Source organism: Dasypus novemcinctus, chromosome 10, assembly GCF_030445035.2.
Source record: "Dasypus novemcinctus isolate mDasNov1 chromosome 10, mDasNov1.1.hap2, whole genome shotgun sequence".
NCBI lineage: Eukaryota > Metazoa > Chordata > Mammalia > Cingulata > Dasypodidae > Dasypus > Dasypus novemcinctus.
In genome coordinates this window covers 41171349-41243437 of record NC_080682.1, presented here as the reverse complement: position 1 = coordinate 41243437, position 72089 = coordinate 41171349, and the positions used below count along the sequence as shown (strand labels likewise).

Here is a 72089-nt window from a genome sequence, read left to right as displayed (position 1 = left end):
ATGGTTAGGTTAATGTATCAACTCAACTAAGTAATGGTGCCCAGCTGTTTGGTCAAGCAAACACTAGGCTGATTGTAATAAAAGTGCATTTCATAGACTTTAATCATGAGTGAATTGATTGCAGTGTTGTCTGGTTATATTTACAACCAACTGATGATATAGCTGTCAGCAATGAGGACATCCCTAGAAAACCCTGATATAGCTTGATACTGTGTATGATTCTTGAGAAGCAGAGGCTTAAAAACTGAATTTCTGAATTAGTTCTGGGGATTTTGCAATTGGCTCTCTATTCTAATTAGATTCAAGGGCACTGATGACACTTTCCAATAATCAAGATGTCACTGACAGTTCAAGGTGTGAGTTGGCAATAAGGATACACAAAATATCACCACAGGATATCACTACTTTCATGCTTATAAGAGACAAGGATCTGGGGGAGAGTGATTTTAATACTTTAATGGATTTTTGTGGAGTTAATTGGTACTATGATATTGGCTGGCTGTTCCTAAATATGTTGGATACAGTTACAAAAGAAAGGGATGAGCTAAAGACTTCAGATTTGCAACTTAAGTGCTCCATGAATGATGTAAAACATTTATATATGTGCCCTGAAAGAAAATCTTGTTTTATGCAGCTGCAGACTTGAGAACTCTGGAAAAAACAGACTCAGTGTCTCATTGTGTGAGTAGCGGAGCTACATAGGAAACAAAAATCTCAACCTTGCAGTGTGTCTGTTGTTAAAGTGAGGGCATTGATTGGAAAGGAATGGAATCCTGAAGGTTGGGATGAAGACATATGGGTAGATAATGATGCAGTGGGGAAATAAAAATTCTTTTGAGACTTTGTGAAATAAACCTGCGATGGTCTGTCCTGAGGAGAAAGACACTGGCATTCTTCCTTCCCTCAGGACAAGAACATCAAATGTCTAGATTGCACCACCCAAACTCTGGCCTGCCCCATGGAGTCCCTACCGCCTCCCTGCCCTAAGGAAACAATCACCCAAACTGTATTCTGAGAAGTCTACCTCCAATATCTATCAGAAGACATTAATTCTATCTCACCTGTTAAAATTGCGAGGGAATGCCTTGAGGTAATTGGCTTACAGGACACTTCTAAAGCTTCTCCTTACCCACCCCCATCATCTCTCTTCTCTTCCAGACCTATAAATAGACTAAAGTCACAACAGGTCTCCAAAGGTGTAGTGACAACATGTGACCCATGAGGAGGTATGCTATACTCCAAAAGAATTGCATATGTTCTCAATTTATATAGATAGAAATCAGGGGAATATGTGTGGGAATGGATATTAAGGATATGGGATAATGGTGGAATGAATATAAAGTTAGATCAGGTTGAATTTATTGATATGGGCCCATTAAGCAGAGATTCTGGATTGAGTGATGTAGCTCTTGGTCTATAAGAGTTTTTTCTGGTGGCTGGCTAAAATGTGGATAAAAAGATGGCTTACAATGCCTGAGGATGAGATATCAGATTTACCCTGGTATTCTGTAGATGAGGGGATCCAAAGTCTTGGAGAGATTGGAATTCCAGAATGAATTCATCATCTAAAACCCATACACCCCACCCCAGGAATATCCAGAGGAAACATCTTTCACTAGAACTGTGAGGAATAAATTTGTGAGACTAGCTCCATCTTCCCTTAAAAAGGTCTGTGGTTGTTCTTCTTTGTAGGACAGTTATTACTGTTGGAACTGCTGCCATGGAATTAGGATCCTTAAACACTATGTAAATAATCATAATCTGAGTTTGCAGATGCAAATACACAGCACTTATTCACCAAAGACAAGTTGGACATGGCTACTACAATGAAATGCAGACTCAAAACAACAATCATAATTGTCTGAGCTGCATATACCTAGGCATTGGATAATAGATCAAAGGGTACCAAGAAGCAAAATAGATGGGCCAACTATCAAGTTCCTACTTGGTCGGTATAAGCAGAAGAGTTCTGAGTCGAGAGAATAAAACCCTAACTTGAAAGACAGAACAGAAAGTCAAGGCACCTTAATCATTTCTTAGATTTCAGACAGTTTACAGAAACAGAGCCCCTCGAATGAGGGGAAGACCAGGTCCCCTGAGAAAGGTCACTGTTACACTGCCAAAAGTTCATATTGTTAACCTTCCTCTCAGCTTTCCCCAAAGAGATATACAACCTTTTACAAGGTTAGCCATGCATTTAGGAAAAGGAAATGATCAGATATTTGGGGGATTATTAGACCTAGCACAGAAGTGACATTAATTCCAGAACCAAAATGACACTGTAGTCCAACAGCCTAGAGTAAGGTTTTATGGAGGTCAGGTGATCTATGAAGTTTTAGCACAGGTACACCTCACAGTGGGTCCAGTGGGTCCAGTGGGTCCCCAGACCCATTTCTGGTTACTTTCCCAGATCTGTTACTCATAATTGGAATAGAAATACTCAACAACTAGAAGAACCCCCTCTTTGGACCCCTGACTTGTAAGTGAGGGCTTTTATAATAGGAAAGGCCAAGTAGAAACCACTAGAACTGCCCTTACCTAGGAAAATAGTAAGTAAAAATCAATAGTGGATTGCTGGAGAGTAGGATGGATAAGTAACAATCTTTACAAAGCAAAATCCATATAGAACTCCTCTCTGCTTTAGTGTAACAGACTACCTAACTGAAGTATTTATGCCATAAATTTAGACATCACTTTTTTACTTTACCTATTATGGAAGGTAATGATGAAAAAAAACTATGGTCATAGAAAGGGAGATGTAAGAACAATTATGAATTCTAATATGAAATCAGTGTGCAATGCCACTTCTACACATTAATCTTAGAATATGTTCCAATGATATATTAATTTCCTGTGATCTTTATCTTACAAATTATCCTCTTGTCTCGGAACACTATTTGTTTTCCTACTTGTCAGGAAAATAAGGACCATCACAGAATCATTCTCTGATTCCTAAGCCTCTTCATCAATAAATGTATCTATAAACTCTTTTCACCTTTACTCTTTCCATTCCAATAAGTAAAATGTACAGGATTCCTATATAAATTTAATGTCAGCACATATGTGACATATAGCTCTTTCCTGTTTTCTCAGAAATATTCTTTCCAGTATGCATCATAAAAGCACCCTAAATATATTTAAGGGTCCTGTTAAGCCCCAATGAGGGTTTCAGTTAAAAACACAGAAATGATCACAAAGTCCATCTCCTTTCTTTTCTGTATGATAAATAATTTAGAGTTTAGGTTTAGAGTTATAGTTAGAGTTGGAGATAAATTTAAAGTTACAGTTAGAACTACTTTAGGAGTACAGCACAGACACAGAGACAGTATTAAACATGGAGTTGTAGTTCTCAGAGTTATTCTGTGTCATTGAAAATATGGCCAAAGAAATAAAAGATATTAGAAAGACACTGGGTAAGCATAAAGAGGAATTTGAAAGCTTGTAAAGAAAAGTAACAGATATTTTTGGGAAAAAATACACAATGGATGAAATTAAAATATACATTAAAGGCAAATAACAGCAGATTTGAAATGGCAGAGGAATGGATAAACAAATTAGAGGGAAGAGCTGCTGAACTTGAAAAGACAGAAGAATGAACATAGAAAAGAATGGAAAAACTTGAACAGGGTCTGAGGAATTGAATAACAGAATGAAATACAAACATAGCCATTTTTGGTGTTCTAGAAGGAGAAGGCAAGGAAATAAGGACAGAAAGAATATTTGAGGAAATAATGGCTGTAAATTTCACAACCATTATAAAAAGCATAAATATCAATTTCCAAGAAGGACAAAGTACAGCAAACAGAATAAATCTGAATAGACTTACTCTGAGATACCTACTATTCAGAATGTCAAATGTCAGAGAGAATTCTGAAAGCAGCAAGAGAAAATCAAATCAAGGGAACCAAGATGGTGGCATAGGGAGCAGCAGACTTCAATCCTTCTTCAGAAGCTGCAGGAAGGTAGACAGTTTTACCTGACAGAATGGATGCTCTGGGACCATGTGGGGGGATTTTGGAGAGGACACCTAGAGAAGGAGAATCTAGTAGGCCAGGGGAAAGGGCACCTAATGGACATAGGGCATTCAAGCTGGTTTAGAGGGCAAGGGAAGCCAGGTAAGTGACTTGGCTGGAAGACCAGTGCTCAGCCGGTTCCAAAAGTGAGGAAAGCTCCCCTGCTGATACCCAGTAGGCACTTGAGGTACCCAGCCAACTCATGGTAGAGGGAGAGGGCAGATAGGGTGGCAGATTAGAATAAAAAGATGCAAGCCAGCACAGAAGTAACTCAAGGGAAAGGGGAAAGGGGTGCATATCAGACAGATCGCCACACCCACTAACCCTGGGAGAAAGAGGAATTTTGTCAGTGAGGGGGTAGGATGACAGGTGCCCTAACAGCTCTGGAGAGTAGGCAGCCTGGAGAGGCAACTGACAAAACATCAGAAGCCTGACTGGCCTTAGGGAAAAGACGATAGGCAGAGGCAGAAGACCAGCCTTCAGAAGCCTAACCTAAATGCTGGAGCAGGTGTCAATCAGTGGTTGATTGTCTGCTTCACATATATAAGGTCCTGGGTTCAATTTCTTGGAGCCCTGGTGCTTTTTTAAAGATGTATTTTATTTATTTATTTCCCACCCCCACCCCGCCCCCGACCTTGTTTGCACTCACTGTCTGTTCTCTGTGTGCATTTGCTGCATGCTTTCTGTGTCTGCTCAGCTTCTCTTTAAGAGGCACTAGGAACTGAACCTGGGATCTTCCTTGTGTTAGAGAGGTGCTCAATCACCTGAGCCACCTCAGCTCCTTGCTTTATTGTGTTTCTCATTGTGTTTCCTCTTTGTGTCTCCTTCTTGTGTCATCCAGTTGCATCAGTTTGCCACACCAGCCCATTGCACCAACTTGCTGTCTTGTCGTCCTCTCCAGGAGACAGCAGGAACCAAACCCAGGACGTCCCATGTGGAAGGTGGGATCTCAATCACGTAAGCCACATCTACTTCCCTGGTACTTCTTTTTTTTAAAAGCCTAACTGGTCTAAGTGGTAGGTGGTTGGGGAAAGGTATGTCAGGAGTTGTGGGGAGCAGTAATTGAAGGACAAGCAGCCTCAGGACAGGGACTTGGACTGAGATTATTTGTAAGTTGTTTGATTTATTATTATTATTATTAATTATTATTATTATTATTTTATTCTTTATACTTTTCTCTACACCAGGTAAAATTACCTGGGGAGGGCAAGCTCTAGGGTTGCTGATTAGTGAGCATTGGCATCCTGAGATGGTTGCTAGTAGCCTAAGAGGGAAATCTGTTTTTTTTCCCCCTAATTGTTTTCTCTTCTTTATTCTCTCTTTTTCCCTTAGATTCTTTATTTATTTTCTTTCATTTTCCCCTCTTCCATTGCTTTCTTTCATTCTACCTTCTCTTCTTTGTTCTTTTCTTTCTTCTCATCCCATCTTTCCATTCTTTTTCATTCCTATTTTTCCCTGTTTCTTTCTCTTTTTTTATTTCACATTTTAAGTCTTATTCATTTTTATTTTTTTATTATTTTTTACTCATTACTTTTTTTTTCTTTTTCTTCCTGGCTCTTTTAAGTTTGTTTTCCCATCTTATTCTTTTCTTTTCCCTTAATTTTTTTTCTCCATTCTTTCATCTTCTATAGTCTAAATATTTTTTCAGGTGAACACAGACAACTGAAAGAATATAGAATACATGTAACCAAGTGTTAAACAGGAACCATAACACAAAACAAAATAAATAAAAACCTAGAGTAGAAAGAGAAACTTACTATTTCATCAAGGTAAACAGATGCATAGACACCAGCAAAAAAATTACAAACCATACTAAGAGTAAGACATGACCAAATATAATGAACAAACTCAAAAGCAGGAGGGCACACAGAACCTGGAACAATTAATGAAGGATGTCCAAACAATTATCATGAATCAACTTAATGAAGTGAAGGAAAAGATAAAGGATACTAAAAAGGCACTGAGGTCACATACAGAATAAATCATACACATACAAAAAAGATATAAAGATGGTGACGAAAGACACTATGCAAGGAATTAAAAATATGGTGGGAGAACATAACATCGAATTTGAACAGGTAGAGGAAAGAATTGGTGACATTGAAGATAGATCATTGGAAATTGCACCATAGCAGATATATGAAAAGTTAGAAAAAAATCAGCAGGGAATCAGAGAATTGAATGACATGAAACACATAATCATATGTGTTATAAGCATCTCAGAGGGAGAAGGGAAAGGGGACAGAAGGAGTGTTGGAGAAAGTAATAGCTGAAAAATTCCCAACTCTTTTGAAGGCCATGGATGCATGTCCAGAGAAAGCAGTGCACCCCAAACAGTATAAATCCTAAAAGGCCAACCCTGTAACATGTAGTTGTCAACTCGTAAAATGCTCAAGACTCAGATAGAATACTGAAAATGGCAAGAGAACAGAGACCTATTACATATAAGGGAAGCTTGATAAGACTAAATGCTGAATTCTGTATGAAATCAGAGAGAAGAGAAGGCAGTGGTATGATGTAAATAAGATGCTAAAAGAAAAAACTTGCCAACCAAGAATTCTGTATCTAGCAAAGCTGGCCTGCCAAAATGAGGGACATTTCAAAACATTCACAAATAAAAGAAATTAAGTTAATTTGTCAAAAAGGGCTCTCCCCTTCAAGGTATACTAAAGGGAGTTCTGCAGACTGAAAGGCAAACAAAAGAGAGAAAGGCTTGGAGAAGAGTATAAAAAGGAAAATTGTTAATAAGAGTAACTAAAAGGATAAAAAGAGAAACAAAAATAACATATGTCATATATAAACTTAAAGAAAAAATTGGCTAATGTAAGTACTGTCTTGACAGGAATAACATTGGATGTTAATGGATTAAACTCCCCAATGAAAGATACTTATTGGCATAATGGATAAGGAAATCTGACCCATTATATGCTGGCTACAAAAACTTATATTAGACCCAGATACTCAAGGAGTTGCAAGTGATTGTTTGGAAATCAATTTTACATGGAAACAATAACTAAAGAAGGGCAATAATAGCTATACTAATACCAGACAAAATATATTTTAAAGGCAAAACTTTGGTAAGAGACAAAGAAGGACACTATATGTTAATAAAAGGGGTAGACTATCAAGAAGAAAGAACAAACATAAATATTTATGCACCTAACCAAGATGTCCCAAAATACATGAGGCAAACATTAGAAAATCTAAGGGGAAAAATAGATGCCTCTACAACTATAGTGGGAAACTTTAGTACACCATTATCACCATTAGACAGAGCATCTCAACAAAGAGTTAATAAAGAAATACAGAACTAAATAATATGTTAGAGTACCTAGATGTCATAGACATATACAGAACATTACACCCAAATACAGCAGACATACATTCTTATTGAGTGCCAATGGATCATTCTCCAAGATAGACTACAACAATTAGAAAGATTAAAATTTTATGTGTAATTTCTATGACCACAATGGAATGAAAGTGGAAATTAATAAGGGGCAGAGAACCAGAATAGGCAAAAAGGTAAGGAAGTTAACACACTCTTAGACAATCAGTAGGTCAAGGAGGAAATTGCAAAAGAAACCAGTAACTACCTTGAAACCAATGAAAATGAGAATGCAACATATAAAAACCTATGTGATTTAGCTAAGGCAGTGCTTGAGAGGGAAATTTATAGCCATAAATGCTTATGTTAAGAAAGAACTAAGAGTTAAACTCAAAGATCTAACTGCATACCTGGAGGAACTATGAAGTTGAGAATAAAAAACAGGAGAAAATATTAATAAAACCAAAATCTGGTTCTTTGAGAAGATTAATAAAATTGGCAAACCCTTAGCTAGACTAAAAAAGAAAAACAAAGAGAAAATGCAAATTTGAAAAAAGAGAGGGGAGGTATCACCACTAATCCCACAGAAATAAGGATTGCTTATTTTTTATTTTTCTTTTTGAAAAAAAATTGGATGAAAAATAGATGGATAACTTAGATGAAATGGACAAATTTTTAGAAACACACAAGAAACCTGCATTGAGGAAAGAAGAAATTGATGAACTCAACACACCAATCACAAGTAATGATTAGTCATCAAAAGCTTCCCTACCAAGAAAAGCACAAAACCAGATATCTTCACAGGTGAATTCTATTGATTGTTCTGAAAAGAATGAACAACAATCCTGCTTAAATTCTTACAAAACTTAGAAGTGGAGAGAACATTGCCTAACTCATTCTATTATGCCAACATCACCCTAATACCAAAACCACATAAGGACACTATGAGAAAAGAAAATTACAGACCAATCACTCTAATGAACCTGAACGGTAAAATCCCAAACAAAATACTTGCTAATCATATTCAATAACACATTAAATGAATTAGACACCATGATCAAGTGGGTTTCATCCCTGGCCTGCAAGGATGGTTCAACATAAGGAAATCAATCAATGTAATACTCCATTAGCAGATCAAAAGAAAAAAAATCACATGATCATCTCTTGATGCAGAAAAAGCATTTGACAAAATACAGCATCCTTTCTTGACAAAAACACTTAAAAAGATAGGAATAGAAAGAAACTTCCTCAACATGATAAAGAGTGTGTATGAATAACCCACAGCTAACATTATACTCAATGGTGAAATGCTGAAGGCTTTCCCTCTAAGATCTAGAACAAGACAAAGATGCCCACTTTCACCACTCTTGTTCAACATTGTGGTTTCTCTACACACAAGACTATTCTGTCTTATTTGAAATTATAATTAGTACAAGATTTGGTAAGTGTACATCCAAGAGACTTAAATCTTTGGACTGTCCATGTGCCAATTGGGCCCTGAATTTCAACAGAGTTGAAACTCTGCAGCTCATTGATCTCACTCAGGACAACTAACAAGGAGGTGATGATATACAACTACCATATCAAGGAACCAAGAGACTACAACCACAAGCAAGAAAGTGCCATCCATTGACCCTTTGGGATCACAGGCCCCTCTCAATTAGAGTTGGAGTGGACATCACCATCCTAGAATCCTTAGGACTGGGGCATGAACTATTGACTAAAGTAGAGTTACTGATATTTTACTATAGACTTATTGCGGTTCTAACAATGGAAGAAATTATATCATTGATGTCGAGGCAGTGACCAATGGAGGTTCTGAAGGCAGGGAGAAGGAAAAACAGGTGTAATCTGAAGGCATTTTTCTGGACTTGAAAATTGTTCTGAATGACATTGGAACAACAGATACAGGTCATTATACATCTTGCCATACACACCCTACATAATTGGGTGAAAGAGAGTGTTAACTACACTGTAAACTGTAATCCACACTTAGTGGCAATGCTCCAAAATGTGTTCATAAACACTAATAAAGGATGTTATTAATGTGGGAACATGTGGGAGATGTGGGAAGAGGGGCATATAGAAGTCCCCTATATTTTTTATGTAACACTTATGTAACCAAGTATCTTAAAAACTTTTAAAAGTAAAAAATAAAATAAAATGGCTTGAAGCACAAGCACACGCAAAAAGAAGCCCTTGTGAAGCATTTAGGCAAGAAGAAATAAAAACAACCAAATTGGAAAGAAAGAAGTAAAAATTTCATTATTTGCAGATGACAGATGGTACTATAAATGGGAAACCCTGAAAAATCTACAACAAAGCTTCAAAAACTAATAAATGAGTTCAGTAAACTGGCAGAATATAAGATCAATATGCAAAAATCAATAGGATTTCTTGTACACTAGTAGTGAGCAATCTGAGGAGGAAATCAAGAAAAAAATTAATTTATAATAGCAACGAAAAGATTCAAATATCTAGGAATAAACTTAAATAAAGATGTAGACAGCTTGTACACAGACAACTACAAAATGTAGTTAAAGGAAATCAAAGATTTCATTAAGATGTCTACCCTACCAAAATTGATTTACAGATTTAATGCAATCCCAATAAAAATTACAACAGCATTTTTTACTGCATTGGAAAAGCCAATTATGAAATTTGTTTGGAAGGATAAGTGGTCTCAAATAGCCAAAAATATATTGAAAAAGTAAAACAAAATTGGAGGAATCATGCTACTTGACTTTAAAGCATACTACAAAGCAATAGTGGTCAAAACTGCATTGTATTGGCACAAGGATAGACAGTGGAGAGTGGGAATGGATAGAAAGTTCTGATATACTTCTTCACATATATGGTCAATTGATATTGAACAAGGCCAGCAAGTCCACTCAACTAGGGCAGAATGACTTCTTCAAAAAATTGTTCTGGGAGAATGGGATATCCATATTGAAAAAAATGAAGGAGGATAACCATCTCAGGTCCTATACAAAAATTAACTCAGATTGAATCAGAGACCCAAATAGAAGAGAGAAGGCCATAAAATTCCTAGAAGATAATGTAGGGGAGCATCTATGAGATTGTGTAGTAAGAAATGGTTTCATAAACTTTACACCCATAGTGCAAATAATTTTAAAAAAAATCAATGAACTCTCCTAAAAATTAAAAACTTTTGGGCTACCAAGGAATTTTTTTTTAAAAGTGAAAGGGCGGCCTCTCAATGGGAGAAAATATTTGGGAACCACTTATCTGATAAGGGCCTAACATCCAGCATATAAATGAAGTCCTAAATCTCAAAAATAAAAAGACAAACATCCCATTTTGAAAATGGGCAAGAGATTTGAATAGACAGTTTTCCAAAAAAGAAATACAAGTGGCTAAAATCACATGAAAAAAATACTTGCCCTCACTAGCTATTAAGGAAATGCAAATCAAAACTAGAGTGAGATATCATCTTACAACTATTAGAGTGTTAGCTATTAAGAAAACAGAGATCTATAAGTGTTTAAGAGGATGTGGAGGAAAAGGAACACTCATCCACTGCTGCTAGAAGGTAGAATGGTGAAGCCATTTTGGGAGTCTTTTTATGGTTTCCAAAACTAACTATAGAAATGCTATCTGATCCAGCAATCTCACTGCTGGGTATAGCACAGAAGCATCCATATACATATGCACACCATTGTGCCTTGTGGCATTTTTCACTATTGCCAAAAGTTGGAAGCAAAACCAAGTACCCATCAACAGAAGAATGGATAAGCAAATTTAGCATATACATACAATGGAATATTACTCAGCTGTGAGAGGAAATGAAATTCTGACCATGGGACAACATGGATGTATATTAAAGACCTCATGTTAAGTGAAGTAAGACAGTCACTAAAGGGCAGTTATTATATGACCTCACTGATATGACCTAAGCACATTAAGCAGACTTACACACATAGTGACTGGAAGATAGAATATCAGGGGACAGAAAGGGAGTAGAGTGCAGTGAGCCATGCTCAATACAGACAAATCCAAGATAAGGTGGAAAGTGGTGGCTTGGCAGTGGATGAGGGTGAGGTGGTGCAAGGATGCAAGAATGCAAGTCACTACAATGGTGATAGAATGTGAGAGTGAACAGGTTCGAAGGTGTAGCAGTTTGATATGGTTATGAATTCCAAAAATAGATATTGTATTATGTTTGTAATTTGATCTGTACATGGGCATGATTGAGTTATGATTAAGGCATTGAGTCTCCACCCCTTAGTGAGTGGGGATTCACAGATCAAAGGCATGGCAAAAAACAGAGCTGAGGGTTTCTGATATTGAGTTTTGATATTGGAATTTGATGCTGAAGACTTAAACTGGAGCCCTGGAAAGTCAGCATACAGAGGAAAGAAGCCAACACCAGGAAGGAAGGAACCTTGAACCCAGAGAAAAGCAAGCCCCAGGAAGGTAGGAACCCAGGAAGCCTGAATCCTCACAGATGTCAGCAGCCATCTTGCTCCAAATAGACTTTGGTGAGGGAAGTAACTTATGCTTTATGGCCTGATATCTGTAAACCCCTACCCCAAGTAAATACCCTTTATAAAACCAAACAATTTCTGGTATTTTACATCAGCACCACTTTGGCTAACTAATACAGTGGGGGTTTGCTTTGGGCCATCCATGGAAATGAGGGGAGGACTGGAGAAATGAAAAGGTGAACTTTGGATATTTGTAAGGCTGTGGTTGAAACTGCAAAGGTAGGAATGCTCTTTTGGCAAATAGGGCAGGAGAAAGTCGCTGGACTAGGGCGTTGGTGATGGGGTAAATATGGAAAATGGCTCAACTGGGGCTTACCTCTATGGAATATGAACATGTTCCTGTGGTCACAGTGTGCTGTCTTAGATGGTGGAGACCCACACAATAACCAACAAAATGTTAAATTCCTATCCTGGGGTGTCCTGCTATATTCTCAAAAAGAGGGACAAGACTCTCTTAAGTACATAGGAAATGCCTTACAAAAGAAAACAGACCAGTATGTAAAGCCCTCAATATTATTGCAATATTATTGCATGTAAATAAACCTTATTCTTCAAAAATTGAAACTTCTTGGATGCCATAGTTTCTGAGGGGAAGAATGAGAGAAAATAAGTCCTCCTAGGAGCATAAAATTGTTCTGCATGATCTTACAATAACATGTACAGGTTATTATACAGTTTGTCAAATTCTATAAAAGTGTATAGTGTGAAATGCAAACCGTAATGTAAACCATTGACCATGGTTAGTAGCAATGGTTTGATATTTGTTCATCAATTTGTAATGAAAGATATTCATGGGGAAATGTGTGGGAGTGGGTGGATGTGGGGTACATGAGAATTCTCCTATATTTTTGATGTAACATTTATGTAATCTAAGGCTTCTTTTAAAATAAAATATAATATAATATAATAAATAAAATATAATATAATAAGACTTTTCTGTAACCTAAATCTTCTTGGAAAATAAACTGAAAAAATAAGACACTGGGGGAACATAGAGAAGAAATCATCAATATACATAAAAGATAACATGTTTTATGGTGACGAAAGGCACAGTACAAATTTTTTTCTTATTTATTATTTTATTATTATTTTTATTGGTTTTATTTTGAGGGAGGTTTTGGATTGCAGAATAGTTGCATCAGTGGTAGGGGAGGATCCTTGGTGGAGGGTGTCAGGGAATGTGTAGGGAGGGGTGCACATAGAGCATCTTCTATGAGATATGAAGGTGTTCATATGGTCATGGGGTACTGTCTTGGTGAGTGAAGACCCACACAGTAACTGACAGAATATTGAATTCCCATCTTGGGGAATTCTGCTAATAGAGAGTGAAAAATCTCTAGAGTACATTGGCATTGCCAAGTGAAGGAAGACAGATCAATACATCAGGCCTTTCATATTGATGCTTTCACTTGAACCTTGTTCTTGTGAAATTGAAACTTGGCCTAGTAATATATAATGCCAAAGAGTCAACTAGGCATAACTCCTGAAAGTCTCCTTATTACTCAAATATAGTTTCTCTCTAAGCCAAACTCAGCATAGATACTTACCCCCTGGCATGAGACATGACTCCCAGGATGAGCCTCCCTGGCATAAAGGGATTATTACCAAGCACCAACTAGTGATGCATTTGGAAAAAAGATGTAGACCAAAATGGTGAAATATTATATACTAATGACTTTTTATGGTTAGGAAATTTCAAAGTAAGTTGGAGGTCATTCCACAGATTATGCTTATGCGCATCTCAGGAAGATCTCAGTGACTGTCACAACAGAGTGTTTCAAGCAGGCATGTTCCTGAGGGTCATACAGACTTCTGTATGCTATAACCAGGGTAGACAACCCCAGGAAAGAATGCATAAAAAATAAGACATCTGTATGCTGCCTTGAAGTGACTACCCTTAGAATCAAGGAGATAAATAAACAGAAAAAAGTAAGGTTGGAAAAATATAATCCACACAAATAGTAATAAAAAAAGACAAAGAAAAAACTGGAGTAGCTAAACTAATATAGGACAAAATGGATTTTAAATTTAGAGATGAAGAAGGTAATTATATTTTAATAAAAGTAACAATTCACCAAGAAGAAATAACAATAAATATTTATGCCTCTAACCTGGGTGCCCCAAAATACATGAGACTGGCAAAAGTGAAGAGAGAGAAACAGACATTTCTATAATAATAGTTGGATTCCTATACTCTACTCTCATCATTGAATAGAACATCTGGACAGAGGATAAATAAGGAAACAGAGTTTGAATAATATGGTAAATGAACTAGCCCTAACATATATTTATACATAGAACATTGCAAAACAGAAGGATATACATTCTCCTCAAGTGGTCATAGATCTTTTTTCAGGATAGACCATATGTTGGGTCATAATCAGGTCTCAATAAACTTAAAGTGATTGAAATTATACAAAGCATCTTCTCTGATCATAATGGAATGATGCTGGAAATCAATAACAGGCTTTGAAGAAGGGAAAATTCACAAATATATGGAGATTAAACAAAACACTCTTAATCTGTTGGTCACAGGAGAAATTGCATGAGAAATCAGTAAATAACTTGAGATGAATAAAATTGAGAACACAGCATATCAAAATCAATGAAAAATCTGTGCAGAGAGGGAAATTTGTAGCCCCTGGTGCTTACATATAAGAAGAAGAAAGAGCTAAAATAAAAACCCAATAGAACACCTGAAGGACTATTCCAAAAGCAAGCAGAGGGAAAGAAATAACAAAGATTAGAGCAGAATTAAGTGAAACTGAGAACAAAAAAAAAACACAGGCAAACAAAAATCACAAGTAGGTTCTTCACAAAGCTCAACAAAACTGACAAATCCTTAGCTAGAATGACAACATAAAAAACTAGAAGATGCAAATAAATAAAATCAGAAATGAGAGGGTGAACATCGTTACTAACCCCATTCTTTCAGGGAGGACAAAGCTCAGGTCAGATCAATGAATTGTGGGCCCACACTTTCCAACTGTGATTAGAGAAGCCTATGCTGTCTAAGAGTTAGGTATTTATACATGCCAGTTTGAGAGATCCCTGATACTGAGCAAAAGCATGTATCAAGCAAATATTGCAGAGACTTTCTGGCCTAATTAGAAACTGGGCCTGCTTGTTCCCAGCTTCTTGATTTAAAGTATTGTCAGGCTTCTCTTTAGACCTACCGTTTCCCCTGACTGCAGAATGGAAACATATTGAGGCAACTGCACACTATAGAAAAGAAGGTAGGCTGTAAGCAAGGTCTGGGAGATGGCCACTAAGTGTGCCTCTGACATCCCCAACAGTCTATCCCTAGACCTTTACACCAGCCCTAGGCTACTTCTCTGCATTAGCTTTTACAATGTAAGACCACCTCCCACCTTGGACACAAATATAGAGACAGGTAGGGCCTACTAACTCAGGGCTGTCCACAGTACTGAAAATAAAGATTGAGAAAATCGGTAGTTCCAGCATGTTACAAAGGCTTCACCTATTCCATGTATGGTGATCAGGCCTGTCTGGAGTAAAGGTTGCATGTATAATTTTTTTTTTACACTTTGCATTCTTGATGTTCAATTTTAATTACTTCCTGTTCCACCTCCCATAAGATATTAACCTTCATTTAGTAGGAGGTATTTGCAATAGCCTCCTTGCCATACTAGGAAGAAGTGTAAGGAAATATGATTAACATGCACTACTTTGGTTAGAGAGTCAAATGATTTTTGCTGAGTCTGAAACTCTTGAGCTGTGAACTCAGAAATGTCTTTCAATGTGGCATGTGTATCATGTGTTCTGTAGCAGCTTGATATGGATATGAATTTCAAAAATAGATATTGGATTATGTTTGTAATCTGGTCTGTACCTGGGCATGATTAAGTTATGATTAGGGCTTTGATTGGGCCTATGTCATTAGGGCATGGATAAATGCCATAAATTATCCATGTGGTTTCTGATGCTGGAGTTTTGATGTTGGAGTTTGATGCTGAAGTCTTAAGCTGGAGCCCCAGAAAGTCAGCATGTAGAGGAAAGAGAAGCAAGCCCCAGAAAGAGAGGACCTGAGCCAGAAGAAGAACACAGAGGAATAGAGATAGCTTCTTAGGCACAGCAGAAACCCCAGGTAGAGAGACAGAGCCTTTCACCTGATAGCTGGCCACAGCTGACCTTGTGGAGACAGACAAAGTCTAGAGAGGATCATGGTCTACAGCTGACCTTGTGGAGAAAACAGAAGAGATGAGGCCAGAAGAACCCAGGAAGCCTGAACCCTCAAAGACATTGGTAGTCATCTTGTGCCATCAAGTGGAAATAGACTTTGGTGAGGAAGTAACTTATCCCTATGGCCTAGTATCTGTAAGCTCCTACCCCAAATAAATACTCTTCATAAAAACCAACCAATTTCTGGTATTTTGCATCAGCACCCCTTTGGCTGACTAATACAGAATTTGGTACCGAGGAGTGGGGAAGTGCTTTTGCGATTACTGAAATGCTGGAACGGTTTTATAAATGGGTAAGGGGTATTTTTTGGAGGAATTGTGAGATGCTTGGAAGAAAACACCTACAGCACTTTGAAGAGACTATTGATAGCAATATGGATGCTAAAGAGGCTTTTTATGATGCCTTAGAAGTAAAAAATGAAACTATTATTGGAAACTGGAAGAAAGGCAATCCATGTTTTAAAGTTGCGGAGAACTTAGCAAGATTAACTCCTGGTGTTTTATGGAAGGCAGAATTTGAAAATGGCAAGCCTGGGAATTTAGTTGAAGAAATTTCCAAAATAAACTCAGAGAATGCAGCTTGGCTTCTCCTCACACCTTATAGCAAAATGCTAGATGAATAAGATAAGCTAAGGACTGAACTGTCAGGCACAAAGAAAACAGAAATTGATTCTGGAAATTCCAAGCCCCTGGAAATCAAGTTCCCAGATGAAAGTGCCCTATTGGAGGACTTAACTAAACTTGGAACTTGTAAGTCATGACTGAAGATGCAGTTATCTCAGAAAGACTTGTGGAAAGCTTGGACCCTTGCTTCTTGCATGCTAAACCAACAGACTTTTTGAGAGAGCTGTATGAACAAAACCACTGTCAACCTGGAATAAAAGGAACATGGAAAGGAGATATTGAAGGAGAAATTACTGTTCAAGAGGAAAATCATAATGAGATGAGATCTGGAATTAAGACATCACCTTGGGTCAAGAGAGGAACACCACCCATGTGTACAGACAGGGTGAGTTTACACCAGAAGTTGAAGAGGATGGATATTCCCACCCTATATTCTGGGACAGTTTTGCTACCCCAGGATACAGAGAGGGTGGAGCACATTCCCCAAGTATTATAGCAGTTAAAGTCAGCATCCCACAGGTCTGAGGGGGGTGGACCTGTCCCCCATGGACTAGGGAAGACAAGGTGGTCAACTCATTGCTCTGAGAGGATTGAGCCTGTATTCCAAAAGTTAGGGAAGGCCAGGTGGTCAACTTGTTGCTCTGAGTGTGTTGAGCCTATTTGCCAAAGGTTAGGGGGAATGTTTTCTTCACATCACTGTACTAGAGGGGTTAAGACTCTAACCTAAAGTTTGGGTGAGGTGTGACAAACACCCCAACTCTCTTGGAGGATGAGGTCTGGAGCTTGATCAACACCCAGATGCTTGATGAGGGTGGAACCAAGAAAATGGCCATTGGGCAAGCATCTGGAAAGGGTGGGTTCCCATAAGGCACAAAGTGGAAGAAACCATCATTTTAAGAATGACTCTCAGAATGAAATCGAATGGAGGATACCCTGCAGGTTTACTGAAATGTAGAGGACCTGTAACTCATGTTTGCCTCCCAATTTCTCCTTATTTTAATGAAAATGTTTATCCTTTGTCTGTCCATTCGTGTATTGGAAGCAGATAAATTATAATTTCAGAGGTCTACATCCAGGTGGAACTTTGTCCCAAGACAAACTGCATTTTTAAAAATTGATTGTGATATGATTTAGTACTTGCATTGTTACTTATTTAAGGTTTTTTCAAGTGTTGTAATGTCTTTTAGGAATTCAGAGGGTGGAGTATAGCAGTTTGATATGGTTATAAATTCCAGAAATAGATACTGAATTATGTTTGTAATCTGTTCTGTACCTAGGTGTGATTAAGTTATGATTATGTGTTTCATCACATGGAAATAGACTTTCGTGAGAGAAGTAACTTATGCTTATGGCCTGGCATCTGTAACCTCCTACCCCAAATAAATACCGCTTATTAAAACTAATCAATTTCTGGTATTTTGCATCAGCACCCCTTTGGCTGACTAATACATGTTCATTGGTGTTTTGATATTGATCTGTATATATCAGGCCCCATGGTTCCAGCTGCCTGAACTGTCATCTCAAGTGTGTTAAATTCTTCTAAACTGGCTTCTGTCATCCTAGTCTTCTGCTTAGCTGTCCTAACCTCCTAAAATTCTAGGAATCATGTTGAGGGCATAATGAGGTAAAAAGTGGGATTATCCCCTTTTAGTGGATGAAAAGTAGAGTCCCACATGGTGGATCCTAGGTTCCCCCTTCAGGGACTATCCTCATCTTAATGGGTAAAATGTTAGATAAGGAAAAAAGTCTGGGCCCCTCCCCCACCCTCCTGCCATCCCTCTGCTGGGGAGTAAGACATGGCCGTGTTTCCCTTCTGGGAAATTGCTGAGTTTAGGTTTCAGAAGGCCCAAGAAAGGTAGACTGTCAATCCAGTTAGAAAGTTGTCAGCATATAGATGCACAAGTTTCTTTATTTAGGCAGCCATTAAAGTTCTCCACAGTGCCAGCTGCCTGTTTATGCAGGGTAATGTGGAAGGTCCATCTAATTCCAGGAGTTTGGGTCCATCATTCATTCAGTGGATCGTGCAGTAATGATAGGTCCTTATTCTGAGATGTCATCTGCATATCTGACCTGGTGGCAGAGCTGCTTTTCCAAGGTATCCCATGAATGGGTCAGTCCTTAGGTAGAGCTAGAAATCCAAGACCATAACATAAATAGGTGTCTACCATTTTCAAAGCCTAAGACACACCTTGAAATGGAGAGAGAACATCAAAGTAAATTACTTACCATGACCAGCCCAGTGTGGCCCATTTGAAATAGTTCCTAAATGCCCTTTGCCTCTGGTTTACTCTTGACATCACTCACATTTGTAAATGGCCACTTGGATCTGTTTTAAAGAAAAGAAAGATACTCCATGATTTTTGGCTAATAATCTCATGATATCAGAATTTCCAAGTCCAGTTCAGTGGTGGATCCACTCAGAAGCAGAAGTAGCCAGGGAAGTTCAGCTATTTCATGGCTGTCATAGTCTTCATCTTCTGGACAAGGCTCATCCTCTGCCTCTCTCCCAGGGGTATCTCCAGCCATATTGGGGGTGAAAATCAGTTCACTGCTTCCTTAATCATTTGAATCTTTCTAATGGTATTCAAATTAAATAGGGCCTTGGCATGTGCATCAAAATGAGTAAGAAAAATGGTTCCCTTCCACACTACCAATTGTTTCCAAAAGTCCCTTCCCTTCATGAGGGATCCTTTTATTTCCAACCACATTCTTTCCATGTACCTGACCAAATTGCTAAGCCATTGACAACAGCACATAGGTCATTTACAATGGGGGTTCCACTGGTGCAAATGAAGGAATATAATCTGCCTGAGCCAAGGAAAACAGCAGATGCTGCCCAATGGACACTGGATGGTTTCAGTTTGGCCAATTCATCAGTGAACCAGTGCTGAGATTCTAGTAGGGCATCCTTTAGTTGGTGTCCCCAAGGTGCCAATGCAGGGAGGGAGGAGCTGTCATCTGGGGTTGCAATAGAATTTTGATCAACGGTGACCTCTACCACCTGGTCATACAATCTTGCTACGCCCTGGGGGACAGAAATCATGATTCTGGACTTAACACTCTCCATCAAAGATGATACTGTGTTGTACACTGCAAGGGTCAGGATTCTGATTACCCAGGACATCATGGGGATCTCTGACCTCAGGAGTACCTGGGAGCTGTAGGTAAACTTTTCTATTCTATCAAGGCCCAATAGCATGCTATAAGTTACTATCAAATGTGGGGTAATGATTGGGTGTGTCTGGGATCTTCTTATTCCACGAACCTAGGTTTTTAGGAATTTTTTACTTCATCTTTCTGACACAGGGACCAGTCAGCATGGATCTGTGTGGCAGAGACCTTCAGCTTGACTGGAGATACAGGCTCTAAATGTTCTCTGAGCAAGGTGGCTGAAAAGGCCAATTTTATCTTTTGTATGTCCTGCACCTCCTCTGTGCCTCAATGAAAAGTAATTGCTTTTTTAGTCATCTGATGTAGGGGTTACTGGAGAATACTGAGATGAATGTGCTGACCCAATATACACATTACCCAATGTCTGTGACCACGGGCACTAAAGAGTGCACTTCTGCATTCAAGCACTGAGAGGCTGCCATGCTCCACTTGCCTTTTTCACTGGCCCCACTGGGCTATGATAGGTGGAGATGGTGGAACAATGACTCCCACATATAGAAGGTCTTTCAAGAATTCTGTAACGACATTTTACCCCCCAGTGAGGCAGTATAGTCTCTGACGGACAATGCAGGGAGAAGTTAGGAGTAGTGACATTTAGACAATTCTTTCTTTCTTTTTTTGTCAGAAAATATATTTATTATGGGTATTGAGTAAAGTATAGATGTCACTATCCATGATAGAGAAGAGGTTGTATAAGCCAAGTTTGCCTTTTGGTTGATAAAATTGCCTTATTTCACTTGTAATCATAAACATTAGTCCAGTAAAAGAGGTCCATTTTCTCATTTTATCTTCTTCCTTGCACTATCATCATAAGTTAAAGAAAATAGCTCTTATATAATCAAAGGAGTGTAGAAAAAGAGAAAGCCAACATGTCACAACCTGCACAATTCCACCCAGCACTGGTACCCTGAGCTACATTTTTTGCCCTCTCTTCTCTCTTTAACTTAGGCCACTCCCACCTTTGTTAGAGTGGAGGTTCACCAAAGGATTCACCAAAGGATGGAGCTTGGTTAGAAGGGAAAGATTTATCATCAGTAGAAGTTAAATGGAAAGTACAAAATGATGGAGGGGTCTGAGCTTCTCTTTTAATCATCATAAATGGGTTTTAATAATAATGAAGAGTGTCCTTAGATGACTGATCCCTATACTAGGTCTTCATTTTTTAAATTGCACTTAGAGAACTTTAGCCCATGTAAAAGGAGAAAATATTGGCAAATTGTATATCTAATAATAATCATGCATCCTGAATATACTAAAGTGCTCTTACAACTCAAAAACAAAAGACAAACAACTCAATTGGAAATGTGTATAACACATGAAAAGACATTTCTCCAAAGAAATTATACAAATGGTCAATGATCACATGAAAAGATGCTCAAAATCATTAATCATGGGATAATGGAGATCAAAACCACCACAAGATACTACTTCACACAGTCAAATGGCTATATTAATATATATATGAGAAAGTAACAAATATTAGCATGGTAGTAGAGAAATTAGAATCCTTTTCCATGCTGGTGGGAATGTAAAATAGTGAAACCATTGTTGAAAAGGTTTGGAAATTCCTAAAAATGTAAACATAATTGGCTGGTTGGACCAACAAACGATCAAAAAACTAAGTAAAGTGAAATGTTCCAGGGTTCTGTTCCCCACAGAATATTGAAAAACTTGCAGTAACTGGCGTGGCCATCTTTGTTAGAGCTCTAGGAGAAAAAAAAATGCAGTAACTAGGTGAGTGCAGAATCAAGGAAAAGGCACTAAAAAAAAATAGCAGTAAAACCTCAGAGGCACTTGCTACTTTCTAGATTGATTACTGGCCCTGCAATCTGAGTTACCCTCTGTAAACCATACTGCTTCATATGCATCTTACAATAACACATTTGAGAAGGTTATATTCAGTACAGGGTTAAAAAAACTCCTCAAGTTGATCTAATATAGGTCTGAAATACAGAGAAGTCATCTAATTATCTATACAGTGGGGTTCCTTATTACATGTACTTGAATTTGAATTTCTACTGAATAAGGGAACACTTCTGTTCATGTCCTGCTGAAATGATTAAGACATAACCCAGAATGTAAGGAAATTCCAGGTCTGAAAATAATGCCCTTTTCTTCAGTAATAAAAGCATTTTCAAATAAAATCTAGTATAAGGCAATTGATTGTCTTTGAAATGGCATGAATTTTTTGATTGGTCAGCTCAAAAGCTTTGAATTTCAAAAGCCCATGTCCACTGATGGGTGAAAATTCCAGAATCACTTTCAGAGGACATCGTTCAGAAAAGGATAATTTTCCTAATGGCTCTTTTTTTAAGAACAAAGGATCATTTTCAGAAATTAAAAGAGAGTTTTTCTGTCTTTTTATATTGGCTAGAATCTTGTCAATTGCCTATCCTTATGTCATAACTGGAAAGGGGAATTGCATTACCATAATGTGTTTAGTCTAATCCATGTTTAATCCACATTCATACCTTTGGATTGGGATGGACTCAGCTTTCATTCTAATTCATGATCATTTATACCAAAACAAAACAGAGTCTGATAAAAAAATCTGTAAACAATTAACCTTATCTGCCTCACTCAACATGCCTCTATTGATAACCCTATTTCTATCCTATAACTCCCTCTCCTCTCTTCACCTGTATTAGTTTATGCCCACTGATATTAAAAAAATGATGTTTTCTCCCAAACTCAAAAATATTCAGACTTAAGAATCTATCCCCTTTTATCGATCTATTAGATCATTTTAAGAGTTCTATATTTTGCAACTTTGATTTTGCAGAAGAAACCGAAGCACAGAGAAGTACAAGATCACACAAATTATACAGGATTCAATAAATGATAACCAATAGTAAAATAGTAGTAGATATACATACTGTCAAAACTTTTCTTTCAATTCAATTCCCAAAACATTTTCAAATATTTTCTATGCATAAATACACTCACTGGATGATTTCAATTGCTATCTATTGTTATACATTCTAATTACCTATTTTTTTCTAAGACTAGTTTACAAGCTAGAAAATTAAAGCACAGGCATAGAGTCATATAATTAGTAGGTGGAAGAATTGGGAATCAGATCCTGATTCAAGTTTTTTTTTGGTGTTGGGATTGAATCATGTTCTCCAGAAAAGATACTTTTTTTTATCTTAATCCATTAAATTGGTTGAGTGAACCAATATCTTTGAACAATATCTTTGAAAAAATTAGGGTGTGAACTCATGTGTGAAAAGAATCTTTGAAGATACAGTTTAGATGTGACACAACTCAATGAGGACAGACCTTAAGTCCCATGGCTGGAGGCCTTATGAAGTGAGGAAATATGGAACCTATTAGAGATGCCAGAGTCAGAGAAAGCTATAGGAGGTTACCAATGGCAGAGTCATGTGACTGAAGGTTTCCATCGCTACAATGCTACCAACTCCTAGAGAGAGTATGACCTTGCTGATATCTTGATTATAGACTTCCAGTAAATCCTTTTTGTTAAGCAACTAATTGTGAGATATTGTCATAGCAGCACTGGTAAATTTAGATATGTGCATAGTTCTCTAGAATCTTACCATATGCCATTCATGTAGAGGAGGTCCTTGTTCCTAAATCTGTACTTCTACTTACACTTTCCTTCCACCCTGTAGACTCTAAGAAATTCCCAGAATCAAATCTGTGTGGATGGAGCTTAGGTAATTCCTTTAGATTTTTCAAGAGGTAAGAAAGTAAATTACAAGATATTCCAGTTTCTCCATCTTTTCTTTCCTGATCAACTTCATACATGGGATCGTTCTGAGGAATACTCCATCTGCCCCTTGTGGTAGAACCAAGAGCTACTTTGAGTCAGGATTTCTCTCCCATTACATCCAGTGGATGTAACACAAAATAACATCCAAGGTTGTTGAGGTACAATATCATATTGATTAGACCTCAAGCTTAGAAATCAGATCAGTTTTGATTTAAAACCAAGCTTTATTAATTATTAGCATTTAGACCTTATCCAAGTCATGCTCAGAGTTAATGATTAATTTCCTTGTATACAAAATGGAAATACTAATATTGCCAGGATGGATTGTACGAGAACTATATTTCTCATAAAATCAGAGTGACTGATACATAGAAAGTGCTTGTTATTTGTTAATTTGCATAGTATTTACATTTCCTTTAACTCCTATAACCTTTTCAGGGAATTTCAACATCACTGTCTGCTATTTCAGTGGGGACACAATATTCAGAAGATTTTTGAATTACTATGAAACATTAATCTGTATTGAAAACAAAAAAAATTTGGCATTTCTTCCTTCCTAATGTCAGCATTCTTCCTAAATGCTACCAAGTATAGAGAAAAATAAAGCAAGCTACCTAAATAAGTTGGTATAATTTTTGCAATAAAACTGCTCAGTAGCACTTTGAGTTTTCATTTCCTGTACAGAGGGTGACAACAGCAAACAATCAGTCTTTACTTTATATCAGATGGCAGTATTCTAAGCACAGTTCATGCATTATCTTATATAACCCTAGGATGTCTATGAGATTGGTACCTTATCATCTGCTTTGGCAGGTAGGAACTGAGAAATAAAGGGGTTGAGATGCTTGCCTAAATTCACATAGTAAGTAGAAGAGACAGCCTCAGGAAGATAGTCTTGTTGTATTCCAAAGTTCTTGCTCTTGAAAATGATTATGATTTTTAATATTAGACAACAGATATCCCTGCTTGTGTCTATCCTCAGTGAATTAATAGCTGGATAGCAGTTTTGCATTGATCTAGATTATTCCACATCCTTAGACCTCTTTTTTAATTCTTTGAGACAGATATTATTAGGGCTGTTTTATAGGCTCTGATTAGTTTATTGACCCATACTCCCAACACTAATACATTCTGTGACTTTTATGTTCCAGATTCTAAGGACACTTTCAAACTACCACAATAGAGAATCTCCTTAACCAGCCTAAATGAATTTCTCCCCCAGCAAGATCACTGATGCCAAAGTCAAAAGAGAGACCAGCATGGTCTGGTTTGGCTGCCATCTTGGCTGAAGCTACTATTTCTAATCCTTTGGGAACTGAAAGTTCAGAACATCCTCAAGTAATATCAATTTAAGTATTTACCTGAAGTCACACTTCAAAATGTTGATAAGGACAGACTCTGGAGACACCTGAACTTGGAACAACACATAGGCATAAGTGGCCACAAATGACAGATACCATTGGACTGGGTTTTCAAGCCATGTGAACCCAAGATCCCAAAGACAAAAGGAACTAACTCTAGGTTGAGCACTGATTTCTTAAGAGAAGTCTTAAAAGAGGCGAAATTAGGAACCTGCTACTCCAAGACAACTGCATTTGCTGTAGTTGGTCCTGGCCATCTGTAATTTTTCTGCTTCAACATAATTTCCTATTTTCAGTGTTTTAAATATGGTTTGAACTAATGTCAATTGGCTTTATATTATATTTCATATATAGTCACTTAAAAGCCGAAGAGCAAATGTGTAGGTAGAAGGCTCCTGGACAGATGCACTGAAAAAAATTTTACTTTTTACTCAACAATTTCCACTTCGGAAATTTTCTGATTAAAGAATTTTATTATCTGAGATAGGAAACTTGTGAACCATTTTAACAAGATAATGTGAGCTCATAGAACAAAACTAAATTCTTCCTATCAACTCTGCTCTACCTAGGAAGTTTCTCTAAGCAATCATTTCTGAATCAGTAGTTGGGGAAAAGAATTATTATACTCAAGGTAAAATGGATCAACTTGCAAAGCAGCAGTTGGTGACTGGTCACTGATTGCAAGCTCCATGCAAAGTGTTTTTTACAGATAAGATGCATTGTCAAAGAATGAGCCTCTAACTTGTCTTAATGTGTCAGAGAGTAAGGTACAACCAGTGACTTCTTTTATTGTTATTTTTCTCTCAAGGTGACAGTAAAGTCTTCAGTTCACAGGTAAGTTGGATTTAAATATATACACTAATATCATATATCTTTATGAACATGGCCAGCTTTATATACTCATAAAAGCAGTCACTTGAGTTTTTATGGAGTCAGACCATTGAAAAAAAGTAAAACTTATATTAAATTATTTTTAAAGACAATATAGACAATATAGTCTCTTTATTAAAAAAAACTGGGATCACAAAACTGGTTTAAAAAAAGAAAATTAAAATTGTCCATATTTGATAATTCAGATAAGTATTATTAATCTTCAGTGTCTTTTTAGAGTCATTTCTATTAGATATGTCATTTTAGACAATTGCAATTATAAGTGCCATTTCATGTTTGCAGTTTTCCACTCACTGCATCCTAAAATCACCTCTCCACATGTTATGATTTACTGCAAATATCTTTTTGTCCACCTGAAATTTCATAACTATAAATCATAATGCATTTGACTACTCATCTTTGTAGACATTATGAATATCTTTACATTTTCAATATTATGAAAAATATTGTGAAATACAATATGTATGCATAAGTTTTGCCAGTATGCTTGTTTAGACTAGATCCTAAGAGTAAGGAGTACTGGACCAAGGTACATAACCAATTACAAAGTCCTTTTATATAAATTATGTTTATTTTCAGACAATTAAATACCAACCCACATTCACTAGCACTGGTTAATAGAGGTCTTGTACATCTTTGTTGATTTACCAGTAAAAAATATTCCACATTTTAAATTGCATTTCTTTGAGAGCTTATGAAATGAAGGGTAGTTCAGATGTGTAACTTTTTTTCATGAGAATCACCTTTCCATTTTTGCCTCTTCTTTATAGTAGTGTACATTTGGTATTTTCTATATTTGTAAATGTTATTACAGCTTTCTGTCAACTGTTGCAAATAAATTTCAAGTTTGTTCCCTGTCTTTTGTAGTTCGAACCATCAATTTTTTACTATGTTTTATATCACTTGATATTTGCATAACATATCTTTCTCATCCAAAGATCAGTTACAATTTATTTCTGTTTTCTGTATCTCAGCAGGTTGATGTTTTAAGTTTTAAATACATATAAAACTTTTCTGCTTTTATTTCCTTTTAGGTGGTATTGATATCAAGAATAGACTTACTTGGGCTTAGGGCTTTCTCTATTTTGTTTTTAATTAGAGAAATTATACATTTGCAGAAAAATCATGCAGAAAATACAGAATTCCTATATGAACATTTCATAATATGAACAGCTTGCACTGCTGTGGTACATTAGCATCAATGATGAAATATTAATATTTTAATTATACTATTAACCATATTCCATATTTTGCATTAGAGTTCCCTGTTATTTTGATACAGTTCTATGTTTTCTTATTAATTTTTATCCTACTGATATATATATAGGCTAAACTTACATTGTTTTGGTAAATACCTACTAGTGACTGAATAAATTCTACTACACTGAAATACACGTATTATTTTTTAAAATATTGTTTATATGAATGACCTTTTGAGATTTTACTTACATGCTTCTAACTGAGCCTATTAATATTAATCACCTTTAAGAGGCTCTTTAAAAATCAATAGGCTTTTGAATTTATCTATCATATATTTTTCTGTTGCCTGATTTATTGATTTCTCCATAGAAATTTTCCCAAATAGAGTTCATTGTTTCCTCAAACATCTTTTGGTGAGTACCTATTTCATTTATATTCAGTCATTGTTCACTTATTTTTCTCTTAATATTATAACAAGGAATTATTTCAAGCATAAGAATTAAGATTTGTGGTTTTTTTATTTTTGGATTTTTTAATAATCATATTGTAATGTGTTGAAAACTATATTTTTACCATTAAGATACAAACTTTGACATAAAGAATAATTGTATTTTTCAATTCCTCTATGCCATTCATAAATTTTCCTACATTGTATATGAAAGAGACTAGGTTCAATGAGACTAGGACCAATACAGGACATCACCCAGCTACTTATCAGTTAAAACAAAATATAAATACATTCTATCTATCCTAAATTACGTGCTCAGATCAATTAATTATGATGTTTTTATGTCCTAATATTAAAATATCTATTTTCTGACAGGTCCAGAGAATGTTTCATAATTTCCTGAAATTAAGTGTTGAATTGCAAAATGCTAGGAAGTTTATTATAATCAAAGCTCCCCAAACAATTCTAAATTTACAAATAAATTTAGGGAATATTGCATGGCATCAAGATATCACTCTTGGAGAGTTGTTGGATAAGGAATCTATGATATTCTTATGTAATTCTGTTTCAATAATGTGTATTTTTCTGCTGCCTCAAGTGTTCACCCAGTTCACTTGAGTTTTAAATGTGGCTACATTATCTCTAATTTTAAATTTAACTCATCTGATGTCTGATAGTCATCCTGAAACAAGTTAGGCCTAAAAAGGCTGAGAAAATGTAGCTTAGCCTCATCAGTCTGAATGACTGAAAAAAAGAACCAAAAGATTGCAGATGTTCATGAATTCAGTCCTCTGCTTGTTCTTAAATATTCTCTTTTTATTCTTTTTATTTGTGAAAAAAACCCTGTGGCATAAATTGGGGAGTATCCAACCATGTACGATTGCAGGAAATGTGTTTTGCATGAAAACAGTCATAAACAGTCCTCTGTGTGTGTGGAGGGGTTGTAAAAGTAAGCTATGTTTTCAACAGTATATGTGATTAAAAACACAGCTGTACTTTAAGACTAGGGTTCATCTGCTTGGGTTATCATCAAACTTAAAAGAAACAAAATACCCGGGAGATATATTGTCTCTGTCAAAATTAATCTTCCAACACCAAAATCCCTATTTTATTTGCAGATAGATCGATTATCCAATGCAAAACTGGATCATGCAACAAATGAACAATGTGACAGAATTCATCTTTCTAGGCCTGACACAGAATCCAGATGTGCAGAAACTCCTGTTTTTTATATTTATAATCATGTACTTTCTTACCATGGCAGGCAACCTACTCATCATAGTAACAATTGCCAGCAGTCCAGCCCTGGGCTCCCCTATGTATTTTTTTCTGTCTTACCTGTCATTTCAAGATGGCGCCTTCTCTTCTAACACGGCCCCAAAGATGATATTTGACTTACTCGCTAAGAAGAAGACTATCTCCTTCAGTGCATGCATGGCTCAGCTCTTTGTGGAGCATATCATTGGTGGAGCTGAGATTATCTTGCTTTCGGTGATGGCCTATGACCGCTACATGGCCATTTGCAGGCCTCTGCACTACATGATAAGAATGAATCGTCGTGTGTGTGTCATCTTGGTGGTCCTGTCCTGGGCTGGGGGACTTCTTCATGCTCTGATTCAAGTCCTTTTCATTGTGTGGTTGCCTTTCTGTGGCCCCAATGTCATTGACCATTTCTTCTGTGATCTTTACCCTCTGCTGAAACTCGTTTGCACAGATACTAGCATTATAGCACCTTTTGTTGCTACCAACAGTGGGTTCATGTGTTTGCTCAGTTTTTGTATTCTTATTACCTCCTATATCCTTATCCTTTGCTCCCTGAAATCTCACAGCTCTGAGGGACGGCGGAAGGCTTTCTCCACCTGCGCCTCACATATTACTGTGGTTGTCTTATTCTTCGTGCCCTGTACATTTGTGTACCTTCGGCCCATGACCACCTTCCCCATTGATAAAGCAGTGGCTGTATTCTATTCTTTGATAACACCCATGTTAAACCCTTTAATCTACACACTTAGAAATGCAGAGGTGAAAAATGCGATGAGGAAACTCTGGAGACAAAGTAGGATATCGTGTAAAAAATAATGTAAATAGACTAGAGAAAGAAATATATTATCAAGCGTGGGTAAGTCAAAAGTTAATGGTCATGCAGTCAGTATATGCTGTTATAGATATATTTATCCCCTTGTCATGTGGAATCTTAATTGTTCTCCTTTCATAAAATATCAATATTTAATGAAAGGATTACTAAAGTCCCTTCCAATTAGAAATTTCTTTGCATGTACAAATTATTGATCAATAAGACATTGCTGACTCGTAAATTTTTCTGTTTTGAAAATTCTTTTCATTATATCTGCTATGGAGAAATTATCTGCAAATCTTCATGTATAGCATATAGAAGCCATGGCCCAAGCAATTAAAATTGATTAAAAGGTTTATAGCTAAGAATTTTGTTGAAAATGTATAGATGTAATTCCAGATGCTGAACTCAGGGTAGCTTTAGTATTGTAGAAACACAATATTAAGGCATCAACCAGAAATGAATGTGTTTGGAAGAATGAGAGAAGTGTGTTTAGGCAACTGTATTCCTAAAATTGTTGTTGTATTGCAAAACCCACAGAGAACATTTGCATTTTAACTTGGGCTATACCAAGAATAAATTATTTTTCCTGCATTGAGCCTAGGATGGGTATTATATACTTCCAGGTACAGACATAGAACAAACTTGTACATGATATTCCTAGAGATATGTGGAAATTTTTTCTATCAAAAACATCCACACCGCACATTGTCTCCAAAATAGATTTTATTGGATGAATCTAAGATTTAGATAATAGGAAGAAAATAGCTAGAACACAGGGGAGAGCTTATGATATGTGTAATCAAGGCAGAAATTCTGCACATTCAAATTGGAATAAAAAATTGCAGACCAAATGCATACTACTTGAGATAGAGTCACTTAGATAGCTCTTCTTTTTTTTTTTTTTTTTTTTAATTTTTTTATTTTTTATTGACTTTGTAATAATATTACATTAAAAATATATATGTGAGGTCCCATTCAACCCCACCCCCCACCCCCCCTCTCCCCCCCCCCCAACAACACTCGTTCCCATCATCATGACACATCCATTGGATTTGGTAAGTACATCTTTGGGCACCTCTGCACCTCATATACATTGGTTCACATCATGGCCCATACTCTCCTCTATTCCATCATGTAGGCCCTGTGAGGATTTACAATGTCCGGTGATTACCTCTGAAGCACCATCCAGGGCAGCTCCATGTCCCGAAGACGCCTCCACCTCTCATCTCTTCCTGCCTTTCCCCATCCCCTTTGTCCATTATGTCCACTTTTCCCAATCCAATGCCACCTCTTCTATGTGGACACTGGATTGGTTGTGTCCATTGCACCTTTATGTCAAGAGGAGGCTCAGATTCCACCTGGATGCTGGATGCAATCCTCCCATTTTCAGTTGTAATCACTCTAGGCTCCATGGTGTGGTGGTTGTCCTTCTTCACCTCCATCTTAGCTGAGTGTGGTAAGTCCAATAAATCAGATTGTAGGTGCTGGAGTCTGTTGAGGCTCAGGATCTGGCTATCACATTGTCAGTCCAGAGATTCAAATCCCCTAAATATATCTTAAAACCCAACATTAACTGCACCTCCAGCACATTAGCATGAAAGACTTATGAAGGGAGATCCCATCTGAGTCCAGATTCATCACACATAAACACCATTTCCAAAGAGGGGCCATCTGCCCTGGTAGTTAACCCCATCGGCCATGACCATAACTCCCATGGGTCTCTTTAGCCCTCAAAGGAACCAATATCTGGGGGTTGTATCTGCTTTATCTGTCTCTCTGACTCTGCTCAGTTGTGCATGAGGGCAAACCTTCTGCCAGCCTCCAGACTCTTTTTTAGAAACTCGTAGCCATATAAACTCATTTCTCCTTTCCATTTCCCCCTTACTTTAGGTCAAACAGCATTTTAAAGTCATGGTATTTTATGTAGACATGGATATTCTGCTGATCCGCATTGAACCTTCCGTATAAGGTCATTTTCCAGTTGCATCATCAGTTGGTAGTTGATAGTGGTCCCTCGTTGCCAGGGAGGCTCATCCCCGGGTGTCATGTCCCACGCTGGGGGGAAGGCATTGCATTTATATGCTGAGTTTGGCTTCGAGACTGGCCACATTTGAGTAACATGAAGGCTGACAGAAGGAAATTCCCAGGCACAAAGTTGCTCTAGGCCTTGTTATTATTTTGGGTTTATCAGCTCACAAGCATAGTCATTAGTATCAGGGGCTCACTGTTGAACCCTCACTCCCTCCCGGTCCCCACCACTGTACCTGGGAGACTGTCGCTGCTCCCCTAGGGACCACGACAGAGCACCACTGGCCAGGAACCCAGTACCCCCCCTACTGTGGTTTTTAATTGTTGCCACTATGAGTATATCCAAACATTACCATGCACCCTGGACATATGTTCTGTACAGCTCCCTGTCAGTCATATATCACCTGTCATTGGTATCCCATACCAGTATCCCTCCATTGCCATTGTTGAAACACTCTGTGATCCAGAACTCCCCGAAATTTGAAGCCCAATATAATGTCATGGTCCCTTACTAGGGAATGGCATATAGCGATGAGTTTAAAGGATAGATAAAGAACTTGGATAAAGTTAGATAAAGAACTTAGATAAAGAATGTTGACTTGAAAAAATTCCACATCCTATTTTTTTCTTTTTTTTTTTTTTTTTTTTTTCCCCCCCCCCTAATTATTCAGCTTTTCTTCACAGGAGTCCTAGACCACAGCAATGTATATATATAATATACAGCACTCCCACACATCCACCAGAAAACCTTTTCCCTTCCACAGTGATACTCTTACGCCCTATTCATATCATATTTACTTAAAGTGATGTACAGAGTCTGAGACATTAGCTTTCTAACAAGGTGACATCTGTGTTTACATTATGGTGCATACTTTAGGATACACAGTTCTTTACATTTTTAGTTATCCTATGTTTTACATTATGGTTTACATTATCAGTCTGTCATCTCCTATATGTTATGGTGTAATATTACATGTTTTATATCCATCCTTGTGTACTCTCAAGAAACTCCTCTCTTACCCCCCATTTACTTTGGTTCCACACATTTAACGTCCATTTTCCCTTCCACCTTGGTGCCCTCAGTGATAGCCAACCTCCGTTTCCTGAGGAGCCACTTCCAGAGATAGATGGAATAGTGTTCAGGGCCTAACTTGCTCAACTGCCCCAATGCCCTGGGAGCCACCCTTTCTCTCGAGGGATACAGTTCCCTCTATTGGATGGCATTAGTCCTCCCCAGGATGTGGGTCCACCCCCACTCTCACTACTTGGGTTTCTACCCCATGGTGTCACCCACTATGGCAGAATGAGCATTTAGACATTCCCCAGGAGCCCGTCCTGCATCAGACCCTCCCCTCCGAGCATTCTAAACAGGTAACCCTCTTTATTATATTTTGATATGATTTTCTCGGCATTTTACTCTCCACCAACACCTGACCCTCTCCTGGTTCGTATGCTACCCCTCCCTCCCCCCACTTTTGGGCAACGTTACCCACCCGTCCCTCCCCAGCCACCCTCAAACCCGCAAAGCCCCAAGCAAAGGCAACCCCTTACCCCCTTTTATCTCTTCTTTGTGTTCATACTTACCACCATCTCGTCTTAAATTCCACCCCTGCAGACATCGGCTCATATCCTTCCTCCACCCTCCGATTTCCTGCAAGCCTATCGTTCAGTCTCTTGCTATCTAGGGCAGCTTGTTTATTTCATATCATTGAGGTCATGTAGTATTTGTCCTTCAATGTCTGGGTTGCTTCACTCAACATAAGGTTCTCAAGATTCATCCATGTTATCACATGTGTTTGTAGTGTGTTTGTTCTTACAGCCGAGTAGTATTCCATTGTGTGTATATACCACATTTTATTGATCCACTCATCTGTTGATGGGCATTTGGGTTGATTCCAACTTTTGGCAATAGTGAACAATGCTGCTATGAACATTGGTGTACATATATTGGTTTGTGTTCTTGTTTTCAGTTCTGCTGGGTATATTCCCAGCAGTGGTATTGCTGGGTCATATGGCAAATCTATGGCTAGTTTTTTGAGAAACCGCCATACTGTTCTCCAGAATGGTTGGATCCTTCTGCATTCCCACCAGCAGTGGATGAGTGTTCCCCTTCCTTCACATCCTCTCCAGCACTTGTATTCTTCTGTTTTTTTCATAGCTGCCAATCTTATGGGTGTAAGATGGTATCTCATTGTGGTTTTGATTTGCATTTCCCTGATAGCTAGAGATTTGGAACATTTTTTCATGTGCTTTCTTGCCATTTGTATTTCTTCTTCGGAGAAGTGTCTGTTTAAGTCTTTTTCCCATTTTTTAAATGGATTGTTTATCTTTTTATTTTCAAGATGTAGGAGTTCTTTATATATGCAAGTTATAAGTTTCTTATCAGATATATGATTGCCAAATATTTTCTCCCACTGTGTGGGCTCCCTTTTTACTTTCTTGACAAACTCCTTTGAGGTGCAGAAGGCTTTAATTTTGAGGAAGTCCCATTTATCTATTAGTTCTTTTGCTGCTCGTGCTTTTGGTGAGATATTCATAAATCCATTACCTATTACAAGGTCCTGTAGATGTTTCCCTACACTGCTTTCTAAGGTTTTTATGGTCTTGGCTCTTATATTTAGGTCTTTGATCCATCTTGAGTTGATCTTTGTATAAGGTGTGAGATGGTAATCCTCTTTCATTCTTCTACATATGGCTATCCAGTTCTCCAGACACCATTTGTTGAATAGGCCACTCTCTCCCAGTTGAGAGGGTTTGGTGGCTTTATCGAATATTATGTGGTTGTATATGTGAGGTTCTATATCAGAGCTTTCAATTCGATTCCGTTGGTCTATATGTCTCTCCTTATGCCAATACCATGCTGTTTTCACCACCGTAGCTTTATAGTATGTTTTGAAGTCAGGTAGTGTGATTCCTCCAATTTCGTTTTTCTTTTTCAGTATGTCTTTGGCTATTCGGGGTCTCTTTCCTTTCCAAATAAATTTCATAGTTAGTTTTTCTAGTTCCTTAAAGAAGGCTGCATTGATTTTTATTGGGATTGCATTGAATGTGTAGATCAATTTTGGTAGGATAGACATCTTAATAATGTTCAGTCTTCCTATCCATGAACAAGGAATAGTCTTCCATTTATTCAGGTCTTCTTTGATTTCCTTGAACAATCTTGTATAGTTCTCAGTGTATAAGTTCTTTACCTCTTTAGTTAAATTTATTCCTAAGTATTTGATTTTTTTATTTACTATTGTGAATGGTATTTGTTTCTTGATTTCCTCCTGATCTTGCTCATTATTGGTGTACAGAAATGCTACTGATTTTTGCGCATTGATCTTATAACCTGCGACTTTACTAAACTCATTTATGAGTTCTAGAATCTTCGTTGTAGATCTCTCAGGGTTTTCTATGTATAGGATCATGTCATCTGCAAATAATGAAATTTTGACTTCTTCCTTTCCAATTTGAATGCCTTTTATTTCTGGTTCTTGCCTCAGTGCTCGAGCAAGTACTTCTAAGACAATGTTAAATAGGAGCGGCGACAGTGGGCATCCTTGTCTTGTTCCTGAGTTTAGAGGGAAGGAGTCTAGGATTTCTCCATTGTAAACAATATTGGCTTTAGGTTTTTCATACATACTCTTTATCATGTTCAAAAAATTTCCTTGTATTCCAATCATTTGGAGTGTTTTTATCAAGAAAGGGTGCTGTATTTTGTCAAATGCTTTTTCTGCATCAATAGATATAATCATGTGATTTTTTTCCTTCAATCTGTTTATATGGTGTATTACGTTGATTGATTTTCTTATGTTGAACCATCCTTGCATACCTGGGATGAATCCCACTTGGTCGTGGTGTATAATTCGTTTAATGTGTTGTTGAATACGATTAGCAAGTATTTTGTTAAGTATTTTTGCGTCTAGGTTCATTAGAGAAATTGGTCTGTAATTTTCCTTTCTTGTGATGTCTTTGTTTGGCTTTGGTACTAGGGTAATGTTGGCATCATAGAAGGAGTTGGGTAATGTTCTTTCTGTTTCGATGTTTTGGAATAGTTTCAGCAGGATTGGTGTCAGTTCTTTCCGGAATGTTTTATAGAATTCACCTGTGAAGCCATCTGGCCCTGGGCTCTTCTTAGTTGGGAGATTTTTAATAACTGATTCTATCTCTCTGCTTGTGATTGGTTTGTTAAGATCATCAATTTCTTCTTTTGTCAATATGGGCTGTTTATGTGTTTCTAGGAATTTGTCCATTTCCTCTAGATTGTCATTTTTGTTGGAATATAGTTTTTCAAAATATCCTCTTATGATAGTCTTTATTTCTGTGGGGTCAGTGGTGATATCGCCTTTCTCATTTCTTATTTTGTGTATTTGCATCTTCTCTATTTTTTTCTTTGTTAGTGTTGCTAAAGGTTTGTCAATTTTGTTAATCTTCTCAAAAAACCAGCTCTTGGTCTTGTTTATCTGTTCAAGTGCTTTCTTATTTTCTATTTCATTTAGTTCTGCTCTTATCTTTGTTATTTCCTTCCTTCTTCTTCCTGTTGGGTTACTTTGTTGTTGTTTTTCTAATTCCTTCAAATGTGCAGTTAGTTCTTCAATTTTTGCTCTTTCTTCTTTTTTGATATATGAATTTATGGCTATAAACTTCCCTCTCAGTACTGCTTTTGCTGCATCCCATAAATTTTGGTATGTTGTGTTATCATTATCATTTGTTTCAAGGTAGTCATTGATTTCTTTTGAGATTTCCTCTTTGACCCACTGTTTTTCTAAGAGTGTGTTGTTTAATTTCCAAATCGTGGTGTGAAATCTGGGCTTTTTTCCCTTGCAAATCTCCAGCTTGACTCCACTGTGGTCAGAGATAATGTTTTGTATGATTTCAATCTTTCTGAATTCGTTCAGCCTTTCTTTGTGGCCTAGCATATGATCTATCTTGGAGAATGATCCATGTGCGCTTGAGAAAAATGTATATCCTGCTGTGTTTGGGTGTAGCGATCTATATATGTCTATTAGATCGAGCTCCTCTAATATACTATTCAGATGTTTTGTTTCTTTGGTGATTCTCTTTTGAGATGTTCTGTCCAGAGTTGATAGTGGTGTATTAAAATCCCCCACTATAATTGTAGATGTATCTATTCTTTCACTTAGTTTTTCCAGCGTTTGCCTGACGTATTTAGAGGCACCCTTGTTAGGGGCATAGATATTTATGATTGTTCGATCTTCTTGACAGATTTTCCCTTTGACTAAAATGTAGTATCCTTCTTTGTCTCTCACAATTGTTTCACATTTAAAGTCTATTTTGTCTGATATTAATATAGCTACTCCTGCCTTTTTTTGGTTATTGTTAGCTTGTATGATTGTTTTCCAGCCTTTCACTTTCAATCTCCATGCGTCTCTGGGTCTAAGATGTGTCTCTTGTAGACAGCATATGGATGGGTCATATTTCCTTATCCAGTGTCCCAGTCTGAATCTTTTGATAGGTGAGTTTAATCCATTGACATTCAGTGTTATTACTATCAAGGAATTATTTGTGTTAGCCATATTTTGATTGGATTTGTGTTTGTCATATTTTGTTTGTATATTTTTTTTTTGTCTTTTTTGTTGTTGTTGTTGGTCTTATACTCTCCTCCAACTTTGCCTTTCCTGTTTTTTCCTTTCTTCCTGCAGAACTCCCTTTAGAATTTCTTGAAGGGGAGGTTTCTTGTTGGTATACTCTTTCAGTTTCTGTTTGTCTGCGAATATTTTGAACTCTCCATCATGTTTGAATGCTAGTTTAGCTGGATAGAGTATTCTTGGTTGGAAATTTTTTTCCTTTAGTACCTTGACTATATCATACCACTGTCTTCTTGCCTCCATGGTTTCAGAAGAGAAACCAGCACTTAATCTAATTGAGCTTCCCTTGTATGTGATGGTTTTCTTTTCTCTTGCTGCTTTTAGGATTTTCTCTTTGTCTTGAGCATTGGATAATTTGACAAGTATATGTCTTGGGGTGGGCCTGTTGGGGTTTATGACTTGTGGAGTGCGCTGTGCTTCTTGGATATGTACATCTGTCTCTTTCAGTAGATTTGGGAAGTTTTCAGCCATTATTTCCTGCAACACTCTTTCTGACCCCTTTCCCTTCTCTTCACCTTCTGGAATGCCTATAATACGTATGTTTGAGCGTTTTGCATTGTCATTCAGGTCCCTAAATCCTAATTGGATTTTTTCTATCTTCTTATTGACCCCTTCTACTCTCTGTTTGATTTCTGATGTACTGTCTTCCACATCACTAATTCTCTGCTCTGTCTCTTCTAGTCTGCTGATATTTGCTGCAAGTGTATTTTTGATTTCTTGAACTGTGGTGTTCATTCCCATCATATCTGTTATGTTTTTGCGTATGTCTGCAATTTCCCCTCCAAGTGATGTCTTCATGTTGTTAACCTCTTTCATTACTGCATCAAATTTGTCGGTGATAAATGTTCTGAGATCTTTCATTGCTTGTGCCAAGTTTTGCTCCCCTTCGTGATTATTGGTTTGTTGATTGGATTCAGCCATGTTTTCCTGATTATTGGTTTGGTTCGTAGATTTTTGTTGCTTTCTGGTCATCTCTTTATTTTGACGAATTTAATCAGTTCCTTAGCTTCTTTGTCTGCTCTTGGAGGTTAATTAGTTGTTATTTTTGCACAGGTGTTATATCTTCTCTTTGTCACTTTTTTCTTCTTATTCTAGTTACTTGTTGTTGGTTAAGTTCACTTTAGAGGAAAGTATTAGTGTTGGGGAAATGCAATTGTGTAAGCAAGGGAAAAGTGTAAAGTTGTATTGGTGATGTATGTTAATAAAGCAGGAATATGAGATCTGGAAGGATGGAGGTTAGATTCATGTAGATTGTATAGAGTTATAGCTGTAGGTAGAGTACCTTTTATGAAGTTGATGACTGAATTTGGGAGGAATATGGTATGAACTACACAGCTATTGTTTTCATGAGAGAGGGAAAAAGAAAAGAAAGGTAATAGTTTCAAGAGTGGATAATAGACAGAAAACAGAACAAAGGTATTAGAAATTAAGAGTTAGACACTTTGTGGATCAAAGAACGGGAGGTGGGGGGTGGAATATAGGAGAGACAGTAGATGATAGTGGATATCAAGATGCAGGGGAAGGGGGATAGTGTAGGTAGCCTAAATCAGTTCACACAGAAATGAGGCAGTGGAGGATGGGAAAACCCAGCAAATGTGAGGTGTTCCCTGTAGCACCTATTGTATACTTGAATTAAAGTAAAAATAAGTGGAAGATGAGGGACAAGAGGGAAAGAAAAAACCGAAAAAAAAAAAAACAAAAAACAAACTAATTATAATAAAGAAAAAAGAAAGGCAAGAAGAAAGGAAGAAAGAAAAAGAGGATGGGCAAACGGTGGGGAACGGATAGGGAGAAGAGAGATACAAGTACACACGTGTCACAATTGCAACACTATCTAAAACAACAACTTCCCCCCGCTTTGCCCTAAAACCCCCCCGTCTGTCTGCCCAAATGGGTCTGCAAGCACCTCCCTTCCCACAAACCCCCAATAGGCCGCCCAGGGCCCACGAACTCCCCAGTACTGCAGATGCTCAAAAAAAAAAAAAAAAAAAAAAAAAAATTAAGTAAAATTAAAAAAAAAAAAACAAAAACAAAAAACAAACAAACAAACAAACAAAAAAACAGAAACCCCTCCGCAGGCCTGGCTCCGCCCGCCGCGGAGGCTTGGACCGGCTCTGCCCGGCTCCTCACGCCGCCTTGGCCTGGCCTGGCTCCGCCCAGCTCCGCTCGCTACAGCGGCCCAGCCGGCTCCGGCATCCACCTCCCGCCACCGCAGCCTGGACCGGCCCTGCCCGGCTCCGTACCCGCTGAGGCCTGACCCGGGCCCGCCCGGCTCCAAACGCTACCGCGGCCCGCAGCCGGGGCCTGACCCGGGCCCGCCCGGCTCCAAACGCTACCGCGGCCCGCAGCCGGGGCCTGCACCGGCCCCGCCCGGCTCCAAGCGCTACCGCGGCCCGCAGCCGGGGCCTGCACCGGCCCCGCCCGGCTCCAAGCGCTACCGCGGCCCGCAGCCGGGGCCTGCACCGGCCCCGCCCGGCTCCAAGCGCTACCGCGGCCCGCAGCCGGGGCCTGCACCGGCCCCGCCCGGCTCCAAGCGCTACCGCGGCCCGCAGCCGGGGCCTGCACCGGCCCCGCCCGGCTCCAAACGCTACCGCGGCCCGCAGCCGGCGCCTGCACCGGCCCCGCCCGGCTCCAAACGCTACCGCGGCCCGGCTCGGCCTGGCTCGGCCCCGCCCGGCCCCGCTCACCGCCGGCGCAGCGCGGCCCGGCTCCGGCGTCCGCCGCTGCGGCCCGGCCTGGCTCAGCCCCACCGAGCGGGGCTAGATGCCTCGTCTCCGCCTACCCAAGAAGGGAATCCTCTACCAGATAGCTCTTCTAAGAGAAAGAATCCAGATAAAAGAAGAGGACCCAGATTAGGACCAAGGCAGATGCCCTGCCAATATCTGAGTGATTTCCCTTCTATTTATGAAAGCAGTGTAGTAACCTAAATGACCACACAGCTGTGCCTGATCTTGATTACATACACACACACACACACACATATATATATGTATGTTTAATTCATGTTAATATACTAGACCTAATAAAGAACCCATTCCAAATAAGTGATCATTTTTTTCACAATATGTCCAATCCATTTTCTAATGACCAAATAGCCATGTGCTTGAAACATGAGTCCATCCCCCTTGGGTTTAATAATGGACAAGTGACTAGCTCACTGAAGTGATGTATGTCAAATGCAAGCTGAAACATTTAGGAGCCCGTTTGCTAGTATTCAGCTTTCTTTTTCCTTACTGCAGGAAGCATGGAAAAATGCATTGTGAAGACAATACTAAGAGGATGCAACCTGGATTACTGAGTACCTACACGGGATGCAAATGCCCTATATGGTACTTTAATCCAGTGCATTTTGCCTGAACAAAAATAAAATTATACATGTTAAGCCATAGAGATTTCAGGATTCATTTGATACAATAGCAAAACGTAGCTGATTTTGACTAATGCATTGACTATCTTCATCTTCACAAAGATTTATAAGTCAAAAAAGAAACAATTAGCATAAATTTTACAATTATTTGGGTTTCAAAGAGCATGAATAATTAGCAATCCTTACAAATCAAGTCAAATTAAACCTTTTCGTGCTTCTGTGTAAAACTCTACACTAACTGGAGTATTGAAAACATAAATTTTAACACCATCCATTCTCCAATTTCCTAATTGTAAAGCGATGCTGAAGAAAATTGTGCAATCATATACTATAAGGAAACTACACCAGTTATAAACTCCAGTGTGACCTAGTTTTTCAATGACTTTTAAGCAAATTTTCTGACTTTTCTAGCTAATCACTCCTCTACACATTCTTCTCAGTATGTCTCACAGTTTTCACCAGTTTTCCATAATGTACATTATACAAATTTTCCTTTCAGCTCAGAAGAAACTTATACCTTGTACTTATAAAAAAAGTAAGAACCATCTCAACCTTACGCATCCTCATCAATAGTTACAGCTATAAAAGTTTCACCTTTATACCTTCCTGTTCAAACAATGAAAGTATGTATTATGTCTCCTATTTAATTTTAATGTGTCTGCATGTGTTCTGCATATAATTACTATCTGTCTCCTCAGTAATATTAGTTCTAGCTTCCAGAATACCACATCCAAAATGTGCTTATGCATTCTGAAGCTTTTGGACCTAGAGAAGAAAATCATATATATGGGAATAATAAAATGCAGTACCCTTTTTGTCTCTATGGAATGAATGATCAATTAGGAAGCATTATTCTGTGCCATTCAAGAAAATTTCACAGTATGGAAACAACCTAAATATCTCTCAAAAGGGTAATGGATAAGCAAACTGTAATTCATCCATAAATTGGAGTACTACTCAACAGTAAAAAAGAATGAACTACTGATATACACAACAACACGGACAAATTTCAAAAGCATTATGCAAAATGAAAAGAGCCATCTTAAAGGAGTAATAAATTCAATTTATATAATATTTTAATAAAAGATAAAATCATAGGGACAGATACCAGTAAGGGTTAGTAAGGGCCTGGAAGTAGGGGGTGTGGTTGACTACCAAGGGGGCAGGAATATTTTCAGGGGATAAATCAATCTGTATCAGGTTTGCTATGATGGTAAAACAATACATACTGGCAAAAGTCACAAAAATGTACAATTAATGGTATGGATTTTTTACAGTATAATTGATATCTTATTTAAAAAAATTGAACACATAGATTTCCTTACCTTCCCACAATGGACCTTTAGAAAATATAATAGAAGGCCAGATCTAATTTACAATAGCAAAAGCAATAACAAAATCCAAAACACCAAATTTACCAGGAAAAGTGCTAAATCTATATGAAGAATATATAAAGCACTGCTAAGAGTATAAAAGAGTGATGGATGTAGGATAACTGAATACCTGAAAGTAACTTGTTTCTCTCCTTGTTGCTAAGATACAAAGAAAATAATTGTATGTAAATCAGAAGGAATGAGATGCAACCCTCTCTTTGTGCCAAATTCTGCTTTTGGTGGTCAAGAATATCCTGTTAAAGCAAAGAAGTATGAAAACCAGCTTCACTTGGTTGGCTGGACCTGCACAGAAGCAGTCCCTTGCTGTCCTCACTTCAACTTGCTTAATTAACATAGTAAAATTTCCACTCAGGGGTGGAATTATCCACGCCTTTCTTGATCATGCAATGGATGTGCAAGCATGATTTCCTGAACATACTAATCATACTATTATATAACCAGCTATGTGTGTTCATCCATGTGCATAAAAACTAATGCATAATCAAAACAAATGCTAAGTAGTAACTTGGGTATTTAAACAAGAGTGAAACAGCAGCACAGTGTGTTGGGTCTGAGTCATTTTAGATGGATCTTAGCTCCTTACCTCTGCAGATGTAATAAATGGGAGTTTGCTTAACTCTTGTGTCGAAGTTTTCTTCATGTCATCTCTGGTTATACATAAAGGCCCTGCCTTGTGGCCTAACGAGGACTTCACTAATTGAAAAAAAGACATCATGAACATGAATAGGTAATCTCAATTCTCTAAAATATAAACTTTTTCTAAATGATTTTCATTGAAAGCACTAATTGAAATTTGTTTTGTGCCTAGGTTTATTTTTCTTAAGATTTTTTTATCCCCCAGCTTTGCTGTTTGTACTTGCTGCCTGCTCTCTCTGTCTATTCACTATGTATACTCTGTGTCTGCTTGTCTTCTCTTTAGGAGGCACCAGGAACCAAACCTGGGACCTCCCATGTAGGAGAGAGGCACTCAATTTCTTCAGCCACCTCTGCTCCCTGTTTTGTTGTGTCTTTCATTGTGTTTTCTCTTTGTGTATCCTTGTTGCATCAGCTCACCATGTCAGCCCATAGTGCCAGCTTGCTGTTTTCCTTCTCTTCTCCAGGAGGCACCAGGAATCAAACCCGGGATCTCCCATGTGGTAGGCAGGTGGTCAATTGCTTGAGCCACATTTGCTTCCCCATATTTTAAATTTAATGTGAAATATAAATGGGCAGAAATCAGTATAATTATAAGAGTGGATAATCATGAGGAAATATTAGGCTTTTCAGATAATAGGTAGCATTATAAACAAATGGAGTGGGGTGAGGGGTATATGGGAACCTCTTACCTTTTAATGTAACACTTTTTGTGATCTATGCATCTTTAAAAAAGGCAATTAAATTTTTAAAAAATTAAAAAATATAAAATGATCATGAATTAGTTGAAAAATATTTGTATATACACTATCGGAATAAAAATTTTAGAAACATAAATCTGTACAACACAAATTGTGAATCCTAATGCAAAATACAGACTAGAGTTAAAAGTACAATTATAATAATATTTTTTCACAAATTTCAACAAAGTAACACATGAATGCATAGTATTAATAGGTAAAATTGTGGGGGAGTATATGGTAACTTTGTACTTTCTGCATCTTTATATATATATAATTACATCATATATATATTTATATATTTATCATTATCTTTGTTCAAACTTGCTTAGAAATTAGGGATGATATTATATTAAAAAATTGTATACTAAGTATTGTGATGCTATCTCAGGGCAATTCAATGTTTACTTGTGCTGCCAATGCTTCTCATTTTATTTTCCTTTAATAAAGTATTAGACCCCAGAAACAAACGGATGTAATTATAGCATATTTTAAATGACATATAAATAAAAAGATCGGTGAACTCGATCAAAAAACATGTGAGTATGCAGATTTCATTAACATTGGATTTCAGTTAAAAGTCAATAATAATAGAAAACTATAAAAAAATAACTATCAAGAACAGTTAAAATCCATTTTCTATTAAATTTCTTATTTCAAAATAATTTTTCAATGGATCAAAATTTAAAATCTGAAATATTAAAGCAAAAATTGCTTAAAATTAAATGATAAAAATATGAAAGAATATTTTGACATGTGTAAACTCAGAAAAGACTTCCTAAGCAAGTATGAAATATCCTGAGTGATCTATGTAAATATAAAAATTTCTACTATGGAAAAAATCATGAGATGTTAAAATAGCAATTATATATATAAGAATAAAAGGGATATTACCTTTGTACTTCATTATCTTATAAAATCAGTATGGAAAAATTCAATAATCAAAGAAAAATATAAAAACATTCAGCAATTAAAAGATGAAGAAATACAAATTTATTGTAAAATGTGAAAGTGTTCAAATTCAATTATATTTAAAGAATTTCAATTACGGTATACAAATAAAATAACATTTCTATAACTAATCAGATTGCCCAATACCTAAAGATTTTATCTAACAATAGATGTTGAGAATATGGACAAATTTTCTCACAGACTGTTGGCAGGAGTAAATTTGGTAAACCCTCAAGAATACCATTTTGACATTTAACTATGAACATCGACATTTTAAATGCATGTATAGTTTGACCCAACAATTTTATTTCTAGGATCCCATTATGCTTGCACAATTTTAAAAATACCTATATTTATTCCAGTATGATTTGTCATAGATAAAATGGGAAACAACATGAAAAGTACTGGATACATTAGATTTATTTCATCTTTATAAAGGAGTATTATCCAGTAAGAACATAACTGTGTATATGTTAGATTTTTATGGACTCATCAAGATCCTACACAGTAAAATGCAGAGCAGTCAACACAGAGAAATACACATGCGTACAGTATGTAAATATGCTTATATTTGCAAAGATTATACTTGAAAAATCCTGAGAAATAGAGAATAGTGATTACCTCTAGGGAGGATCACCAGGGAACTGTAGTTAAGAATGGATAAGAGATTTATTTTTGTATAAATATCATTTTGCATGATTTGAACTTTACTAATCTTGATTGTTTTACTTTTAAAATTAGAAGTTTTAGCACTAAAAATAGTATATGAGACAAGACATTGAACATCCAGTGTATATTAAATAACATTAATTATTTTTAAATATTTAACTACCATAATAAAAAGAAAAAAGCATAAATGATAGAACTTATCTAAACATAAAACTAAGGCTGAATGAGAAATGTTAAAGATGTAAAACTAAATAAAATTGGTGTAACAAATTAGAACTTTCATTCATTAAGCCATTACTTATTATTCACTGACTGCCTACTAGATAACTAATATACCTTTCCTGTTTCTGTGATAAACAAGACAAATTTAGAGCTTACATTCTAGCATGGAAACTGTTGTTAAAGTTCCTATCATATAATTAATTCTATAACTATAATTATTTTTATCCTTGGAAGGAAAGGGAAGGGTACATCAGATGAAAGGTGACTTTTAGGTCCAAGGAAATGTGCAATAAAGTCAAATTACTGTCCTAATGGAGTATGATGCACTTATTTACTAGCTGATCTGGATGTCCATTTTTGTTGGAAACTGAGGCTTAGTGGCCTCTCAAGGAGAGACGTGCTGTCTCGATGCTAGTGCTTTCTCCATGGCTATGCTTGCAACCTAACGAATGCGGTAATTAAGAGTTCCCTGCAAATGGGATGAAGCTGTTAAAGGCTGAAAGAAAAGATGAGCACATACCTTTTGTAGTGAATAGAACACTTAGACTTTGTACCTTGAGATAGGATTTTTTAAAATTCCTTAGACTATGGGTAATGCTGATAGTTAATACATGTTGCTGCTTAATGACATGTAGGCTATATGTTTTTGCTTATTGGCACATAGGCTATGTATGCCTGCTTCTTGTCACGTACCCTGGGGTAAATAAAGAACCCCTTATAATCAATAAAGTTGTCTGATGAGTCTCTACTCGCAGACCCCCAATCCCAACTTTCTCACTTTTTTTCTCTTGCTCATTCTTGCTCTTTGTTTCCTTCTCCCTTTTCTCTTTCTTTCATTCCTGATACCCTTTGGGTTCAAAAGTCCAACATATTTTCTCCAATGGCTCTTTTCAATATGTTGGAAAATTGTTATTATTTTCATTGTATATCTACCTTGAATTCTGTGATCCAATCTGGAAAACAAAAGCTTTCCACTTTTAGAATAATTTACCAAGGATGCATACATCTTATCTACATAAGAAGATAGCAGCTAGAAATCTTTCAGAAAAATTTTTTTCGACTGTTTCTTTCTAGTAACTTCAGAAAAGATGAAGCACAGTTCAGATTTTTTTCTCATCTCATTCTGCTGTGTTGGCATAGCCAAACTAGTTAGCTGTACCTGAGATTTTGAGGGGACATTCTTATGCCTTCTTTATATCATGTTTCAAATCTCCTGAAGCATCCCCTGAAATAAATATGCTGGTATTGAAGAGGATACCACATACCCCTAATAAGGCCAAAGATCATGGGACATGAGAGAGAGTAAAGATTATGCTGGTTGCAGGTACAAAAATATTGGAATAGTTTTATAAATGAGTAAGGGAGTTGCAACTACATACCTGTCAGTGGGCCCTACCTGGTAATTTGTATTCCTGAGTATGAGTAGGACTCAGATGTGAACTTCTACACAGGCCTCTTCTTTATATATATATATATATATATGTATTTTTTCTTTATTTTCTTTTAAATGTTACATTCAAAAAATATAAGGTCCCCATATACCCCCCACCCCATGCACGCCACCCCTCCCACATCACAAGCTCTTCCATCATTCTGGCACATCCACTGCACCCGGCGAATACATTCTGGAGAACCACTGAGGCACATGGACAGTAGTCCACATTGTAGTCTACACTCTCCCCCAGTCCACCCAGTGGGTCACAACAGGACACACAATGCCCAGCATCCATCCCTACACCACCACCTAGGACAACTCCAAATCCTGAAAATGCCCCTACACCATATCTCTTTTTCCCTCTCCCGGCCATCAGCAGCCACCATGGCCACCCTCTCCACATCACTACAACAATTTCTTCCCTTACTAACCACAATGGTTCCTCAGCAGAACACCAGTAAGCCCACTCTAATCCATACTCTATTCCTTCATCTTGTGGACCTGAGATGGCTATGTCCAGTCCCCCTCTACATCAAGAGGGTTTAGATTCCACATGGATGATGGATGCAATTCTCTTGCTTGCAGCTGTAGGCACTCTTGGCTCCCTGGTGTGGTAGTTGACCCTCTTCACCTCCCTGTCAGCTGACCAGGGTAAATCCAAGAAACCAGAGGGTAGGAGCTGCAAGTCTGCTGAGGCCCAGGGCCTGGCCATCACACGGACAGTTCAGAGATTCAGGTCTCCTAAGTATATATCAACTCAAATGCCAACCACAGGCCCAGTAAAGTAACAGAAGAGGCATGTGTAGAAAGGTTATATCTGAGTCCAACTCCAATACACTCAGGAACACAAACTCCAAAGTAGGGTGAACTGACATGGCCCTGACCTCCAGGGCCATCTGCTGTGACCATAGACCCTGTGGGTCACTGCAGCCCTCAGGAGAACCAGAACCTGGGTTTCCATCTACCTTGGCTCTCTCTGGTACCCTCCTGAGGTGTGCATAAGCATCACCCTCTGAGGACCACCCAACTCTTTTTTGGTGACTCTTAGCCATATAAACTCACTTGTCCTTTCCATTTCCCCCTTTTTATCCGAAGTCAAAAGGCAGTTTTTAACACGTGATATTACATGGAGGCTGAGATATTCTGCCGGTCTGAGTCGACATCTTTGTTCATGGTCTTTTTGTAGTTATATCATCAGCTGGTGCTTAGTGGTAATCCCTCATTGCCAGGAAAGCTCATCCGTGGGATTCATGTCCCATGCTGGGGGGAAGGCAATGCATCTACATGCTGAGTTTGACTTAGAGAGTGGCCACATTTGAGCAACATGGAGGCTCTCAGGAGGTAACTCTTAGGCACCCCACAACTATAGCTCTAGTTCATATTTCAGGCACACAGGCTCATAATCGGAGCCATCAGTATCAAGGGCTCATCTTTGGACCATCCATCTTTATTGGTCTTTGCCATTGCACTTGGGGGATTGCTGTTGTTCCATTGGAGAATGTGATAGATCTTCCCTGGTCAGGATCTCAGCACTCTTTCATCTGTCATTTCCAACTGAAACCACTATGAAAACCTTTCTATGTACCCTGTATACATGTCCTGGAGAACTCCCAACCATGTGCCCCCCACCAATGACACCCCACACAAGTGCTCCTTCCCTACCATAGTTGAACCTCTCTTCAAAAGGAAGTTCTTCAAAAAGGAAGCCCAATATATTGCCAGGTTCCATTAATAGAAAAATGGAATATAGTGATGGGTTTAAAGGTTAGATATAGAGTACATAGAAATTTAGAAAAATTAAATAAAGGAAAAATAAATTGGGGTATCAAAAAAATGAAAAATTGAAAAAGCTTTGTTTCTGACATTTTACCTTTCATTACTGCTACAGGTGTTGCCCTGTATGTACAGTGGCAAGGCAGTTTCTTCCAATTCTTCCTCAATGTCTACCTCCTTTCTTTCTTTTTTTTTTTTTTCCTGATTATTAAGTTCCTCTTGATATAAATTTTAGGTCACAGTAATTCACATATGCAATATATGGTACTCCCACATATCCAACATCAAAACCTTTGTCCCTTCCCTAACAGTGATCTTTTTACATGTTCACATTATATTTGCTGCAGCTAATGTACAGATATTGAAATGATAGCTTTCAAACATGGTTCCATTTGGGTTTACATTATGGTTTATATTTTAGACTATACAATTTTCTAAATTTTTAGTTATCTTATGTTTTACATTATGGTTTACATTTTAGATAATAGGCCTTTATACATTTTTGGTGTAATTTAACATGACCTATACCCATCATGGCATGATCTTGTGGAACACTTCCATTTCCCCACAGTTACACTGATTCCATGTATTCAACACCTCTTTACCCCTCCCCTCAAGGACCACCATCTTCTATCAATCTTCATTACTTGAGGGATCATATTCAGAGATACTTGCAAAAATGTTGAGGGCTTGACATACTCCACTATCCTAACCCATTGGGAGCCACTGATTCTCTCAAGAGATACACTTCCCACTGTTTGAGCACAATAGTCCTCCCAGGATGTGGGAAACCTTCACTCTCATTGTATGGATCTCCACCCAATGATATAATCCATTATGACAAAACGAGCACTCACTCCCCAGAACCTTGCCCTGTATCAGATGCCCCCCCACACCTTAAGCACCTCAAATAGGCAACCTTCCATATTACATTCTCTAAAGAGTTTTCTCTGCACCACAATTTCAAATATTTACTTGACAATCTCCCATGATCAAATGTTCCCCTCACCGTCTCCCCAATCTCATGGGCAGTCTGACCCATCCTCCCTTCCCTAGCGCCCCTAAAGCCCACAAAGCCCCACCCAAAGTTATCCCTATGCCCTCATTTTATCCCTTCCTTGTACAAATACTTACCTTCAGCTTATTATAGATTTCACCCAAGTAGCTGTCAGCTCATAACCTTCCTCTACCCCCCAACTACCTGAAAGTTTATCATCCAGTTTGTAGCTATCTGAGACAGCTTGGTTTACTTATTTTATATCAGAAAGGTCATGCAGTATTTGTCCTTCAATGCCTGGGTTGCTTCACTCAACATAAGGTTCTCAAGATTCATCCATGTTATCACATGTGTTTGTATTGTATTTGTTCTTATCCATTGTATGTATATGCATACCACATTTTATTTATCCATTCATCTGTTGATGGGTGTTTGGGTTGATTTTAACTTTTTGCAATAATGTATAGTGCTGCTATGAACATTGGTGTGCATATATCAGTTTGTGTCCTTGTTTTCAGATCTTCTGGGTATATACCCAGCAGTGGAATTGCTATGGCAAATCTAGAGCTAGTTTTTTGAGAAACTGCCAAACTGTCCTCCAGAATGTCCAGATCCTTCTTCATTCCCACCAGCAGTGGAGTGTTCCGATTCCTCCACATCCTCTCCAACAATTCTAGTCTCCTGATTTTTTGAGAGCTGCCAGTCTTATAGGAGGAGTAAGATGATATCTAATTGTTGTTTCAATTTGCATTTCCCTAATAGCTAGTGAAAATGAGCATTTTTTCATGTGTTTTTTAGCCATTTGTATATAATCTTTGGAGAAGTATCTATTCAAATATTTTTCTCATTTTTTAAATGAGCTGTTTGTCTTTTTATTTTCAAGATACAGGAATTCTTTATATATGCAAGATGTAATTCTCCTGTCAAATATATGATACCAAATATTTTCTCCCATTGTGTAGGCTCTCTTTTCACTTTCATGACAAACTCCTATGAGGTTCAGAAGGCTTTAATTTTTAGGAAGTCCCATTTATCTATTTATTCTTTTGCTTCTTGTGCTTTCAGTGTGAAGTTCATGAAGCCATTTCCTATTAAAAGTTCCTGTAGATGCTTCCCTACTTTGCTTTCCAAGGTCTTTATGAAATTTGGTTCTTATATTTAGGTTTTTGATCCAGCTTGAGTTGATCTTTGTATAAGGTGTGAGATGTATTAGTCACACTATGACACCAACAATGGCCCTTTCCTCTATGATAGGCAGCATTCTTAGCATGATGCATGCATTATTTCATAGAACCCTGTGACAGTCCTATGAGATAAGTATCTTATAGTGTTTTTCATACAGATATGAAAACTAAGACTTAAAGAGGCTAAGACTTGCCAACCTTCACCTAGTTAGGAAGCAAAAGCCAGTGCTAGGAGATATAGTTTATTGAATTCCATATAAATTAGACAAACTGGTCTCTAGTATTAAAAATTCTAATCATGCTTAAGAGCAAGAGCTTTTAAGCATGATTAGAATTTTTAATACTAGAGACCAGTTTGTCTAATCTATATGTCTATCCTCAGGGCATCAACAGTAGAATAGTTTTTCACAGACCAAGATGCTGTCGTTTGTTATCTTGCTTAGTCCTCCATAGAGGACTGTGAGACAAGTATTATTGGGGTTATTTTATAGGCTTTGAATGACACATGAACCTAGAGTCCCCTAGTAGAACTGTCTGTGTTTTATATTCCAGATCTAAGATAACTTCCAAACCACAATCATAGAAAGAATGCTAAACCAACCTAGTCGACTCACTCTCCACTCCCCTTTGGTCACAGAATCCACAGCCCCATTAGAAATCAGGATAAACTTGCTGGACTGCCATCTTGGATGAAGACGTTAATTCTAATCCTCTGGGGGCTGACAGTTCAGAGCATCCTTAACTCTTTTTATATAAGCAATATCCATGCAATACTTCTTTGTATCCATATATGAAAATATTAGTAGGGACAAATTCTGGGGATTTCTTAGCCTAAAAGACAACATTAAGCAAAATCAATCACATTTCATGGGTGCTGTTTGTGCTAAGTTTCCAACCCATTTGCATCCAGACTTAAAGGGACCAATGGAGCTATCTTCAGGCAGAGCATGGACTTTCTAAGAAAAGTGCTTAAGTGAGATTACTTCAGGGATCTGCTATTCCAGGGTACCTTTCATTTGTTGCTGATTTCATACTACTTGCAATCCCTAATTTTTCTGCTTTAACACAGTTTATTTTCAGGGCTTTAAGTAAGGTTGGAGCTCAGATCAAATAATGCCTTTTATAACATTACATCTGGCCACCAAGAAGGCAAGACTGGCAAATGTACCATGGACAGGCATTGGAAGAGATGCCCTTCAATGGTTAGGTTTCTCCCCATCAATTTCTGCTGAAGCCTTTTAGAAGTTCTGATGAAAGAAATTCATATCTGAGTTAGTGTTTCTGTGGCCAAAATTCACAAAATTTGTGAGGCTATAAAGCAGAAATAAACTGTCTATAAATTCATAGATATTTAGGCAGTCTCTATTAGCAATAACTTTTAAGACACTAATTGATGTAAAAGAAATAATATATTTAAGGCAAAAATTGGTGAACTTACATGATAGCAGGTAGTGATGGATCAGTGGTTGCTAACATCATACAAAGTGTACCTAACAATAAGATTCCTTGTCATGGAATAAACTTGTTACTTCTCTAAACACATTCAAAACACAGGGGCAAACAGTGATTCCATTGTTAGTACTTTTCTCTTAATGTGACACTAGAAACTGCAATTTACAGGTAAGTTATATTTCAGCATATGTTTCCACTATCACAGATTTATATGAATAATGATCAGAATACCCAGACTACTTAGAAAAAGTCTTTTCAGATATTATGGGCTCAAACCTGAGATAAGGTAATAAAAGATCTTAAACTATTTTACTGATATAAAGTCAAAATATTCCCTTCAGGGAAGCAGATGTGGCTCAAGTAATAGAGATTCTGCCTACCATATGGAAGGACGCAGTTTCAGTCTCTGGGGCTTTCTGGTGAAAAAAAAGAAGAAGAGAAAGCATTCCCACATGGTAAGCCAGTGCTTGCATGAGTGCCTGCATGGTGAGCCAGTGCCTGTGCCAATGAGTCATGCAGCAAGATGATGATGCATCAAAAGAGAGACAAGGAAAGAGTCAAGCTGAAGTGCAGGAGAAACCAGGAACTGAGGTGGCACAATTGCCAGGGAACCTTTCTCCACCTCATGGATCTCCAGGATCAAATCCCAGTGAATCCTAGAGGAGAGGAAATGAGAAAAGAAGATAACGCACACAGAAAAAACAGTAGGGTGAGAGGAAGAGAAGGGGGAAAAATAAATAAATCTTTAACAATATACAACCTCTTCATAGGAAAATCAGATTAGAAAATTTGTGGAAGAATCCCAAGAAATCCCCATGAATACCAAGATTCAGATAAGCATTAATCATCTTTAGTATACCTTTTAAAGATAATATTCTATGCATATATGACATTTTTGACAACTGTAAGCTTAAGGTGTATGATGTTTTATATCTCACATTTTCCACTCTGTATTATATCTATACTCTTCCACATCATTAATTCTTCTTACAAAGCTCTTTGAAGTCCACCTGATATTTATAATTATATATCATCATACATTACACCATTCCCATTTATTTAGACATTTAGGCTGTTGTAACTTTTTCCCTTTCAAAAATTATCGTGAAGTACAACTTGTATACTAATTTTTACCTGCATTTTTTTTTACCTAGCTTATATTCCTAAGAGTTGGAGTATTGACCAATGGGCACAACCGAGCAAAGACATATAGAGTCAAATTTATTTCCAAAAAGTTTTCTACAAAAACAGACACACACACAATAATACAGCACTCATACATCTTTGTTATTTGCCAGTTAAAAATATTTCACATTTTCAATTGCATTTCTTTGATAGCTAATGAAGTAGGATATTTGCGGGAGTCTCATATTTTTCCTTACTTTTTTTCTAATAAAGTAGACTAGCTTTTTGTAAGAGTCTTATTTCATACTTGCTGCAAATATTTTCAGGTGGATTCCTGTCATGATGCATCTGCGGTGTTATTCCGTCAGGTCAAAATGTTCTGGGATCTTTTCTGAGAAGACCAAAGAATGTTTCTGGAAGACATGAGAATTCATATATTTGCTTATTGCAAGAAGGAAGCTTGCAAATTGAAGACACAGTCCAGGGTGGCAGCTCGACCCAGGTAGTACTCTGCTATTCAAGTGGAGACATGCAGCAATATATACAGGAGGATATAGGAACAATGCCAGGGACATAATAAACCACAGGACTTGGAGGTATTTGCCAGAATGTGCATACCTTTTCTTAATGTTCTTTCCCATGGTCTCTGTGCAGAGACCCTTATCTTTATGGTCACAAGACTGGCTTTCTAGCTCTCTTTTCCCATATCTGGCCTCTCTACCAACCCCAGTCTACTTCTCTTCATTAGCTTCCACAACATAAACCCAACTCACAACTCAGACACAAAGGCAGAGATGGGTAGGGCCTACTGACCCATGGCTCTTAATAATATTGATAGTAAAGGTTTAAGAATGGCAGGGGCCACAGCACATTTCAAGAGCTTCACCTACTCCAAGCAGGGTAATCAGGCCTATCTGGCATAATGGTTGCATCAATGTCCCTCTCCTGCCACAGTCCAGCTGAAAAAGTCCCACAAAAAATGTTATTATTTACTTTTCAACCAGTGGGCTTGCTTCCAGATTTTAGTTTTCTTGTGTCCTACCTCCCTTGAAATATTAGCCTGTGTATAGTAGAGGATCTTAGTAATAGCATGCATGCCTCTTTGTTGGGCTTGGAAGAAGACTAAGGCAACGTGATTATCAAGCACTATTTTGTCTAGAGAGTCTAATAATTTTGCTGAGCCAAAAGGATCATGCTATCAACTCAGCAGTGTGATTCAAGGTGGCTGACAGATTGAATGTCATATGTTAATGGGTGCTTACTCCTGCTTGGGGCAATTACGACCTGTGTGTATCAGACCCCATGTTTCCAGCCCACTGGACTGTTGCCCCAAATGTGTTAAGCTCTTCTAAGCCAGCTTCTGTTATCCTTCCCTTCCTCCAGGCTGCCTTCACCTCCCAACATCCTAGGAATGAGGGTGTAATGAGATTAAAAAAAAAGGGGGGGATGATCTCTTTACAGTGCTGAAAAGGAGAGTTCCACATGGTGTATCCTTGTTTCTCCTTTCAGGGACTACCCTCTTCTTAAGAGGTATAGTATTAGATAAGGAATGAAGCCTAGGTGACTTTCCCCATCCTCCTCCCTTTCTTGTGCTAGGAATCCAGATAAGACCATATTTCCCTTCCGGGGAACTGCTGAGTTCATCATCCAGCAGGCCCAATAAGGCTGACAATCCATTCAGTAAGAAAGACATCAGGATGTAGATGCCAAAGCTCCTTTATTAGGCAGCCATAAAAGTTCTAACACTGCCAGCTGTCTGTGAGTGCTGGGTGATATGGAAGGTCCATCTAATTCCATGACTAAGGACCCATCATTCAGTGAATTGTGCAGTAAAGTAGGATCCTTGTTCAGAGGAGATATCATCTGCATAAGTGAAGTGGTGGCAGAGCCACTTTTCCAAGATATCTCACATATGCACTGTATCTATGAAAAGAACTTAGAAAGCCAAGGTCATAAACTGAATAGGTGTCTGCCATTTCTGATGGGATGGAAAAGGAGGCTGATACAGTTCACTTGCCACGGTCAGTAACTTTGGCCCATCTGGAAAAGTTCCCAAATACCCTTTTTGTATCCGACTTGTAGTTGACATCACTCACATTGTTAAATGAGAGGTTGGGCCTGTTTTAATGAGACAGGTACTCTGTGTTCTTGGGCCCATATTTTCACTGTATCAGAATTTCAATGTCCAGTTCAGGGGTAGATCCACTCAGAAGCAGAAGTAGCCTTGGTAGCTCAGCTCCTTCATGGCTGTCATTGTCCTCATCCTCTGGGCATGGTTCATCCTCTGCTGTGGGAGGAGGGGCACCCGGCTTGCCTCAGTGGCAAACAGTGCGGCAAGAGGTGACACCGCCTCTGCCCACTGGGCCTAGACAAGGTGACCACGCCTGACTAGGCCTTTGCTGCTAACGGCTAGCCGGCACCGCCCTCCCCATTCCTATCTCCCGCCTAGCCCAGCTCTCACTTCCCCTTCCCCCTCTCTTAAACCTAATCTCTTAGTACGCTGTTTGCCCAGCAACAGCTTCAGCCTATCAAGAGTTAGCACATACTCTACTGGCCAATCACTAGCCTAATGCCAGAACATTGCCTTATATGGAAACAGCATTTGCCCTAGCCAATCAGAACCCGCCACACCACTCCCCAATCCTATAAATCTGCATCCCCTTCCGCAATAAACCAGACTTGTGCCATCAGCCTGTCTCTGCGACTTCTTCCTGGGTCATGCGCCCTCCACGCCTTTGGAGCCCCCGAGGGAAGCCTCAGCGACCGTACGAGGCTTTCTTCCCCACACGAGGGACCCCACTCATCCCACAACGGGACCCCACTCGTCCCTTAACAGGGACCCCGCTCGTCCCACAACGGGACCCCACTCGTCCCGCAACAGGGACCCCGCTCGTCCCTTAACAGGGACCCCGTCTCGTCCCTCAACTGGCGCCCAACGTGGGGCCAAAGCAACCCCACCACTGCACCGCTCCGAGGAAAATGCCTCACAACCATTCTGGATCCCAGGCCGAAACATCAAACCTGCCACCGCAGCCGAAACTAGGGAGGAGGAAGCGCCACCGCCTGAAGGCCCTACAGCGTCGGGAACCCCACAAAATGCCTCCCAGCCTCTCTGGATCCCCGGGAGAAACATCAAATCTGCCACCGGCCAGCAGCAGGTCCCAATGACGGATGATGAGAGCACTCGCCCATCGGATGGAAAGGCTGAACGTGGCCGCAGATCCAGTTCATGACACCCTCCTCCTTGGACAGCTAGTACAACCTGCTGTCCGCATCTTGGCTTCAAACAAGAAACCTAAAAATCTACGCTCTCTCCTGCTTTTCATGTTAGCCCTGTTCCCCTCCGCATCCTCCCCTCCCAACGTTGAGAGCCCCAGCATATTAAAAACAAAGGGGGAGATGTGGGAGGAGGGGCATCCGGCTTGCCTCAGTGGCAAACAGTGCGGCAAGAGGTGACACCGCCTCTGCCCACTGGGCCTAGACAAGGTGACCACGCCTGACTAGGCCTTTGCTGCTAACGGCTAGCCAGCACCGCCCTCCCCCTTCCTATCTCCCGCCTAGCCCAGCTCTCACTTCCCCTCCCCCCTCCCTTAAACCTAATCTCTTAGTACGCTGTTTGCCCAGCAACAGCTTACAACCACCTATCAGCTTAGTAACAGTGTCAGCCTATCAAGAGTTAGCACATACTCTACTGGCCAATCACTAGCCCAATGCCAGAACATTGCCTTATATGGAAACAGCATTTGCCCTAGCCAACCAGAACCCGCCACACCACTCCCCAATCCTGTAAATCTGCATCCCCCTCCGCAATAAACCAGACTTGTGTCATCAGCCTGTCTCCGCGACTTCTTCCTGGGTCGTGTGCCCTCCATGCCTTCGGAGCCCCTGAGGGAAGCCTCAGCGGCCATACGAGGCTTTCTTCCCCATGCCAGGGACCCCTCTCGTCCCACAACAGGACCCCACTCGTCCCTTAACAGGGACCCCGCTCATCCCACAACGGGACCCCGCTTGTCCTGCAACAGGGACACCACTCGTCCCTTAACAGGGACCCCGTCTCGTCCCTCACTCTGCTTCTTTCCCAGGACAATCTCCATCCTCATTGGGATGAAAAGCAGCTCAGTACATCCTTTATCAATGAAATTCTTCTCATGTTGTTCATCTTATACAGGGTCTTTCCATGAGCTTCAAACAGGTGTGATTGTTTGAAGGTGTATGTATCCCAGAAAAGTATATCCTTAATTTTGACCCATCCTTATGGATGTGGACTCATTGTAAGTAGGATCGTTTTGTCAGTAGAATCTTAAGTTAAAATGTGACCCACTTCATTCAGGGTGGGTCTTAATCCTTTACTACAGTTCTATATGAGAGAATGAAATACAGACTGAGAGTAGGAAAGCCATGGATGCAAGAAGCTAAAGCAACAAAATCTGGGGGAAAAAAGAGGAAGAGACCAGCAGTCACTGTATATGTTTTGCCATGTGGCAGAGGAGCCCAGGATTGGTGGCAGCCAGTCATCAAGAAGAAAGCATCATCTTGATTATGACTTGATTGGATATTTTCATGGTTTCAAAGCTGTAAGCTTGTAAGCTAATAAATCCCCATAATTAAAGCAAATGCATTTTAGGTATCTGCTTTAAGCAGCTTTAGCAAACTAGAACAATTTGTAATATAGATGGTGCCCTTCCAACTGCAAGCTGATTCCAAAAGTCACTTATCCATACTGGGGATGGGGATCCTTTAATTTTCCAATTATGTTCCCTCCATTAACCTGACAAGACTGCTAAATCACTGACAACAGTACATGAGTCAGTAAAAGAGGGGCTTGGTTCCAAGTGTTCCCAGGCTAGGAGGATACTCACATATCAGCTTAATGGACACATTTTTCTCACAAGAAGAGGTACATAATCTGCCCAAACAAGAGAAATGGCAGCAGCTTTGTAATTGACACTGGATGGTTTCAGTTTGGCAGATCCGTCAGTTAAACAGTGCTAAACAGATGGGGTATCTTTGAGTTCAGTCACCTTGATGCCAATGCAAGGAAGGAGGTATCCTCATCTAATAATGAAACAGGATCATTGTTGATGGAACCTCCACACCCTGCTCTTATAATTGGGTTATTTCCAGAGGACTTGGGCAAGGGCAAACCTGAATATACCCCTTCGATTTGATGATACTCTGTTGTTGGGTACAAGTGAATATTCTGACTACCCAGGACACAGAACATGATGGGGATTTCTGTCTATAGGAGGACCTGGGACTTCTTGGTAATCCTTTCCAACTCTACCAAGGCACAATATTACACTATAAATTGCCTATCAAACGGGGAATAATGCTTGGCTGTGTCTGAGAACTTCTTGGTCCATGAACTTAGCAGTCCATGAATTCCTGTTGTTCCATTATTCTGCTATAGGAACCAGTCAGCATTTGTATGGGTGGCAGAAACCTATAGCTTGAATGGATATACAGAATGGCTGAAGCAGCCTATTTTACCTTTGTGGGTCCTACACATTCTCTCTGCCTCAGTGGAGAGTATTTGCTTTTTGTGTCACCTGACATATGGCTTGCAAGAGGATACCAAGATGAGGAATATGCTGGCACAAATATACAAATTGCAGGGACAGTGGGTCTTAAAGGTAGCACTTCTGAATTTAAGCACCAATAGGCTGCCACACTCCATTTGCTTTTTAAACTGGCCAAAGGAGGCAGAGATGGTGGAGTGAAAGAATCTCACAGATAGAAGCTTATTTATGACTTCAGTAATGTCATTTTCCCCTCAGGAGATGCTGTATTGCCACTGTTGGACAATGCAGGGAGGAGATGGAAGCACTGAGGGTTGAACAATTATTTCTTAATAATGACAACAAAAAGACAAGCAACAAAATAGAACTAGGTAATTTGTCTTGATCAATATTTGAAACTTTTGTGCATCAAAAACATCAAGAAATTAAGAAGACAGACACAAAAAGAGAATTTTTTTCAAATTATATATCTAATAATGATCTTACATGCAGAATATATTAAAATGTTTTTACATCTCAACAAAGACAACCCAATTAGAAATGGATTTATAAAGTTATTTCTGCAAAGAAATGGTCAATGAGCACATGAAAAGATGCTACATCATTAGTAAAGGGGGAAATGCAAGTCAAAAACACCATAAGAGTGGACGATGGGTATGGGGAAAGGCAGGAAGAGATGAGAGGTGGAGGCGCCTTTAGGACATGGAGCTGCCCTGGATGGTGCTTCAGAGGTAATCACCGGACATTGTAAATCCTCACAGGGCCCACTGGATGGAATGGAGGAGAGTATGGGCCATGATGTGGACCACTGTCTATGAGGTGCAGAGGTGCCCAAAGATGTACTTACCAAATCCAATGGATGTGTCATGATGATGGGAACGAGTGTTGTTGGGGGGGGGGAGGGGGGGTGGGGGGGTGGGGTTGAATGGGACCTCACATATATATTTTTAATGTAATATTATTACAAAGTCAATTAAAAAAATAATAAAAAAAAATAATTGTAGCACAAAAGCATCTCCATAGATCATGCATACATTCACGAGCATGACTATGTTCCAATAAAACTTTACTTATGGGAAGCGAAAAAAAAAAAAAAAAACACCATAAGAAACGGTTTAGTCAGGGTCCTCTAGGGAAACAGACTCAACGGGAGATATCTGCCAATAGTATGCAATTTTATAAAAGTCTCTCACGTGACCATGGGGATGCACAAATCCAAAGGCAGGCTGCAAACCAGGGCTCTAATAAAAGTCCAAGGAACATCCTTAATGAGTTTCCAGGAGATGCTGGCTGTCAAAAGAAGAGCAGGGAAATTCTCTCTGAATGCTGAAATCAATTCCCCTCTCAAGGTGTTCAACTGACTGAATAAAGCGTCACTCATTGCTGATGGCAATCTCCCTGATTTATATAGATGTAATCAACTATCTATGCAATAAAAGTTACTAGTGGCTAAAGTCCATAAATCTCCTTGTATTACAATTAGCCAATTGCTTGCTTAACCAAACAATGGGCACAACTACGTGACTGAGTTGAGATATTAGCCTAACCATCACAGAATCATTTTCACACCCACTAAAATTGCTACATTTTTTTAAAATATGAGAAAGTAACAAATATTGGCATAAATGTGGGGAAATTAGAAACTTTGTACATGCTGACGGGAATGTAAAATGGTAAAACCACTAAGAAAAGGTTCAGAATTCCTTCATATTAAAAATAGAGAGACTTTTGTTTGATCAAGAAAGTGGAAAAAACTACTTCAGGGTTCAGATGAATATTAAAAAAAAAAACTATCAAAAACTGTCAGAGCTATCTTTGACAGAGCTCTAGAATAAAAAAAAAAGGAAATGCAATAACGGAGTGAGAACATAATCAAGAAAAAGGCAATTTAAAAATAGCATAGAGAGCAGATGGGGCTCAAGTGGTTGAGCTCCTACCTTCAACATGGGATGGCCTGGATTTGGGACAAAAACAAACAAAAAGCAAGACAAAAAAACAGCTCAGGGAAGCCAATGTGACTCAATTGTTGAGCACCAGCTTTCAACATATGAGGTCCTGCATTCATTCCTCAGCCTCCAATACCTGAAAAAAAGAAAAGAAAAAGTAAAAAGGCAGTAAAAGTTCATGCACTCTTGATGATACATTCCAGAGTGAGTGTTTTCCCTGTAATTTGAGATTCCATCTTGTAATCCATGCTTCTTACTAGGCATCTTCCAGTTGGTCATAGAGAGGAGTTCATTCAGGTACAGAGTTAGATAACTCCTTAAGGGGATCTCATACAGGGCTTAAAGGTGGAGAAATCACCTATTTATCTATGGAATGTGTTCATTTATCACATTACTTGAATTTGAATTTCTATTGAATAAGGGTGCTCCTCTGTTTCTTCACTGCTGGAATGATTATGATATAACCCAATAAGTTTTTCAGGTCTAAAAATAATGTTATGTCCTTCAGCAATAAAGGCAGTTTCAAATAAAATCCAGTAAGAAGCAATCAATTGTCTTTCAAATGGTGTGAACTTTTAGAAGGGTTAATCTAAAACCTTCCCATTTTAAAAGCTCAGTGTTCACTGCTTGATGACAATTCCAGCATATCTTTCAGAGGGCATGATTCAGAAAAGGAAAATTTTCATCATAGCTCTTTGTAAGAACATAGGCCTATCTTCCAGATGACCTCTGGACTTTTTCTCTATTGTTATATTAGCTAGATTTTTGTCAGTTTTTATTCTCATATCAAAACTGGAAAGTAGAGTTGAATTATGATAATTAATATTGTCCAATCCATGTTTAATCCATACTTACAGTTTTAGATTTGGAATGGACTCAACTGTACTTTAAATGCATGATCACTTGACAACAGAACAAAATAGAGTCTGATGAAAGAAAATCTGCAGGCAAATAGAGTCTGATGAAAGAAAATCTGCAGGCAATTAACAGTGTCTGCCATATGCAATGTGACTCTATTAGCTACTGCATTTTTATCCTATATCTTTAATCTCTCTTTTTGTCTCCTCTTCTCTCCACCTTTACTAGTTTCCTCCCACTGACATTTAAACACGATTAATTTTCCCCATTAAAAAACATATTCACCTTCAATTATTTGTCCCCTTTTTAGTGATTGATTAGATCCTTGTATTAACCCTAATTTTTCCAACCTTTTATTTTCCAGAAGAGGAAACTGAGGTACATAGAAGTTGACTAACCCAAGATCACACATGTTGTTCAGGATTCAGTAAATTATAACTGTCAGTGAAATAGTAGTAGTACATAGGCCCACTTTTGAAATCTTTCTTTAAATTCAATTTACAAAATATTTCTCACTTATTTTCTATGCATAAATATACTCATTGTATGATTTCAATTGCTATTTTTTTGGCATTTCTTTTAATTACCTAATTTTATCTAAGGCCTGTTCATAAGTTTGGATAAGTTAAATGATGTGCATAGAAACATACAATCAGTAAGTGGAAGAATTGGCAATTGTATACAGATTCAGGTTTTTGATCATTGTAGCAGTTTGATATTTTTTATGAATTCCAAAAATAGATATTGGATTTTGTTTATGAACTGATCTGTTTCTCTGAGAATATTAGATTATATTGGATTCAGAGGTTCCACTTTTACTTGATTAAATAATGACTAAGACTTTGATTGGACTATGTCAAGTACTGCCTCCTTGGTGGGGGGACTCACAGAGAAAAGGACATGGAAGAGGGAAAGTAGAGTTTTTTTGGCTGGAGCTCCAGAAGGTAAATACAGAGAGAAGCAGATACATCAGGAAAGAGAGAAGTTTCCATTAGACATGGCAGAAGCCCTGGGAAGATAGTTGACCTAATAGTTTACAACTCTCCCTGTGGAGAGTAGAGCAACTGAACCCCAAGAGAAACAAGCCCCAGGAAAGAGCTGAGACTTATCCCAGCCTACACCTGATATTGGAAAAAACTGGGATACAGAGCCTTAGGAGGAAGAGGAAGCCTGAACCCTTACAGACATTGGCAGACACCTTGCTCCAACATGTGGCAACACACTTTGGTAAGAGACGTAATTTATGCTTTATGGCCTGGAAACTGTAAACTTCTACCTCAAATAAATACACTTTATAAAAACTGACAGTTTTCTGGTATTTCACAGTAGCATTCTTTTGGCTGACTAATACAGTCATGTTGTGGGTTGAATCATGTACCTCAGAAAAGGTAAATTCTTAATCTTAATCCCCATTCTTGGCTGATTGAACCCATTTGTAAAATTATCTTTTGAGTACGTTAATGTGAATCACGTTGTGAACTCAATTCTGAATCCGATCTTTGAAGATCATTTTTAGGGGCAGCAAAACTCAAGGAGGACAGGCCTTAATCCTCATGACTTAAAGCCTTATTAAGTGAGGAAATTTGGAAACAGTCAGTGATGTCAGAATAAGAGAAAGTCAGAGGAGGTTACCAACAACATGGCCATGTGACAGAGGGCTGCCATCACCCTAATGTTGCCAACTCCAAAGAGAGAACATAACCTTGCTGATATCTTGATTGCGAACGTCCAAAGCGCTTATTGTTTAAGCCAGTCCATTGTGTTTTGTTGTATTGTCATAGCAGCTCTGGCCACTTTAGATATATGTATAATTTCTCTAGAATGCTGCCATGTGTCATTCATGTAAAGGATGTCCCTGTTCTTGAATCTGCACTTCTTTTTACACTTCCCTTTCATGCTGTAAGCACTAAAAACTTCCTAGAATCAAAGTTATCTGGATTGTGCTTAGGTGAGTCCCCAAATTTGTCAAGAAGTAGTAAAGGAAGTTATAAAATGTTCCTTTTTTCTCCATTCCTGTCTTTCTTGATCAGTTTTACACATGCGATCTGTCTAAGGAATAAGCCATGGCAGCCACTGGTGACAGAACCAAGAGCTTTTCTGAGTCAGGATTTCTCTCCCATCACGTCTAGTGGAAAAGACACTTCATAGTACCTGTGTGTGATGAGACACAGCAGCATATGATTAGATCTCCAGTTTAGAAATCAGATCAGTCTGGACTTAAAACCAAATTCAATAATTACTAGCATTTAGATGGTCAAAGTTAGCATTAATTTCCTTATATACAAAATGCAAATATTAATATTTCCTTCATGGGAGTGTATGAAAATATAATTCTCATGTAATCAGAGTGATAGATATTTTGAAATGTTTATTCTTCATTTCATTTGGTATTTATATTTCTTTTAACTCCTGTTACCTTTTCAGAAAATCTCAACATCATTTGCAGTTATTTCATTGAAGAGACCAAATATTCATAGAAGGTTTTTGATTATTATTAATCTTGACACAGCAATGAATGTAACAAAACTTGGCCTTTCTTCTCTCATAATTTTTGTATTCTTTCAGAATCTTATCAATCATTGAGAAAAATAGAGGAAATTACATATGCAAATTGATAAAATATTGCCATATATTTGGTTGATAGCAACATAAGGTCTCATTTCTTATAAAGAAGGTGACAACAGCAAAGAAATTTGACTCTATATGAGGCAGCATTCTAAACACAATTCATGCATTATCTCATATAAACCTACAACAGTCCCATGAGATTGACATTTTTCATCCTCTGTATATATGTGGGAAGTAGGATATAACCTTGCTGAAAAACCTGCTGAAGTTTGCATAGTTTGACAGCCTGAGGAAGTCAGACTTGTTGTAATTCAAAGCTTTTGCTTTTGAAAATGGTTCAAATTTTTAATATTAGACAGCAATACTTTAGCATATATGCAGCTATCCTCAGTAGTTTTGTACTGCTCTAGATTTTTTCACAGGCTTACTCTTCTCTTTAATTCTTTGAGACAGGTATTTTTAGGTTTGTTTTATAGGTTCTGATTGGTTCATTCATGCATACTCTAAACACTGGAATATTCTGTGCCTTATGTACCAGAATCCATGATCACTTCCATCCAACTTTTGTAGAGTCTGCTTGCCCAGCCTAACTTGATCTCCCAACAAACATGGTCACAAATGCTAACACCACAAGAGAGAACAGGATGAACTGGTTTGGTTGCCATCTTGGCTCAAGGTGCTAATTCGAATCCTTTGGGAACTGTAAGTTCTGAACACCCTTAAGCAATATCAATTTAAATATTTCCCTGAAATTATACTTGAAAATATTGATAAGGACCGACTCTGGGGACTCTTGAGCCTAGAGTAACACCTAAGCGTAACCAGCCACAAATAGCAGATGCTTTGGTCTTTGTTTCCAAACCTTGTGGGTCCAGGTTCCCACCTACCAAAGGAGCTAATTCAAGGCTGAACATAGACTTTCTTAGAAGTTGAAAAGAGCTGAAATCAGGAATCTGATTCTTCAAGATAACTGCATTTGCTGCTGACTTCATGATGCTGGAAATCCATATGTTTTCTGCTTTAATGTAGTTTTCTATTTTCAGTATTTTAAATCTGGTTTGAACTAATTTCAAGTTGCTTTATAGAATACTTCATAGCTTGACTAAAGAGCAAAAGAGCAAATGTGTAGCATTTGCATCCTGGAGAGATGTACTCCAAAAACTTAAGTGTTTCCCAATTAACTTCCACTGAAGCTTAAAGCTTTGGAAATTTGCTGGTTAAAGAAATTCTGAGTTGGGATGCTTGTGGACCACAGTCACAGGATGGTGTGAGCTTCTAGGGCAACAATAAATTCTGCCCATGAATTCTGATTTACCTACGAATTTTGACTAAGCAATCATTACTGAGTCAGAAATTGGGGGAAGAATTACTATAGTTAAAGGAAAAACAGATCAACTTGCCAAGCATCAGTTAGTGATGGGTCAGTGACTGAAAGCTCCATGCAATGTGCCTACAGAAAAGATGCCTTGTAATAAATACAGCCTATTACTTGTTTAAATGTATTCTGGAATAGATATGGCCAGAGACATTTTTTTAATTTATATTTTTCACTCAAAGTGACACTAAGGTCTTCAATTTACAGGTAAGTAGATGTAATTATGTTTTCTATTGCCAGAGATCTTTATGAGGAATATATTCATAAAGGCATTCCCTTGAGATCTTATAGAAACAGACCGTAGAAAAAAGTAAAACTTTTATTAAATTATTTTACTGATATTAAAGGCAATCTATTCTCTTTATAAAAAATTGAATCATAAAATTGATTTTAAAAAAGAACATTAAAAATACCCATATTTCATAATTCGAATATGGACTATTAGTCTTCAGTGCCTTTTTGAAGAGTCATTTTTACAGTATGTCATTTTTTACAATTGTTAAAATAATATAATTGCTATTATATACTTGTATTTTTCCACTCACTATTACATTGAAATCACTTTGAAATCACCTTTCCACATGAATATTTATTACAGATATCTGTGTTGTCCACCTGATATATCATAAATATACATCATAATTCATTTACCTGTTCAACTTTGTGGAGACATTATGGTTGTCTTTACATTTCAATATTATGAAAAATATATTGTGAAATTCAACATGTATGATTATATCTCTTGTTTAGACTAGATTCTTAGGAGGAAGGACTATAAGACCAAGGAACATAACAGATTTCTCAGTCCTTTTCACAGTAAATCATGGTTATTTCCAGAATATTTAATACCAATGCACATTCACCAGCACTGAATAATAGAGGTCTCCTACATCTTTGTTAATTTTCCTGTAAAAGTATTTCACATTTTAAACTGCATTTTCCTGAGTGCTTATGAAATAGAGGCTTTTTTTCATGAGAATTACCTTTTCTTTATAATAGTGTGCATGGATATGATCTTTATTTGTAAATGTTAATCTATAGTAACAGCTGTATGTCAACTGTTGCAAACATATTTCCAGTTTTATCTCTGTCTTTACATAGTTGAATCTAGTTGAATCCATTAGTTTTGGGCTATGTTTTACACCACTGCATACTTGCATAGCATGTAATTCCCATCCAGAAGTAGTTAAATATTTATCCCTTTGTTTTTGGTTTTTGAGCAGGTTGATGCTGTAAGTTTTTAATTTATGTATTTCTTTTTTTTTATTCTCAATTTATTTGGTGGTGATGTCAAAAGTATACTCTGATTTGGGGGTTTCTCTTTGCTTTTTTTTTTTTCCTTCCATAATTATAGAAGTTGTAGGTTCACAAAAGAAGCATGGAGAAAACACAAAGTTCCAATATGACTCCCTCATGTTATTAACACCTTGGGTTAGTGTGGTACATTTGTTACAACTGATGAAATATTTCATTTATTAACTAAATTCCATGGTTTACATTAGGGTTCATTGTTTTTAATGATATAGTTCTAAGTTTTTTTATTAATTTTTATTCTAATAACATATATAAAAGATAAACTAATTTTTTTTGATAAATACCTAGTAGTGAATGAACAACCTTTTATTACCCACACTGCAAAATACATAATATTTTTAAAAATATTTCTTATATTACCACCAATCATACATTTTGCACATTTTTTCCATACCCCCATTATCAACACAGTACAGCTTTGGCATTGATGCAAGAATATTAGAGTATTGCTGTCAATCACTCTCTAGGAGGTAACAGACTGATGATATTGTCTCATAATCTGTAACAAATGTTCTACCAAGGTGTGGAGTTGTATGGGAAATCTACATCTCTGTATGATTGCTTTGCAAGTTCACAATATCTGTAACAAAAATATATTTTTAAAAATAGTATGGGTTGGAGGAAAAAATACACCAAATGTAAGATAAGGACTGTAGTGGTAGTAATATTCTGACGATGCTCTTGCATAGTTTGTAACAAATGTTTCACAACAATGCCAAGAGTCGGTGGAGGGGTGATGTATGAGACCCCTGTGTGATGTTATGTATGTTTATTTTGTAAGCTCACATCTTTACTATGCACTTATTGCTTGTGCATGTTCCTTCATGTATGAATGATATACTTCAATAAAAAATTTAAAATTAAAAAAAATTCTTATATTAATGCCCTTTTAAGATTTGGCTTTACTTGCTTCTTATTGATCTTATTTGTATTCATCACTTTTAAGAGTATCTTAAATGCCAATAGGCTTTGGAATACCAACAGGCATGTGTTTACGTATCTAACTGCCACTATGCATTTTCTTGCACCTCAAGTGTTCACCCAATTCACTTGAGTTTGAAATGTGGCTACATGATCTCTAATTTTAATCTGTTTGATAGTTGCCCTGAAATAAGTCAGATGTAATAAGCTTAAGAAACTCCGCAGCTGAGCCTCATCAGCCTGAATGATGAGAAAAGAAACACAGGTTGGCAGATGCTCATGAATTCAAGCCTCGGCTCATTCTTAAATGTCCTCTTTTTATTTCCCTTTCTCTAAGTGAGAAGATCCTGTGACTATAATTAGGAGAGGATTCGGCCATATATGATTATGAGAAATGTACCTTGCATGAAAAGACTCATAAACAGTGCTTGTATGGTGAGTGTAGAAGAGAGCTATATATTCAAACTGTGTATGATTGAAAACATAGCCGTACTTAAAATCTAGGGTTTCTCTGTTTGCGTTATCATCAATCTTAAAAGAAACGAATTACCTGAGATATTTATTATTATCTTGATCAAAATAGGTCTACCAACATCACAATCCCTGTTTTATTTGCAGATTAACCACTTTCCCATATGCAAAATTGAATCATGGAACAAGTGAACAATGTGACAGAATTCATCCTTCTTGGCCTGACCCAGAACCCAGATGTACAGAAAGTCTTGTTTGTTCTTTTTACAATAATCTACTCCCTCACCATGGCAGGCAACTTATTCATTGTTGTAACAATTGTCACCAGCCCAGCGCTGGGTTCTCCAATGTATTTTTTTCTTTCTTTCTTATCCTTTCAAGATGGCTCCTTCTCTTCTACCACGGCACCAAAAATGATATTTGACCTACTTGCTGAGAAAAAAACTATCTCCTTCAAGGGGTGCATGACTCAGGTTTTTGCAATGCATTTCCTTGGTGGAGTTGAGATCATCCTGCTCACAGCGATGGCTTATGATCGCTATGTGGCCATTTGCAAGCCCCTGCATTACATGGTAACAATGAACCGGCGGGTATGTAGTCTCCTAGTGGTTGTGTCCTGGGCTGGGGGATTTCTTCATGGCCTGATTCAAATCATTTTCATTTCATGGTTGCCCTTCTGTGGTCCCAATGTCATTGACCACTTTTTCTGTGATCTTTACCCACTGCTGAAAGTTTCCTGCTCAGACACACACATCTTTGGCCTCTTTGTTGCTGTCAACAGTGGGTTCCTGTGTATGCTCAGTTTCTCTATTCTTATCACTTCCTATATCCTCATCCTTTGCTCCCTCAGAACTCATAGCTCTGAAGGACGGCGGAAGGCTCTCTCCACTTGTGCCTCACATATTACTGTCGTTGTCTTATTCTTTGTACCCTGTACATTTGAATACCTTCGACCCATGACTACTTTCCCCTTTGATAAATCATTGGCTGTATTTTACACTATGATAACACCCATGTTAAACCCTTTAATCTATACCCTCAGAAATGCAGAGGTGAAAAATGCCATGAGGAAACTCTGGTGTCAAAGAGTGATCTTGGACAACAAATCATATAAATAGATGATTTTAAAAAAACTGTTCAAACATTAAAATCATCTGTGGGTAATTCAAAAGATAATGGTCCTTCAGTCAAGATATTTTGGTGTAAGTATATTTATCCCCTTGTTATGTGAACTCTTGAATGGTTCTCCGTTCATAAAATATTTTTAATTAAAAGTTGACTAAAGTTCCTTCCTATTAGAAACTTCCATGCATGCATAAATTATTGTTCATTGAGACATTACTAACTGACAAAAATTTTTCAGTTTGGAAAATTAATTTTATTATGTATTCTGTGGAAAAGTATCTGTAAATCTTCAAGTATAGCTAATTAAGGAATCAGATAAGTTATTAAGGCAGATTTCATCCAAAATTTGATGCTCTTTTGTTGCACAAATCATGGAGCACATTTGCATTGTAACTTTGTCTATTCCAAGAATAAATTATTTTCCCTGTGATACATATTTTATTCATTCAGGTACAGCCATGGAGCAAACTTGAACATGATATTCCCACATAAAGTAAATATGTATAACAATTTTCCAACCAAAAAGTCTATGCAGTGCTTTATCTCCAAAATAGCTTTTATTGGATGGATTTGAACCTTAGGTAAAAAGATATCTGATTATGATATCTGAGTTATCAAGGCAGAAATTCTGTACATTTAAATTTGAATACAAAATTGTAGACCAATTTCCTCTGACTTGAGATGTAGTCACATACACCGCAATTCTAAGAGAAATAATTCAGAAAAAGAAGGGCACTCAGATTAGGACCAAGTTAGATGACCTACCAAACTGAATGATGTCACTTCTGTCTTTGAAAGAATAATAGTAACTCAAATTACACCACTACCACACCTGATCTTCATAATTATATACATTTTATGCATATTAATATTCACATTAATAAAGACTTGATTCCAAATGTGGAATCACTTTTTCTCAATGTATCCAATCTTTTTACTAATCATCAAATATCCTGATGCACCAAGCATATTTTCAGACCTCTTGTGTATAAGAAGAGCCATGTGTCACACTTGGGCTGAGACAAATAGGAGGCAATGTGCTACTATCCAGCTTCCTTTATCCTTACTGCAGCAAGCTTGAAAAAATAAATGAACGTGGTAACACTAAAAGGAAGGCACCTGGATTACTGAGTAACTATACAACAAATACCCTACATGATGACTTTACCCTCGGTAAATGAAAATAAAATTGTACCGTTAAACCACGGACATTTCAGTATTAATTTGTTACTGAAATACAGCTTTTTCTGATAAATGCATTGGATATTTTTATCTTCACAAAGATTTATAAGTTAAGAGAAGAGGTAAGCATAACTTTTGATAATCTAGATTCTCAAATAATATAGAATGTATAAATAGAAATTTTTACAATTCAAAGCAAATTTAAAGTTTTTCTTCTGTGTAATACTCTACACTAATTGAATTATTGAAACCATCAATTTTAACACCAGCTTTTTTTTCCCCATGCTTAATTGTAAGGTGTAGCAGTTTGATATTATTGATGAATTCCAAAAAAGAAATATTGGATTATGTTTGAAACTGGTCTTTTCTTCTGGGCATATTAGATTATATAGGATTCAGAGGTTTATTTGATTACTTAATCAAGTAAACCTCTGCCAGTAGGGCATTGAGTTCCAGCCCTTTGGTGGGTGAGGACTCAGATAAAAGGCATGGCAAAGGACAGAGTTGGAGCATTTTGATGTTGGGGTTTTTAGTGTTGGAGTTTTGATGTTGGAGTTTAATGCTGATATCTTAAGCTGGGGTCCCAGGAAGTAAACACGTACAGGAAAGAGAAGCAAGCCCCAGGAAGAGAGGGACCCTGAGCCCAGAAAGAAGCAAGCCCTGGAAAGAGAGGAAACCGGGAAGCCTGAAACCTGGCAGACATTGGCCCCCATCTCACTCCAACATGTGGAAATAGGCTTTGGTGTGGAAAGAAATCTATGCTTTATGTCCTGGTATCTGTAAGCTTCTACCCTAAATAAATACCCATTATACAAGCCAAAGGGCTTCTGGTATTTTGCATCAGGACCCCTCTGTCTGACTAATACATAAGGCAATACTGAAAGAAATTATACAAATGTACACACTAGAGGGTGATTACAATAATGATAAACTCCAGTATGACTTTTTCAATCCTCTTTTTTTAAGTAAATTTTATTAATGTATATAATTCATACATGAACATACATAAGCAATAAGTGTATAGTAAAATTTGTGAATTTACAAAGCAAATATGGTTTGTCGTATCATCATACAAGTCTCCCATACATCTCTCCACCACCAACACCTTATATTATTGTGAAACAGTTGTTACAGCCTTTGAGAGTATCATCAAAATATTACCACTATCTATAGCCCATATCTTACATTTTGTGTACTTGCCCCAACACACCCAATTATTAATACACTATATTATTATTATATATTTGTTATTGTTCAGGAGAACATGTTCTCATATTTGTCCTGTTAACCACAGTACATCATCCATTACTGGATTCACTGTGTTGGACAATCCCATACTTTGTACAATCCATTAAATTGTACATTCAGTAGCTCTCATTTTTATCAGAGTTGTGCTGTCATCACCTCAGTCAATTTTAGAACACTTTCATTACTCTAAAAGAAAAAAATCCCATAGCTTCTTATATTCCCCTATTGTTACCCTTTAGTACTGAAATAATATCTTCTTGCCTTTACTGCAAAATATTACAATATTACTGCTATCATCCATAATTTACATTAGTTTTAATTTTCTTGTGTATCACCGTATTATTATCACTTTGTAAGAAAGCTTCTATATTATTAACAATAATTCTAAGACAGAATAATATTGAGGGAATAGCAGGTTTATCAGATATCAAGCAGCAATGTG

The 72089-nt window shown here is 37.8% G+C and overlaps 2 protein-coding genes across 2 annotated transcripts; both read left to right on the top strand.

Moving 5' to 3' along the window:
• Window positions 1–28631: 28631 nt before the first annotated feature.
• On the top strand, window positions 28632–56353 carry LOC101435907 (olfactory receptor 4C12-like). Its single transcript, XM_004447421.4, has 2 exons — window positions 28632–29538; window positions 56025–56353. The coding sequence occupies exons 1-2, from the start codon at window positions 28632–28634 to the stop codon at window positions 56351–56353; spliced, it is 1236 nt and encodes a 411-aa protein (XP_004447478.4).
• An 11914-nt stretch (window positions 56354–68267) lies between these two features.
• LOC101435490 (olfactory receptor 4C5-like) lies at window positions 68268–69210 on the top strand. The gene has a single exon (XM_004447420.3). The coding sequence runs from the start codon at window positions 68272–68274 to the stop codon at window positions 69208–69210; it is 939 nt and encodes a 312-aa protein (XP_004447477.1). The 5' UTR covers window positions 68268–68271.
• Window positions 69211–72089: the final 2879 nt, after the last annotated feature.

Bases quoted from the DNA above. Each gene is read 5' to 3' on its own strand.
- LOC101435907 (XM_004447421.4), top strand. From the start codon at position 28,632: ATGCAACAAATGAACAATGTGACAGAATTCATCTTTCTAGGCCTGACA. The intron at 29,539-56,024 runs GTAGGATATCGT...GTCCCTTAACAG, and splicing joins GAGGAAACTCTGGAGACAAA to GGACCCCGTCTCGTCCCTCA.
- LOC101435490 (XM_004447420.3), top strand. From the start codon at position 68,272: ATGGAACAAGTGAACAATGTGACAGAATTCATCCTTCTTGGCCTGACC.